General features: G+C 43.6%; 2 protein-coding genes across 4 annotated transcripts in view; one reads left to right on the forward strand and one right to left on the reverse strand.

Moving 5' to 3' along the window:
* Positions 1-1,532: 1,532 nt before the first annotated feature.
* LOC110525402 (major facilitator superfamily domain-containing protein 3) lies at positions 1,533-33,336 on the reverse strand. Of its 2 annotated transcripts, XM_036979543.1 has the most exons (6): positions 33,288-33,336; positions 31,010-31,775; positions 21,139-21,286; positions 11,376-11,476; positions 7,734-7,843; positions 1,533-3,286 (listed from the first exon to the last, which is right to left on the reverse strand). In XM_036979543.1, the coding sequence occupies exons 2-6, from the start codon at positions 31,698-31,700 to the stop codon at positions 3,095-3,097; spliced, it is 1,242 nt and encodes a 413-aa protein (XP_036835438.1). In that variant the 5' UTR covers positions 31,701-31,775; positions 33,288-33,336; the 3' UTR covers positions 1,533-3,094. The 2 variants fall into 2 exon arrangements, with proteins under 2 accessions (XP_036835438.1, XP_036835439.1); XM_036979544.1 differs by lacking the exon at positions 33,288-33,336 and having other exon boundaries at positions 31,010-33,281.
* Positions 33,337-67,107: 33,771 nt separating this feature from the next.
* Positions 67,108-72,089, forward strand: part of LOC110525403 (annexin A1) — an 8,893-nt gene continuing 3,911 nt past the window's right edge. The window contains exons 1-9 of one of the 2 annotated variants that reach the window (XM_021605474.2): positions 67,108-67,221; positions 68,003-68,062; positions 68,962-69,052; positions 69,370-69,464; positions 69,654-69,767; positions 70,913-71,003; positions 71,093-71,172; positions 71,266-71,322; positions 71,455-71,548. In XM_021605474.2, the coding sequence (XP_021461149.2) occupies positions 68,015-68,062; positions 68,962-69,052; positions 69,370-69,464; positions 69,654-69,767; positions 70,913-71,003; positions 71,093-71,172; positions 71,266-71,322; positions 71,455-71,548 (670 nt within the window). In that variant the 5' untranslated portion in view covers positions 67,108-67,221; positions 68,003-68,014. Of the gene's footprint in view, positions 67,292-68,002; positions 68,063-68,961; positions 69,053-69,369; positions 69,465-69,653; positions 69,768-70,912; positions 71,004-71,092; positions 71,173-71,265; positions 71,323-71,454; positions 71,549-72,089 lie in introns of both variants that reach the window. The other variant, XM_021605472.2, reaches the window with a different exon arrangement.

Genomic DNA, 72,089 nt, shown 5'->3' on the forward strand with positions numbered 1-72,089 from the left:
TTATGTCATCTTAGGTCAATGGCGTATGTAAAACCAAACGCCTAGTTATCTTAACTGTCTATGGTGATGTGTTTGGTAATGGGAGTTAGTTTGTATAGTGAAGTACTACTGTATAACGTGATAGAAGCTGGTCTGTAGGGAAAAGTCCAATAGAGAGGTTCCTATAGAGTCCTTTCTGATGGGTGGAGATGTGACAGGCTGCCAGCTCATATGGTGTTGTGCTTGAGTCACTTCACAGTGGGTCGTGGGCCCCTCTCGCCCCCATCCCTGGCCTCAACCCTATTCTCTCACAGCCTCGTTTGAGCCATTAGGGCCATAGCAGAAGACGCCCCATGTTTCAAACCACCCCTCTCTGCACCCCACCTCCCCATCCCTTCATTCCTCTGCCCTCTACTACAACTCCATCCCATAACCCCCTCTGTGTCTCATAGACAACCTGTCGTGACACGTTGGCTGAGGGCCGCATCACAGTGTTCAGGGTGTTGTGAAAAGCCCTCTCTAACGATGCCATGATTACATGTCTGTCCATCAGCCAGTGCTGTAGCAAATCCACAACTCTGAGAAGACAAGGGGCCAGGGACTTGAAGGGGTTTAACTGCCTTTGTATGATTGATTGAACTGAAGTGATTCATCAGGATACTCTGTCTCACATTCAAGGGAGTCGAATGAATATGTATCTTCGTGTCATTTATCTTTGTTGTATGTATCATTTTCCATAACCAAATACTAAATGATCTGGGAAGTGTGTTACGCTATGCCCTTTTAACTGGCAAGGGGGAAAACATTGGGCTGGTTGGGGTTATCTGGATTTTCTGCCAGGTTACCTATTGTACAGATGAAGACTAGTGTTTTCCCTAATCTGGTACATAACACCTGTAGCAAATACACGGACTACAACTGACTTGAAACAGACAAATTAGGCAATGTAATACTCAACAGTGCTGTACTGCAGAAAAACTGAACATTGCACATGTAGCGACATCATCGCTCGATGTTTCGTTAGAATTTAAATGGGTCTATTGATTAAATGGTCATTCATGTAGTCATTGTTCCAAACACCTGTGTTTTGAATCCCCGACAGAGAACCAAACCTGATCAATGTGTGTTGAAAATGCCAATACCACCTGTGATTTCTGAGAAATATCAATGCTGTAGCTAGAATGTGGTGGGTGTATTGCATGGAGCAAGGGGAGAGGTATAGGAGAGAGATGGAGTCTTTCACACACACACGCACACGCACACGCACACACACACACACACACAAAGAGCTATGGTTATCAGGAGGATCCTGATATATGATAGACGTGTGTGAGGAAGACATAATTGTGTCCCAAGATTTGGCATGGTGTAATGTCCCCAACAATGGCAAGCCTAAATCTTATTCAGTCAGCTGGATTTAATTTGTATGATATATTAACTTTATGCTTCTATCTTTCAAATGTACAGGTGCTTACTATGATTCTTTTTTAGACTGATGCCAAAGTGACAGTATTAAAAACAGGTACGTTCAGGTAGAGGATTATTACAGGATATGACATTTGGGTAGCAGCTTTATTTTATGACAATCTCTCAGCATGTGTCAGAGGCAGGGGTGTGCTTTGCAACAGGTGCTTTACATTAGCGTGGACTTGGCTGTATTGGTCAAAGTGACCTTGCTGATCATGACAGTTCATAACATGGCTGCTCTGGTTCTATCTGAAACTGCCTAGGCCTAGTGTCACTATGCCACCTCTGAACTGTCATCCCTTTGACTTGTCCCCTGTGATTGTCATCCCTGTGACTATCTGTTGTATTGTAATTCAGCCATCACAATGTGTGATACGGTAAACAAAAGCCAGATGGTATTCAACACATTACTTAACAACTCAAACAAACAATATCATCAGGTAGTAAATCAACCAGCATCTATGTAAAATTACATATAAATATTGTTTTTTCATATTTTTTTTTGCCAATCTTGTAAAACTAACCCCCATACAAAATGTAAGGCTACAGTGCTGTTCTCTGTAATACTTTATTTGGATAGTCCATCTGTAGAGATAGACCATTGAGTAACATTTCAACTAACTATCTACTAACCCTAGCTGTAACCCTAAACTTAATAATAACCCTAAGCTTAGAACGTACCCTAACCTTAACCCTAAACCTAACAATAACCATAGCAAGCAGTTGCTTATCAACAGATAGTTTGTTGATAGTATGACCATCTGTAGAGCATCTACAGATGGAAAATCCAAACTATATAAATAAAATCTGACCTGGTTCTCTAATTGCGCTAACAACTAACCTAGGCTAGCAGAGTAATGGTTCAAAATTCTAATCAAAATTGCACACTAGCTAGCAAATGTTGTATTCTACTGCTCACTAGACTCTTCTGCGTATCTTACAGTGTTGATAAGAGGTAGTAGGGATTCATTCATAAACGTCACCACAGAACAAGTTCAAAAAGGAAACTGATATGACATATATAACCTTCATCGCAGGCTAATCAATGACTAAGTATAACTGCTGGACTACATTTTACTGCAGCCTTGGCAAATATGAAAATGGCTCAGATAGTACTGTATGTCCTCCAACAAACCCTCAACAGTTTTCCCATTTATTGTCCTCCCTATCCCTTATGCTACTGATCCAATCCCCCAACTCAATATAGCTACTAATCAGTGTCCTGGAAAAATCTTGTATAAAAAAGTTTACTTTTGAGGAATCTGAAACAATGTTGTTGTTGCCATATATTAATGGGAATTCACATGGCTTTTTGAATTACTTATAATAGTACTAGATTCATTAATCTTTCACAGAACATGGAGTGGAATGTTCTGTGAAACTTTCAATTTATGTTTAAAAAAATTGAGATACAGAGTTTTTCTAGGACGCCGACGTACGACAGAATTTGCTTCGCACTCATGCAACACACTACTTCCTCCTCCTCCTCAATCTCAGTGATCACCATCCCTAGTCCTGGAAACCTATAGGGTGTGGAGGTTTTTGTTCCAACCCTACAATCACACAGCTTGTTCAACGAGTCAACTGATTATCGACCCTTTGAGTAGCTTGATCTGATGTGTTAGTAAGGGCTAGAACAAAAAGCTGATCACTTGGGCTGTTCCCTGAGGGCCCCTGTGTCTGTGGCCTTCCAGATGTGGAGGGCTGTTCCGGCAGAGAGGACCAGGAAAAAGAGGAAGGCAGTGGGGAAACCCACCCAGTCCACCAGGCCCCCTGCCAGGGCACCGAACATCAGCTTCCCCAGTACCTCCAGAGTGGACAGGAAACTGTAGTGGGTGGCCTGTAGAGAGAAGAGGAGAGGGTTAGGTAGGGACGAGCTCAGAGAGAGAAAAACTAGAGGCCACACCACACCGACACAGATTACCTAACATCCCAGACTCCAACTCTCAGGCCCACAGAAACACAACAAGGCAACATAGCCAACGCATCTCCATGGGTCTCCACCCTCCACTGACACCTAAATGTTCACACAATGGCAACCCTGTTCCATACACTCAGGTGTATGACATAAAGACTCTACAAATGAAACAATGTAAACTGCTAACCTCTTAACTGAATGGATTTATTTCAGCAGAAACCACTAAGACATCCGCTATGGCATGCATAGTTATCAGTACAGTTCTGGCTATCCCTAAATCCACATGATCAAAGTGAGATGGATCTTAATAAGGGGAGGAGTGATCATGGTGAGCAGATGACTTAGATCATTAGAACTTTGGGGCTGTGAAAAGGCGACAAGGTCTTCCTTAGTTGTGCCTTTGACGCCATGTAACATAGCTCCTGTGTGGCTAATTGTAATTTAGCCAGTTACCTGACTCTGACAAATGTCACCGGCGACAACATAGGTGAGCTGCAAAGGAGACATTTCCCAGGCATCTTTGCTGGGTCTCCGTTTTGAGCACATTTCTGGGTTCAGCTGTCTGAGCCCCTCTAGATCACATTTCTGGGTTCAGCTGGTTACACACAGTCTGAGTGCCTGTAGATCCCCCTCTAGATCACATTTCTGGGTTCAGCTGGTTACACACAGTCTGAGTGCCTGTAGATCCCCCTCTAGATCACATTTCTGGGTTCAGCTGTCTGAGCCCCTCTAGATCACATTTCTGGGTTCAGCTGTCTGAGCCCCTCTAGATCCCCCTCTAGATCACATTTCTGGGTTCAGCTGTCTGAGCCCCTCTAGATCACATTTCTGGGTTCAGCTGGTTACACACAGTCTGAGTGCCTGTAGATCCCCCTCTAGATCACATTTCTGGGTTCAGCTGGTTACACACAGTCTGAGTGCCTGTAGATCCCCCTCTAGATCACATTTCTGGGTTCAGCTGTCTGAGCCCCTCTAGATCCCCCTCTAGATCACATTTCTGGGTTCAGCTGTCTGAGCCCCTCTAGATCCCCCTCTAGATCACATTTCTGGGTTCAGCTGTCTGAGCCCCTCTAGATCCCCCTCTAGATCACATTTCTGGGTTCAGCTGGTTACACACAGTCTGAGTGCCTGTAGATCCCCCTCTAGATCTCATTTCTGGGTTCACCTGGTTACACACAGTCTGAGTGCCTGTAGATCCCCCTCTAGATCTCAGTTCTGGGTTCAGCTGGTTACACACAGTCTGAGTGCCTGTAGATCCCCCTCTAGATCTCAGTTCTGGGTTCAGCTGGTTACACACAGTCTGAGTGCCTGTAGATCCCCCTCTAGATCACATTTCTGGGTTCAGCTGGTTACACACAGTCTGAGTGCCTGTAGATCCCCCTCTAGATCTCATTTCTGGGTTCAGCTGGTTACACACAGTCTGAGCCCCTCTAGATCCCCCTCTAGATCTCATTTCTGGGTTCAGCTGGTTACACACAGTCTGAGCCCCTCTAGATCCCCCTCTAGATCTCATTTCTGGGTTCAGCTGGTCACACACAGTCTGAGCCCCTCTAGATCCCCCTCTAGATATCATTTCTGGGTTCAGCTGGTCACACACAGTCTGAGCCCTTCTAGATCTGAGTTAAGTCAAGACCTTTTATTCGGGCTAACTTGTAAAAAGGATTCAGTTTGTCTCTCCTGGGTCATCGACAAGCATTCACGGTATCAGCTTTCTGTCACTGGATATGACCTTAAAAAGGTGTAATATGTGTCACTGTCATGAGAACATTTCAAATTAACCCCAGAGGTTATTAGCTTTGTTTCATTAGGTTTTTCTTCCTTAATTGCCCAGATACAGCCCTGTATCCTCCTTGGCGTAGTTTTCCTAGTCAACGACTCTTTGTTAGAACTGTGGTAACTCGTCCCCTTCAGAATTGATTGAGTGACGATTGAGAGGCTGCGAACAGAACACCTCCAGGCAGCGATGGCCCAGTTTAAACAGGACAAAATAAGTTACATCAAAGAAGAGGGGTAGAGAGAGGGAAATATAGATATGTAAAAGGGGAGAGAGAGTTAGCTAGGAGAAGAAAATGGCCTTGTTAGTCCCAGCTCAGGGGTGGGTGTTGTTGCTGTGAGGAGGGCTACCTGTCCTGGCTGTTGACATCGTAGGATATAATCTAACTCCAGGAGTTTCCGTTTTGCTCGCTAACATAACAGACCATTTCAGAGGCCACCGGGTTTCAGAGAATTCTGTCTTCTTATATAAAAATCATCTCCTCCAAGTGGAGGCAAAAGGATGAGAGCCTCACACGTAAATGTGTGCATAGCCTCAAAGATTGGGCCACAGGCAAAAATGTTAACAACTGAGCAAATGCATCCCCATGACAAATAACACTTGATTTCTGACACATCTCAACGTAATTTTATCTTTATTTAACGAGGCACGTCAGTTAAGAACAAAATCTTATTTTCACTGACGGCCTAGGAACAGTTGGTTAACTGCCTTGTTCAGGGGCAGAACGACAGATTTTTACCTTGTCGGCTCTGGGATTTGGTCTTGCAACTTTTCGTTTACTAGTGCAACACACTAACCACTAGGCTACCTGCCGCCCCAATGTACTGATGATGTTAGACATTTGTACTTATCTCAGTCACATTCACCAAAATCAAGGGGTATACAGTTGAAGTCGGAAGAAAACATACACCTTAGCCAAATACATTTAAACTCTGTTTTTCACAATTCCTGACATTTAATCCTAGTAAAAAGTCCCTATCTTATGTCAGTTAGGATCACCAATTTATTTTAAGAATGTGAAATGTCAGAATAATAGTAGAGAGAATGATTTATTTCAGCTTTTATTTATTTCATCACATTCCCAGTGGGTCAGAAGTTTACATTCACTCAATTTGTATTTGGTAGCATTGCTTTTAAATTATTTAATTTGGGTCAAACGTTTCAGGTAGCCTTCCACAAGCTTCCCACAATAAGTTGGGTGAATTTTGTTCCATTCCTCCTGAGCTGGTGAAACTGAGTCAGGTTTGTAGGCCTCCTTGCTCTCACAGGCTTTTTCAGTTCTGTCCACACATTTTCTATAGGATTGAGGTCAGGGCTTTGTGATGGCCACTCCAATACCTTGACTTTGTTGTCCTTAAGCCATTTTGCCACAACTTTGTAAGTATGCTTGGGGTCATTGTCCATTTGGAAGACCCATTTGCGACCATGCTTTAACTTCCTGACTGATGTCTTGAGATGTTGCTTCAATATATCCACATAATTTTCCTACCTCATGATGCCATCTATTTTGTGAAGTGGACCAGTCCCTCCTGCAGCAAAGCACCCCCACAACAAGATACTGCCACCCCGTTGCTTCACGGTTGGGATGGTGTTCTTCGGCTTGCAAGCCTCCCCCTTTTTCCTCCAAAGATAACGATGGTCATTATGGCCAAACAGTTAAATTTTTGTTTCATCAGACCAGAGGACATTTCTCCAGAAAGTATGATCTTTGACCTCATGTGCAGTTGCAAACCTTAGTCTGGCTTTTTTATGGCAGTTTTGGAGCAGTGGCTTCTTCCTTGCTGAGCGGCCTCTCAGGTTATGTCGATATAGGACTCATTTTACTGTGGATATAGATACTTTTGTACCTGTTTCCTCCAGCATCTTCACAAGGTCCTTTGATGTTGTTCTGGGATTGATTTGAACTTTTCGCACCAAAGTACGTTCATCTCTAGGAGACAGATGACAGGTATGACGGCTGCGTGGTCCCATGGTGTTTATACCTGCGTACTATTTTTTGTACAGATCAATGTGGTAACTTCAGGCGCTTGGACCAGACTTGTGGAGGTCTCCAATTTTTTTTCTGGGGTCTTGGCTGATTTCTTTTGATTTTCCCATGATGTCAAGCAAAAAGGCACTAAGTTTGAAGATAGGCCTTGAAATACATCCACAGGTACACCTCCAATTATGTCAATTCACCTATCAGAAGCTTCTAAAGCCATAACATCATGTTCTGGAATTTTCCAAGCTGTTTAAAGGCACAGTCAACTTAGTGTATGTAAACTTGTGACCCACTGGAATTGTGATACAGTGAATTATAAGTGAAATAATCTGTCTGTAAACAATTGTTGGAAAAATGACTTGTGTCAAGCACAAAGTAGATGTCCTAACCGACTTGCCAAAGCTATAGTTTGTTAACAAGAAATTTGTGGAGTGGTAAAAAAAATAGTTTTAATAATTCCAACCTAAGTGTATGTAAACTTCCGACTTATTATTTAATATCACTGAAAAAAATGCAGATGTCTGTCTTTAATACGTGTTTCTCACATAAAGGACCTGACTTTGCCATAGGAAACAATGTTCTAGGTTGACAGGTGTGTAGAGGGTGACTCTTACCTGTACACTCTCCTCCGCTCTCTGTGTGCAGTGCATCATGGTTGTGAAAGTGAGCGTTGTGATGAGGCCTCCCAGGAAGTGCTGAATGCTCAAACTCAACACGGCCATACCTGAGGGGCAAACACAGTAACAGCCTTGACACTGTCTCAACACAATATTGAAAAACATTATGGGTGCTTACATTTGTCCAATTTCACACGTGTGAATTGGGAATGTGATTTTTGCACATCCCACTCTCCCTGAGACCCTTGGAGAGTGGGGTCAAGGCCATTATCAACAGCGACCCTGGAACAATTAGGGGTTAAGTGCCTTGCTCAAGGGCGCATTGACAGATATTTCACCTTGTCGACTCAGGTATTTGAACTAGTGACATTGCTGCGTTCCTGTCTTAAAGTGGTGTTATCTAAATGTGCCTCTTTCTTTTCACTCAGAGTCCCTACTGGATGGTGTGAGAAGGAGAGCTCAGTGGCACAGCGTATATCAGTGGAGCCTGATCTGTCGCTGAACCGAGACAACAAAGGTGGAAGTGAGGGGGGTGCTGTCTCCTCGCGTTCCCCCAAACAAGTTGTTCCCTCTCTGAAGACAGCAGAACACAGGCGACACAGAGTGTCTCACAGCTCCCACTGACGCTGAATTATTCACCGGAGATGTCGAGTTTTAAGACTTCTCCATTTCACAGGATTCAGAGAGCGAGACACTAACTCAGCTTATCAGAGTGAGAAAATGGAGCACTCATGTAATATTGAGAATTTTACAGCAAAACATTTTTTAATCTTTGACATCATTGTTCCTGCTCTAAAGAGGGAGGCCTCCACTTCCAGAGGTTCCCAGAGTGAACAGCTCAACATAGGTTCAAACAGGTCACTGAGAAAGCTTCTGTTCTGCTTTCAGCTTTCCTTCAATTTAGTCATGAGATTAAAATGGGATGTTTGTGAGAGATGCTCAAAGCGCTGTAAACGGACCTCTTCACGCACCTCTTCTTCCACCACATACAGTGCCTTCAGAAAGTATTCACACCCCTTGACCTTTTCCACATTTTGTTGTGTTACAGCCCAAGTTTAAAATTGCTTAAATTGAGATGTTGTGTCACACACAATACTCAATAATGTCAAAGTGGAATTATGTTTTTTGAAATGTTTACAAATGAATAAAAAATGAAAAGCTGAAATGTCTTGAGTCAATACATGTTCAACCCCTTTGTTATGGAAAGCCTAAATACGTTCAGGAGTAAAAATGTGCTTAACAAGTCACAATAAGTTGCATGGACTCCCTCTGTATGCAATAATAGTGCTTAACATCGTTTTTTTTATGACTACTTCATCTCTGTGCCCCACACATACAATTATCTGTAGTCCCTCAGTCGAGCAGTGAATTTCAAACACATAGACCAGGGAGGTTTTCCAATTCCTCACAAAGAAGGGCAGCTATTAGTAGATACAAAGCAGATATTTGATATTGCTTTGAGCATGGTGAAGTTATTAATTACACTTTGGATGGTGTATCAATACACCCAGTCACTACAAAGATACAGGCGTCCTTCTAAACTCAGTTGCTGGAGAGGAAGGAAACTGCTCAGGGATTTCACCATGTGGCCAATGGTGACTTTAAAACAGTTACATAGTTTAATGGCTGTGATAGGAGAAAACTGAGGATGGATCAACAACATTGTAGTTACTCCACAATACTAACCTAAATGACAGAAGGAATACAAATATTTCAAAACAATGCATCCTGTTTGCAATAAGGTACATTTGCAATTTGTTTTTGTCAAAGTAATGAACTTTAAGTCCTGAATACAAAGCACTATGTTTGGAACAAATCCAACACAACACATCACTGAGTATCACTCTTCATATTTTCAAACATGGTGGTGGCTGCATCATGTTATGGGTATGATTGTCATCGGCAAGGAATAGAGTTTTTTTAGGATAAAAATAAACGTAATAGAGCTAAGCACAGCCAAAATGTGACTAAATGTTTTTTGTATAGGCCTAAATGTGGATGGGTTACACGTGACTAAATGTTTTTTGTATAGGCCTAAATGTGGATAGGTTACACGTGACAAAATGTTTTTTGTATAGGCCTAAATGTGGATGGGTTACACGTGACTAAATGTTTTTTGTATAGGCCTAAATGTGGATGGGTTACACATGACGAAATGTTTTTTGTATAGGCCTAAATGTGGATAGGTTACACGTGACAAAATGTTTTTTTGTATAGGCCTAAATGTGGATGGGTTACATGTGACTAAATGTTTTTTGTATAGGCCTGAATGTGGATGGGTTACACGTGACTAAATGTTTTTTGTATAGGCCTAAATGTGGATGGGTTACACGTGACTAAATGTTTTTTGTATAGGCCTAAATGTGGATGGGTAACACGTGACTAAATATTTTTTGTATAGGCCTGAATGTGGATGGGTTACACGTGACTAAATGTTATATGTATAGGCCTGAATGTGGATGGGTAACATAAGACATAAGTGTTATTTGTTTCGCTATGGGGTCAGGAAGTTAGAGTGTGGCCGTTGTAGATGCATACGATGGGTATCCAGTAAAGTCCATCATGTGTAGCAAAGCGGATGGATCTGCGAGCCCAGTGGGTTTGTTCATAATAGTCTTGACTACCTGTGTGAGTCAGTGAGGTCACATGGAGGTGCCTGCCTTCATTCATCAGAGTCACACATTCACCTGCCTCCTGCTCCCACTTTGCGCAAGGTGAAAGAAAGATATCGAGCTACGGGTAGACAAACAGATGTGGCTTGTGGGGGACTAGAGACATGTACAGGTCTAGATCAGTGGAAAAGGACAGGCTGGTTAGAGTCAATGATGTATGTCCATGGTTAGTGATCAGATGACATTATCCCATATACAATAACCGCAAAAAGCTTGTATCATGGTCATAAGAAACCCAGATAAGATGCCTGGGATATGCTGATGGGATACTGTGGTATGTAAACATCTTATGCCATTTACTGTTGTAACTCCAACACAGTGGAAAGATTGCATTTGGACATTCTGCACCGGACCAATCAGTTTGACCGGTTTTAAGGAAAGGAAAAGCTGAGAAAATGACTAAACAAGTTTCTGATAAGACTTCAGTTCGTCTGCATATTTTATGTGGTTGAAATACTGTCCGCTTGCATAACAGTGTCAAAGACAAAACATTACACACATTCACATTTTCTCAAATGATGCTGAAAGAAAGAAATCAGACTTTTCCACTCCTCTTCCAGACACAAAATTAACATTTGTTGTCTAATTTTACTGCAAGAAATGCATAATTCTGCAGAGTTAATATTTTATTACTCTACATGTGAGAGGTTACAGGCCTACAGTCAGTGTCCAGATTTCAGTTACTATTCCATTTCACCCATATGAATTTAAAATGAGGAATATGAGGAATTCAGTTTATTCATGGAAACCGGGATATTCGTGAGCGGGATATCAAAGGTGCATGTAAACAGCTTATCCTGAACAAGACCTTAAGCGGGATATGAGCTACTATCCGGAATACTATCCGGAATACTATCCGGAATACTATCCGGAATACTATCCGGAATACTATCCGGAATACGCATGTAAACGGGGTCAATGCTGCCTCGTCAAGTTGTGGTCAGAGTGCAGTCTGGTCTTCTCTCACCTTTCATGAGCGGGGAAGGTTCCAGCACGGTCAGGAGGGAGCTCTGGAACACCATACTGACAGTCCGCATCACAAACACACGCCTCATCAGAGAGCCAATACTGTGGAGACACACAAGACAGACAACCAGTCACAAATGCCATTTGACACACACACAGGCAAAGAATACTGTGTAGTATGTGTATGCTAACAAAAACAACACCAAATTTCCTTCTACAGTAGCACACACACCCACACTCCAGGGTTTCCATTAGGAAAATGTGCCACCGGACATTTGACTGGCAGCATTTTCATTTACTGGACATTTGAGAATTTTTCTCCCCAATTTCGTGGTATTTTTACAGTCTTGTCCCATCACTGCCACTCCCGAACTGACTAGCGAGAGGCGAAGGTCGAGAGCCGTGCATCCTCCGAAACACAACCCAGCCAAGCCACAATGCTTCTTGACACAATGCCCGCTTAACCCGGAAGCCAACCGGAACAATGTGTTGGATTAAACACTGTACACCTGGTGACCATGTCAGCGTGCATTGCGCCCGGCAGGTGAACCGTTTACAAATGAATGGTAAATAATGTAATCATTGCGTGCTAGGAATATGGGACTACTTTAATACACATGAATTTGTCCCAATACTTGTTGTCCCCTAAAATGAAGGGACTATGTACAAAAAGTGCTGTAATTTCTAAACGGTTCAAGGTAGCAGGTAGCACTGAAGCCTACCTGCCATTATAGGCACTTAGAATGGCGAATGGGAAGTGTACTTCCAATACCAGTTGAGAAATAAAAATAGTAGTTATTTTTTATCATGCTATCAAAATTGTTTTTAACACAAGATTTCAGTTAGAATTGTTGCGCAATGATTGGGCTTATAAAAGCACATTTCCCTCCAGCAGCACCAGGAGCGGCGCCGACAGAGATGACCGCCTCGCTTCGCGTTCCTAGGAAACTATGTAGTTTTTTGTTTTTTTTACGTGTTATTTCTTACATTAGTACCCCAGGTCATCTTAGGTTTCATTACATACAGTCGAGAAGAACTACTGAACATAAGAGCAGCGTCAATTCACCATCAGTACGACCAAGAATATGACTTTCGCGAAGCGGATCCTGTGTTCTGCCTTTCACCCAGGACAACGGAATGGATCCCAGCTTGCGACCCAAAACAAAGACGTCGTAAAAGAGGGAAACGAAGCGGTCTTCTGGTCAGACTCCGGAGACGGGCACATCGCACACCACTCCCTAGCATTCTTCTCGCCAATGTCCAGTCGCTTGACAACAAGGTTGATGAAATCCGAGCAAGGGTAGCATTCCAGAGGGACATCAGAGACTGTAACGTTCTTTGCTTCACGGAAACATGGCTCACTGGAGAGACGCTATCGGAGTCGGTGCAGCCAACTGGTTTCTCCACGCATCGCGCAGACAGAAACAAACATCTTTCTGGTAAGAAGAGGGGCGGGGGCGTATGCTTCATGGTTAACGTGACGTGGTGTGATCATAACAACATACAGGTACTCAAGTCCTTCTGTTCAGCTGATTTAGAATTCCACAAAATCAAATGTCGACCGCATTATCTACCAAGGGAATTCTCTTCGATTATAATCACAGCCGTATATATTCCCCCCCAAGCAGACACATTGATGGCTCTGAACAAACTTTATTTGACTCTTTGCAAACTGGAATCCATTTATCCGGAGGCTGCATTCATTGTAGCTGGGGATTTTAACAAGGCTAATCTGAAAACAAGACTCCCTAAATTTTATCAGCATATCGATTGCGCAACCAGGGCTGGAAAAACATTGGATCACTGCTATTCTAACTTCCGCGACGCATATAAGGCCCTGCCCCGCCCTCCTTTCGGAAAAGCTGACCACGACTCCATTTTGTTGATCCCTGCCTACAGACAGAAACTAAAACAAGAAGCTCCCGCACTGAGGTCTGTTCAACGCTGGTCCGACCAATCTGATTCCACACTCCAAGACTGCTTCCATCACGTGGACTGGGATATGTTTCGTATTGCGTCAGACAACAACATTGACGAATACGCTGATTCGGTGAGCGAGTTCATTAGAACGTGCGTTGAATATGTCGTTCCCATAGCAACGCTTAAAACATTCCCAAACCAGAAACTGTGGATTGATGGCAGCATTCGCGTGAAACTGAAAGCCCGAACCACTGCTTTTAATCAGGGCAAGGTGACCGGAAACATGACCGAATACAAACAGTGTAACTATTCCCTCCGGAAGGCAATCAAACAAGCTAAGCGTCAGTATAGAGACAAAGTAGAATCTCAATTCAACGGCTCAGACACAAGAGGTATGTGGCAGGGTCTACAGTCTATCACGGATTACAAAAAGAAAACCAGCCCAGTCACGGACCAGGATGTCTTGCTCCCAGGCAAACAAAATAACTTTTTTGCCCGCTTTGAGGACAATACAGTGCCACTGACACGGCCTGCAACTAAAACATGCGGACTCTCCTTCACTGCAGCCGATGTGAGGAAAACATATAAACGTGTCAACCCTCGCAAGGCTGCAGGCCCAGACGGCATCCCCAGCCGCGCCCTCAGAGCATGCGCAGACCAGCTGGCTGGTGTGTTTACGGACATATTCAATCAATCCCTATCCCAGTCTGTTGTTCCCACATGGTTCAAGAGGGCCACCATTGTTCCTGTTCCCAAGAAATCTAAGGTAAATGAGCTAAACGACTACCGCCCCGTAGCACTCACTTCCGTCATCATGAAGTGCTTTGAGAGACTAGTCAAGGACCATATCACCTCCACCCTACCTGACACCCTAGACCCACTCCAATTTGCTTACCGCCCAAATAGGTCCACAGACGATGCAATCTCAACCACACTGCACACTGCCCTAACCCATCTGGACAAGAGGAATGCCTATGTGAGAATGCTGTTCATCGACTACAGCTCGGCATTTAACACCATAGTGCCCTCCAAGTTCGTCATCAAGCTTGAGACCCTGGGTCTCGACCCCGCCCTGTGCAACTGTGTACTGGACTTCCTGACGGGCCGCCCCCAGGTGCTGAGGGTAGGCAACAACATTTCCACCCCGCTGATCCTCAACACTGGGGCCCCACAAGGGTGCGTTCTGAGCCCTCTCCTGTACTCCCTGTTCACCCACGACTGCGTGGCCACGCACGCCTCCAAATCAATCATCAAGTTTGCGGACGACACAACAGTGGTAGGCTTGATTACCAACAACGACGAGACGGCCTACAGGGAGGAGGTGAGGGCCCTCGGAGTGTGGTGTCAGGAAAATAACCTCACACTCAACGTCAACAAAACTAAGGAGATGATTGTGGACTTCAGGAAACAGCAGAGGGAGCATCCTCCTATCCACATGGAACAGTAGTGGAGAGGCTCTCCAGAGGGTAGTGAGGTATGCACAGCGCATCACCGGGGGCAAACTACGTGCCCTCCAGGACACCTACACCACCCGATGTCACAGGAAGGCCATAAAGATCATCAAGGACAACAACCACCCGAGCCACTGCCTGTTCACCCCGCTATCATCCAGAAGGCGAGGTCAGTACAGGTGCATCAAAGCTGGGACCGAGAGACTGAAAAACAGCTTCTATCTCAAGGCCATCAGACTGTTAAACAGCCACCACTAACATTGAGTGGCTGCTGCCAACACACTGACTCAACTCCAGCCACTTTAATAATGGGAATTGATGGGAAATTATGTAAAATATATCACTAGCCACTTTAAACAATGCTACCTAATATAATGTTTACATACCCTACATTATTCATCTCATATGTATATGTATATACTGTACTCTATATCATCTACTGCATCCTTATGTAATACATGTATCACTAGCCACTTTAACTATGCCACTTTGTTTACATACTCATCTCATATGTATATACTGCACTCAATACCATCTACTGTATCTTGCCTATGCCGCTCTGTACCATCACTCATTCATATATCTTTATGTACATATTCTTTATCCCTTTACACTTGTGTCTATAAGGTAGTAGTTTTGGAATTGTTAGCTAGATTACTTGTTGGTTATTACTGCATTGCCGGAACTAGAAGCACAAGCATTTCGCTACACTCGCATTAACATCTTCTAACCATGTGTATGTGACAAATAACATTTGATTTGATTTGATTTGAGGAGCCGTAGCAGCAGGTCTCATGCTGTCAAAGATGTTCGGCTTAAACTAGGCTCTGTACGCTAGGCTCTGTACGCTAGGCTCTGTACGCTAGGCTCTGTACGCTAGGCTCTGTACGCTAAGCTCTGTACGCTAGGCTCTGTACGCTAGACTCTGTATGCTGTGCATGTGTGATAAATAAGAATCATAACGACTAACAAAAATATACACATGCCAATTTACTTCCACAAAATTAGGGAAATTAACCCATAGACCAATAAGCATGACTGGTCAAATGTATTTACATCAACTGGCATTTCCATCAATGGAAATTGATGGATTATGCTAAAAGGCATAATCTTGCTATGGGATTTTTTCCCCTCTCCCAGACAATTGGCCGGTACAAATTTTATTTATCAGCTTAAAAAATATTTATTGGCCATAAGCCGGCTATTACCGGCTAACGGAAACCGCGACACGCACACCCACCCACGACATGTCCCCCAGACGCTAATTGATTCCTTGTTAGTCTAAGAACTGTGTCTCCCGATAGGAATGGCTCATGGGGTAATCAATAACCCAAGGAGCTCCCCACTTCTCACCCCCTTAGAGCATTGTGTTGTGTGTTGTGTGTTGTGTGTGTGTGTGTCTCCCAGGGATTACCACTGTGCCTATCAGTCCCCAAAGGATCCTGTCTATCAGACGAACCAGACACGTGTCACTGTCTGGTATCTGACATCTATACCATCTGACAAGGACATTACCACATGGACATTACCATTACCACTATACTTATATCTGATACCAAATAGTATCTGTCCATTCTGTCAGTCTTTACGTCTACAGGCTCTACAACACCTCTCTCATTTCTCCTTCTTTACCCTTTCCACCGGAAAACCAATCTGCTATCATACACATGCTAAAGACATTGTTTCCCTCATTTTTTATTCTCTCCTTCTCAATGACACTCTTTCAAATCTGGCTCTCTGAGGAGTTGCAGTAGTGATGGGGTGAGAGGAGAACCTGCCTCGCTACTGACACCTCACACGGGCTGGTCTGCGATACCATATAGGCTCTCTGGGATCTGTGTGAGGCGGTCAGTCTCTGACCACTCAGACGTTTCTGATGGGCCCCAGGAGAAATGTTCAAATTTGATTTGAGAGCATTGAGATGGCTTGGTGGATTGGCTTTGTGTAGTGTGCGTATGTGTGCTTGCGTGTTGGGAGGTGGGGGAGAGTGGTGGTGAGTCATTCTGTGGGAATCTGGACTGGGTGTACAGTGTCAGGTGAACGCAACTCTGTGTGTGAAAATGTGACAATTCTGCCCGAGTCCTAATGAAGATCAAAACTATGAAATAACACATATGGAATCATGTAGTAACCAAAAAAAGTGTTAAACAAATCTAAATATGTTTTATATTTTAGATTCTTCAAATAGCCACCCCTTGCCTTGATGACAGCTTTGCACACTCTTGGCATTCTCACAACCAGCTTCATGAGGTAGTCACCTGGAATGCATTTCAATTAACAGGTGTGCCTTCTCAAAAAGTTAGACAGGAAGAAAGAGTAGAAGTACCCCAAAAATTTGACAGCGCTTTTGTGAAAGAGATTCCAAACAACATTGTTTTTGGTCATATTTCTTTATGGCTAGTGTGACAAATACCTGGGAGCCAGCATCAGAGACCATATGGAGATGTAATTAAAACAGGACAGACCACAGACTTCTGCAGACGTTTTATAGAAAGACAAGACATTGGTATTCTCTTCATATTCTATTTCATCTCGATGCTAATGCTTATCATTAACCAATTTAGCTTTGTGAGCGCTAGCAATGAATAAGGTGATGTACACTACATGACCAAAAGTATGTGAACACCTGCACTTCGAACATCTCATTCCTAAATCATGACCATTAATATGTAGTTGGTCCCCCTTTGCTGCTAAAACAGCCTCTACTCTTCTGGGAAGGCTTTCCACTAGATGTTAGAACATTGCTGTGGGAACTTGTTTCTATTCAGCTACAAGATAATTAGTGAGGTTGGGCACTGATGTTGGGCGATTAGGCCTGGCTCGCAGTCGGCATTCCAATTCATCCCAAAGGTGTTTGATGGGGTTGAGATCAGCGCTCTGTGCAGGCCAGTCAAATTATTCAACACCGATCTTGACAAACCATTTTGCTTTGTGCACGAGGGCATTGTCATGCTGAAACAAGAAAGGGTCTTCCCCAAACTGTTGCCACAAAATTGGAAGGACAGAATCGTCTAGAATGTCATTGTATGCTGTAGCGTTAAGATTTGCCTTCACTGGAACTAAGGGGCCTAGCACGTACCATGAAAAACGGCCCCAGACCATTATGCCTCCTCCACCAATCTTTACAGCTGGCATTATGCATTGGTGCAGGTAGCGCTCTCCTGGCATCCGGCAAACCCAGACTTGTCCTTCGGACTGCCAGATGGTGAAGAGTGATTCATCACTCCAGAGAACGCTTTTCAATTGCTCCAGAGTCCAATGACTGCAAGCTTTACACCACTACAGCCGACGCTTGGCATTGTGTGTGGTGATCTTCGGCTCGTGTGTGGCTGATAGGCCATGGAAACCCATTTCCTGAAGCTCCCACCAAACAGTTCTTGTGCTGACGTTGCTTCCAGAGTCATTTTGAAACTCGGTAGTGAGCGTTGCAACTGGGGACAGATGATTTGTATGCGCCACACGCTTCAGAACTCGGCGGTCCCATTCTATGAGCTTGTGTGGCCTACCACTTCGCGGCTGAGCCGTTGTTGCTCCTAGATGTTTCCACTTCACAATAACAGCACTTATAGTTGACCTGGCAGCTCTAGCAGGGCAGAAATTTGATGAACTGACTTGTTGGAAAGGAAGCATCCTATGAAGGTGCAACGTTGAAAGTCTTCAGTAAGGCCAATCTACTGTCAATGATTGTCTATGGAGATTGAATGGCTGTGTGCTCAATTTTATACACCTGTCAGCAACAGGTGTGGCTGAAATAGCCAAATCCAATCATTTGAAGTGGTGTCCACATACTTTTGTATATATAATGTATGTCTCATGTATGGGAAAATACTTACTTACGTATTGTTGTTATTTATAGATTGCATTACATCACATGTATTGTTTTATGCATTGGAGGTTGAGTTAGGGTAGTGTATGTGCTGTAATGGCAGTTGGCGAAAATGTAAGGTTAACTAGCAATTGAAAGGAGAACTTTAATCTCTAGAGCTGAGGCATCCCTGCTTTGTTGTGCAGCTGCTGCCTTTCCAAACGTATGTTCTACTACCGTTTGCTAGGAACTTCAATATTATTCTTAGAAAATAAGATGACGTCAAGGAGAGTCTATAGGAGTGACATTTTTCACGAGCAAATGGCGCTGCTGCAGATTCTAATGACTTTTAGGCTAAAGTCTGATCTGTGATCTCTCTCAAAAATAACACATTTAGTTCACTTCATGTTAGGTCAATAGAAATAGTTGATTATTGGTGAATGCTTTGAATTATCAGCTGTAGGACACAGAATACCTAGTGTTGCTGCTGGGGCCTGTCTCCTTGCCTCAATTTACAAAGCATCTCCCCGTGCTGTTCTCCTACCACACACACACACACACACACACACACACACACAGACACAGACAGACAGACAGACAGACAGACAGACAGACAGACAGACAGACAGACAGACAGACAGACAGACAGACAGACAGACAGACAGACAGACAGACAGACAGACAGACAGACAGACAGACAGACAGACAGACAGACAGACAGACAGACAGACAGACAGACAGACAGACAGACAGACAGACAGACAGACAGACAGACAGACAGACAGACAGACAGACAGACAGACAGACAGACAGACAGACAGACAGACAGACAGACAGACAGACAGACAGACAGACAGACAGACAGACAGACAGACAGACAGACAGACAGACAGACAGACAGACAGACAGACAGACAGACAGACAGACAGACAGACAGACAGACAGACAGACAGACAGACAGACAGACAGACAGACAGACAGACAGACAGACAGACAGACAGACAGACAGACAGACAGACAGACAGACAGACAGACAGACAGACAGACAGACAGACAGACAGACAGACAGACAGACAGACAGACAGACAGACAGACAGACAGACAGACAGACAGACAGACAGACAGACAGACAGACAGACAGACAGACAGACAGACAGACAGACAGACAGACAGACAGACAGACAGACAGACAGACAGACAGACAGACAGACAGACAGACAGACAGACAGACAGACAGACAGACAGACAGACAGACAGACAGACAGACAGACAGACAGACAGACAGACAGACAGACAGACAGACAGACAGACAGACAGACAGACAGACAGACAGACAGACAGACAGACAGACAGACAGACAGACAGACAGACAGACAGACAGACAGACAGACAGACAGACAGACAGACAGACACACACACACACACACACACACACACACACACACACACACACACACACACACACACACACACACACACACACACACACACACACACACACACACATCCCCCCAATATGGGGAGGGGAGGTGATGGGGTGGGGTGACGCTAAAATGGGCACTATAGACAGTGTTGCTTCTAAACACAAACAGGAGAGTGCTGCCTCTGAACGCTAACATGAGAGTGCTGCCTCTGAACGCTAACAGGAGAGTGCTGCCTCTGAACGCTAACAGGAGAGTGCTGCCTCTGAACGCTAACAGGAGAGTGCTGCCTCTGAACGCTAACAGGAGAGTGCTGCCTCTGAACGCTAACAGGAGAGTGCTGCCTCTGAACGCTAACAGGAGAGTGCTGCCTCTGAACGCTAACAGGAGAGTGCTGCCTCTGAACGCTAACAGGAGAGTGCTGCCTCTGAACGCTAACAGGAGAGTGCTGCCTCTGAACGCTAACAGGAGAGTGCTGCCTCTGAACGCTAACAGGAGAGTGCTGCCTCTGAACGCTAACAGGAGAGTGCTGCCTCTGAACGCTAACAGGAGAGTGCTGCCTCTGAACGCTAACAGGAGAGTGCTGCCTCTGAACGCTAACAGGAGAGTGCTGCCTCTGAACGCTAACAGGAGAGTGCTGCCTCTGAACGCTAACAGGAGAGTGCTGCCTCTGAACGCTAACAGGAGAGTGCTGCCTCTGAACGCTAACAGGAGAGTGCTGCCTCTGAACGCTAACAGGAGAGTGCTGCCTCTGAACGCTAACAGGAGAGTGCTGCCTCTGAACGCTAACAGGAGAGTGCTGCCTCTGAACGCTAACATGAGAGTGCTGCCTCTGAACGCTAACAGGAGAGTGCTGCCTCTGAACGCTAACAGGAGAGTGCTGCCTCTGAACGCTAACAGGAGAGTGCTGCCTCTGAACGCTAACAGGAGAGTGCTGCCTCTGAACGCTAACAGGAGAGTGCTGCCTCTGAACGCTAACAGGAGAGTGCTGCCTCTGAACGCTAACAGGAGAGTGCTGCCTCTGAACGCTAACAGGAGAGTGCTGCCTCTGAACGCTAACAGGAGAGTGCTGCCTCTGAACGCTAACATGAGAGTGCTGCCTCTGAACGCTAACAGGAGAGTGCTGCCTCTGAACGCTAACAGGAGAGTGCTGCCTCTGAACGCTACCTGAACTGGGAGAGCAGCAGGCCACCGAGGGAGGAGCCACAGATTGAGAAGCACATGGCGATCATGCCGTTCCAGAACCCCAGCTCCCGGGCTGTCATGTGATGGTCCAAAAGGAAGAGAGGGAACATGGTCACCGCACCCTGCTCACCTGTGGATAGAGACAGAGAGAGAGGACAAACCAGTTGGAGTTCAGGTTAGACAAGAGAGAGTTAGACTCTAAACACAAATCTCTTCATCTGTAGTTTTAGTCATTTTATCTACAACATAGCCAAGAGTCAACTACGATGGATTAGCCATTGTTGGAAATAAACATACTCAAAAACACCCACAATCCACCTTCCTGTGACAGAGCTATTTAAAGGAAAACAGGAAGAAAACAATAGTGGATGTCTTCACTGTGTATGACAACTCTTAAACACAACTCTTAAACACTGTGACAGTGCACAAAGCAGTTACCTTTAATAGACTGGACAATGTTGTATTGGTGCTTTCTTAATCTAACAACATACACTATTCCTAGATCGTATCAATAATAGATGTAAAAAAAAAAAAATGTGAATATCCTGCGTAATTTTTCAAAAGGGCCTAATGTAAAACTTCCTCAGATAACACAAGCCTCAGTCACAGAGCTTTCTGGTGAAATAAAAGTTTATCAGTGAGACAATAGTGCCTCTGTCGCTGTGTGGTTTCGAAGGCGGGACAATTTTCTGCCCGAACGACGCTGTAAAATATTCAGCGCTGCCGCCATTATTAATGGAGAGTGACTTCACAAAGACAGGGAGACGGAGTGCTGAGTGACAGCTCAGAGACTGCTGTCAAAGAGACGACACACTCACACACCACACACTTGGCCAGAAGAAAAACAACAATAGAGAGAGAATCTTTCACATGAAATGGAGAAGGATATCAAAAGGAGTTCTTAGAGAAGACGCTGAAAACCTCCTGGCACACGGGAACGCTAGGACAACGCACACGTTGTGACAGCGCTATGTGACAGCCAAGCTAAATGTATGGAAGGAGAATGAGAGGGATAAACAGAGGCTGCTGTGATGACATATTCATTCAGCGTCTATATTCTATATTCCAAGGCAGCACTAACATAAACAGCTATCAGCTACTGTATTACTCACTATTTCCCACCATCACCGGTTGAAACCTGGGGAACTTTTTATCATCCAACAGGGTAGATAGTTTGAGGCAAGACATTACTTAAATGGACAATCTGCCATTGCTACACCAATTTTTTTGACGTTGAAATGATTGATACACACCCATTGATTCTTGAAGAATATATACTGAGTGTACAAAACATTAGGAACACATACCTAATATTGAGTTGCACCCCATTTTGCCCTCAGAACAGCCTCAATTAATCAGGGCATGGACTCTACAAGGTATCGAAAGCGTTTCACAGGGATGCTGGCCCATGTTGACTACAATGCTTCCCACAATTGTGTCAAGTTGGCTGAATGTCCTTTGGGTGGTTGACCATTCTTGATACACATGGGAAACTGTTGAGCGTGAAAAACCCTCAAACCGGGGCGCCTGGCACCTATTTCCATTCCCTGTTCAAAGGCACTTAAATCTTTGGTTTTGCCCATTCAACCTCTGAATGGCACATATACACAATCCATGTCTTAATTGTCTCAAGGCTTAAAAAGCATTTTTTTAACCTGTCTCCTCCTCTCCATATACACTGATTTGAAGTGGATTTAACAAGTGATATCAATAAGGGATCATAGCTTTCACGTGGATTCACCTGGTCAGTCTGTCATGGAAAGAGCAGGTGTTCCTAATGTTTGTACACTCAGTGTAGTTCAAATGCCTCATGAGCTTAGTTAAATTATTTTACTCCATCAAAACCCCAAATATACATTTGTTTTACTAATTTGTATGTAAACAGTGTAGGTCTTATTGTAAACAAACACTGCATCAAAATAGCCTAAAAATATGGTTATAACTATCATTTTGATGTCATATTTAATTTTTACATTTTGGTTATTTAGCAGATGCTCTTATCCAGAGTGACTTACAGTTAGTGCATTCATCTTAAGATAGCTGGGTGGGACAACCACAACCACATATCACAGTTATAGTAAGTACATTTAAGTACATTTTTCCTCAATAAAGTAGTTATCAGCAAAGTCAGAGTTTGTAAGGAAAGAAAAGTGTTAGTTCACTAAATGCATTTTTATGCAGGGGGGGGGGGGGGGGGGTGCTCTGCTGTTCTAGCTTTAGGGGGAAGCCAGTTCCACAATCGGGTTGTGCAAGGGAAGAGAAGAGTTTGGACTGGGCTGAGCAGGAGCTGGAGACCAGAGGTGCTCGGGTTGGGGTGTAGGGTTTGAGCATAGCCTGAAGGTAAGGTCAGTCCTAGCTCTGTCTATGAATTTGAGAGGGGTTACATTCCTCCAACCCCATCCCTGAGATATTTACCAAAACACTGGATGGGGTAACACCTTTGTTGTTGTATGAACAACAGATTGTTCTTTTAAAGCCTTTATGAAGTCTAATAAACCACAGGCTGCTGTTGCACATGGAAACCATGTGTTTGATATATTTGATACCAATCCACTCATTCCACTCCAGCCATTACCACGAGCCCTGTCCTCTCCAATTAAGGTGCCACCAACCTCCTATGCTTGATTCTTTACCAGTGGTTCTGTGTCTCTACAGCATTCAGTGCTCCCACTGCTTCAAACTCATTATTTCTTTAAAAGGGGAGTGCAGACAAACACAACAAGGCTGATTATTCAATTCTATAAATATTCGCAAAGCAACAATTGTCCATTTCAGTGGGGATTTCATTAGGCATCCACAAAGAAGAAACTAGTAGAGAGGGGAGTATGGGAGAAAGATAGAGAGACAGAGTGGGAGAGAGACAGAGACAGAGAGGGTGAGAAAGACAGAGAGAGAGAGAGAGAATGACAGAGAGACAGATAGAGGAGAATGACAGAGAGACAGATAGAGAGGGAGAATGACAGAGAGACAGAGGGGGATAATGACAGAGAGACAGAGAGAGAGGGAGAATGACAGAGAGACAGAGAGAGGGAGAATGACAGAGACAGAAAATGAGACACGGTGGAGAGAAAAATAATGGATAAGAGAGAAAGACAGAGAGAGAAGGGTAAGGGAGAAACATGAACAGACAGATAGAGAGAGAGAGGGGTAGTTGAGAAACATGAACAGAGAGTGAGAGAGAGGTAAGGGAGAAACATGAACAGACATAGAGAGAGAGGGGTAAGGGAGAAACATGAACAGACAGATACAGAGAGAGGGGTAAGGGAGAAACATGAACAGACAGAGAGAGAGTGGTAAGGGAGAAACATGAACAGAGAGAGAGAGAGAGGGGGGTAAGGGAGAAACATGAACAGACAGAGAGAGAGAGAGAGAGGGGTAAGGGAGAAACATGAACAGACAGAGAGAGAGGGGTAAAAGAGAAACATGAACAGACAGAGAGAGAGGGGTAAGGGAGAAACATGAACAGACAGAGAGAAGGAGGGGTAAGGGAGAAACATGAACAGAGAGAGAGAGAGGGGTAAGGGAGAAACATGAACAGACAGAGAGAGAGGGGTAAGGGAGAAACATGAATAGACAGAGAGAGAGAGGGGTAAGGGAGAAACATGAACAGAGAGAGAGAGAGAGAGAGAGAGGGGTAAGGGAGAAACATGAACAGACAGAGAGAGAGGGGTAAAGGAGAAACATGAACAGACAGAGAGAGAGAGGGGTAAGGGAGAAACATGAACAGACAGAGAGAGAGAGGGGTAAGGGAGAAACATGAACAGACAGATAGAGAGAGGGGTAAGGAAGAAACATGAACAGACAGAGAGAGAGAGGGGTAAGGGAGAAACATGAACAGACAGAGAGAGAGGGGGGTAAGGGAGAAACATGAACAGATAGAGAGAGAGGGGTAAGGGAGAAACATGAACAGACAGAGAGAGGGGTAAGGGAGAAACATGAACAGACAGAGAGAGAGGGGTAAGCGAGAAACATGAACAGACGGAGAGAGAGAGGGGTAAGGGAGAAACATGAACAGACAGAGAGAGAGAGGGGTAAGGGAGAACATGAACACAGAGAGAGAGAGAGAGAGAGAGAGAGAGAGAGAGAGAGAGAGGGGTAAGGGAGAAACATGAACAGACAGAGAGAGAGAGGGGTAAGGGAGAAACATGAACAGACAGAGAGAGAGGGGTAAAGGAGAAACATGAACAGACGAAGAGAGATAGGGGTAAGGGAGAAACATGAACAGACAGAGAGAGAGAGGGGTAAGGGAGAAACATGAACAGACAGAGAGAGGGGTAAGGGAGAGAGATAGTGAGAATGATTTATGGAGAGAGACTGGGTTTATAGAGGAGGAGGGATGCAGAAAAAGGGGCAAAATGTGGAAGAATGAGACTGAGGAGAATGAGGAATTTGGTACAGGAGGGGTGATGGGGAGAGTAGGGCTGACAGGTTGCTGATGGGAAACAAGAGGTGTTTGTGCACGAGTAAGAAAGAAAGAAAGAAAGAAATAAATTAAAAATAGTGAGAGAGAGAGAACAGGATGAGGGATCAGAGTGAGAGTCAATTAGGAAACAGAATGGTCGGGTAACAGAGTGATCACATGAAGCTCAGACACTAGAGGACAGGATCAGATGGGATCACGAGGACACTTAGGAGAAAACAAGACACAAAACACACCCTGGGAACAAGTAAATCAGTAAGCTACAGTTCTACGTACACCTTCCATTGACACACACACACACTAACAGCAATCCCTACAGGTGTGCACATTGCAGGGTGTCACAGAGTTTGTTGAACCCCTAAGGAACTAGGCTGAAGCATGGGAAAAAAAACTTGAACCCCACCCACCCTACCCAGATGGGTCACTTTGCTAAAATGCTCTTATGTTACCAACTATGTTTTACTCCCATAACCACATGAACTATAACTGTCCTCGCTAACCTTTCTACAGAAAGCTGTTGCACTACAGAGCTCCATAGCACCAGGAGATCTACACCATTCCACCAATCAGGGGTCCTAACATTCCATGTAGGACTGGGCGATATGGCCAAAATAACATATCACAATATATTTCTCATTCTTTTGACTGCATGGCAGTGTTTGACGGTATTCTATGTTTCTGAATAATACAAGCTATAAATATGTTTTATGAGTAGTGCATAACCCTAGGATGGCAACAGATTCATTCTAATTGGTTTAATGTTCTTTCTCCTTCCTGATTGTTTTATACTCAACCAAACTAGGACAAATCTGACTTTTCATTTATTTAGCACTGTATCAACATATCGTTACAGACGATTTTATAAAAATCCATACCGGTATACCTTGAAATATGATATATCACCCAGCCCTAACTACACGTTACCAGTGTATTGACCAATGATTGTTTACTTTGTCAACAGCATAGATATCAAACACTGACTATGCAATCTAGGGGAGCAGTGTTATGGACAACCAAACAGGGTCACTGGTTGGTTTGGCTCCAGTATTGAAAAAGTCCTGTTATATCGTCCCAATACTGTCCTCTCTCTTTGGGCCTCTTTGCCTTTATCCATCGCTCTCTGTCTCCCTCTGGGCACCATGTGGTGGTTCTTCATTAATTCATCCCCCCTTCAGCCTCCCTGCCGTCCTCCTTTCTCCCTCTGGAAAATTAACCCACATCCCCCGCACACCGCTCTCTCCCCCCACTTCCCAGGCCCCCCTCTCTCTCACCCATGCTCTGCCATCCTCTCTCCCATGTCTCACAGTCTATCCAGTATGGCTGTGCATGGCAGAGGTTGGCGGTTTCCCATAGCAGGAAAATAATCCTGCAACAACAGGACATTTAAATTATTGCATGGATTATAATTAATGGACATTTTTGTAGGGGTTGATAATTTTTTTTGTTAGTGCAAATCAAGTCTGACATTTTAAAGTGGAAATTACCTGCAACAACAGGGTGATCAAATTAAGATCTTACATCTGTAGATGTTGGCCCCAAGTTAACCACTGACTGATACAGGGTCAGTTTTTCTCTGTTTGATTAGTGGTTAAGGTTATTATTGTAGGGTAGGTTAATCTGATCCTAGATCAGTGGGTACTAAACCCAATAAGAGCAGCGCTATCACTTTCCCATCTACCAATACTAGCCCATCCCTCCATCAGTGTTCCCCGGACTACAATACACAGGTTCATTCTCCTTCTATCCCTTTTGCCCCCAACTCTCTCTCTGGGATTCTGCCCAGACAGCAAGTCCCATGTCCGCGACCTCAAATGACACAGGGGTCATCCAAACGGTTCCTTCTCATTGGTTGTGCGGTTCTACACAGAGCAAACTCGCTGTGTTCATTAAGAGTGAGTGGGAGAGGGGTCTGAGATGAGTGTGTTTGTGTGTTGGGGGAGGGGGGGTTTAAGGCAGACCTTTCACTCTAAAATCTCACACACAAACAGTCTCACATTCACATGGATTGTTGAGTTTCACCTGACAGTTGCACACAAACAGTCTGACCTTTTTATTCTGAAATAAAGAGCGGACAACTAAGCCGGTTATTTGTAAATGCTGATTATATTCGATATGATTATTATGTTAATATTGATAACATCATGAGGATGAGGATGTTAACGATAATGGCGATGATGAAAATGATTGCTATGGAGATGGTGAAAGTGGAACCCCTCAAACGAACTGTCTTACTCTCCTGTCTAGTGTCTGCCTGGGATCATCCAATTACTGTGCCACCCCTAACACACTCTCTCTCAAACACACACAAATACATACAGGAAAAACAATGGCACACACATTCACAAAGAAGCACAAGTATGCAAATGTATATAGAACATGTTTTCCCAACACCCAAACAAACACACACACCAGTGTGACGCTGCGTCTTCCATTTCAATTTCCTTGAAAAAAACACCAGACATACAGACACACTAATCCTTACATAATCCCCTCCTGCTGACAGACACCAAACTGTGTTCCTACCAACTCTCGCTCACACACACATACATACACACGCTGATTAACACCAAACTGTGTTCCTACCAACTCTCGCTCACACACACATACATACACACGCTGATTAACACCAAACTGTGTTCCTACCAACTCTCGCTCACACACACATACATACACACGCTGATTAACACCAAACTGTGTTCCTACCAACTCTCGCTCACACACACATACATACACACGCTGCTTAACACCAAACTGTGTTCATATCAATTCTCGCTCACACACACACACACGCTGCTTAACACGAAACTGTGTTCATATTAATTCTCGCTCACACATACACACGCTGATTAACACCAAACTGTGTTCATATCAACTCTCGCTCACACACACATACATACACACGATGCTTAAAACCAAACTGTGTTCATATCAACTCTCGCTCACACACACATACATACACACGCTGATTAACACCAAACTGTGTTCATATCAACTCTCGCTCACACACACATACATACACACGCTGATTAACACCAAACTGTGTTCATATCAACTCTCGCTCACACACACATACATACACACGCTGATTAACACCAAACTGTGTTCATATCAACTCTCGCTCACACACACATACATACACACGCTGATTAACACCAAACTGTGTTCATATCAATTCTCGCTCACACACACACACACACACACACACACGCTGCTTAACACGAAACTGTGTTCATATTAATTCTCGCTCACACACACACACACACACACGCTGCTTAACACCAAACTGTGTTCATATCAACTCTCGCTCACACACACATACATACACACACTCTGCTTAACACCAAACTGTGTTCATATCAACTCTCGCTCACACACACACACACACACACACACACACACGCTGCTTAACACCAAACTGTGTTCATATCAACTCTCGCTCACACACACATACATACACACGATGCTTAACACCAAACTGTGTTCATATCAACTCTCGCTCACACACACATACATACACACGGTGCTTAACACCAAACTGTGTTCATATCAACTCTCGCTCACACACACATACATACACACACACACACACACACACACACGCTGCTTAACACCAAACTGTGTTCATATCAACTCTCGCTCACACACACATACATACACACGATGCTTAACACCAAACTGTGTTCATATCAACTCTCGCTCACACACACATACATACACACGATGCTTAACACCAAACTGTGTTCATATCAACTCTCGCTCACACACACATACATACACACGATGCTTAACACCAAACTGTGTTCATATCAACTCTCGCTCACACACACACACATACACACGATGCTTAACACCAAACTGTGTTCATATCAACTCTCGCTCACACACACATACATACACACGATGCTTAAAACCAAACTGTGTTCATCATAGAACGTTTTCTCTTGCAAATATAAACTTGGAGACAAATACATTTTTTAAAGGACAACATTCCTAACATCTCACTAGCCCTAATATATACCTGTTACTTTGTACATAAATGCTATTCACAGAGTTCAAAATGTCATATTTTCTAAAAAATGGAACGTTAAGTAGGTTCTGGACTCATTACCAAGTCCCTGGGAATAACTCACTCATTCCCTTTATTCATCAACAGACTAGATGATCAGTCTAGATCAGGGTCATCGTTAGTTACCCCAGACACAAATGTTATTTTAAACCTAACCTTAACCATACTGCTAACTTTATGCCTAACCTTAACCATACTGCTAACTTTATGCCTAACCTTAACCATACTGCTAACTTTATGCCTAACCTTAACCATACTGCTAACTTTATGCCTAACCTTAACCATACTGCTAACTTTATGCCTAACCTTAACCATACTGCTAACTTTATGCCTAACCTTAACCATGCTGCTAACTTTATGCCTAACCTTAACCATACCTCTAACTTTATGCCTAACCTTAAATTAAGACCAAAAAGTACATTTTTACAATATAGCCCTTTTTTAAAACTTTGTGGCTGTAGTAAATAGTTCAGGGCAACAGTGGTAAGAAATGAGACCACAGCTGAAAGGAGAAAATATGATTCTGTCTTGCTTACTTCATTTATACATTTTAGTCATTTCGCACAAGGTATTATCCAGAGCGACTTACAGGGGCAATTAGGGTTAAGTACCTTGCTCAAGAGCACAAACAGATTTTATTTTTCACCTTGCCAGTTCAGATATTTGAACAAGCGACCGTTCGGTTACTGGCCCAACGCTCTTAACTGCTAGGCTACCTGCCACCCACTTCACAAATGAGGCTACAGGTCATCAGGCTTGCATTCAATAGGCACCAAATGGAATAAAACAGACTGAAACAGGCAGGGACTATGAGAACTTGTCCAATAAGAAACCTTTCGTTTTTGTACTCCGTTGCAAAATGTTTTGCTATGTTTTGCATTAAATAATGTAGGACTACTATTGGAAGAAAACATGCTTTGGCTAAGTCATTTATGGAATAGTGGGTTTCTTATGTAGTAGCCTTGTAGTGGATCAGCTTCAGTGTACAGTAGATGAGAGTGGAGGTTGGTGTTAAGACTTTTAGCTACTTCTCTAGTTGGTACAGTAGATGAGAGTGGAGGTTAGTGTTAAGACTTTTAGCTACTTCTCTAGTTGGTACAGTAGATGAGTGTGGAGGTTAGTGTTAAGACTTTTAGCTACTTCTCTAGTTGGTACAGTAGATGAGTGTGGAGGTTAGTGTTAAGACGTTTAGCTACTTCTCTAGTTGGTACAGTAGGTGAGTGTGGAGGTTGGTGTTAAGACTTTTAGCTACTTCTCCAGTTGGTACAGTAGATGAGAGTGGAGGTTAGTGTTAAGACGTTTAGGTACTTCTCTAGTTGGTACAGTAGGTGAGTGTACATGGTTGTCAGACTGACTAGCAGATTTACCCAGTTTGTATGTGAGAACGTAGATCATGGTCCAGGGCGTCCCAGGTACTGACAGCAGCTTCCGCCACACCCTCCAGGGATGCACAGCGTCCGACTGGACCCCCTTCCTCCCCTCTGCCTGGCCCCTCAACAGCTCATTGTCCAGCACGGGGGCCCCCAACACAAACAGTGCCACCCCGAAGTACACAAAGGCCAACAGCATAAACATAGGGCCCCACCCGGCCACGTCAATCACAGCCAGGAGCCCGCCCCCGGCGAACACCGAGCCGGCCTTGTAGCCCACCACCTGAGCCATGTTGCCCAGGCCCAGCTCGCTACGGCCCTTCAGCAGTCCCACAGCAGCCCCATCCACTGTGATGTCCTGAATCGATGCCAGGGCGTTCATGGCCAGCAGAGTCCCCACCACTCCCCAGATGTGGGCCTCCGGGGCCAGAGCGGCACTGGAGAGACAAGTAAGCGCCAGGCCAGAGACCGTGGCCACCAGCCAGCGCCGCTTGGTGCCCACACGGTCCACCAGAGGTGCCCAGAGGACCTTGAGCACCCAGGGGAAGTAGAGGATTTTGGTCAAGCCGATGTGGGTGAGGGAGTGGCCCGCCCCACGGAGGTAGACAGGGAGCAACAAGGACTGGAGACCATAGGGGATCCCCTGCACAAAGTACAGGAGACCCAGAAAAACCAGCTTGTCATTCATGATTAAATAGGAAAGGGACAATTCGTCAGGTCATGACGATGTTCCACCAGGAGCTGATCAAATGGGTCGATCAGCCTAGGAGAGATGGGGAAGAGAAAGAGGGGATCATTTCACTGACGGAAAACATGAGCAAATGGGTGCCGGAGTCTGGTCTAGTTAGTCCGGCAGACTCCAGACCACACATGCAAGCTAGTGACGGGGTTCCAAATTCCACCTTGCTCCCTATACTCTTTCTCCCTCTGTATCTGTCACCTTGTCTACCTTCCGACTGCCAAGGTACATGAAAAAATTATATATAAAAATAAAATCATGAGCAAATGGAATTCCCCTCATGATAAATAGTTTTGGGTTTTAGTATATGTATTAAATGAAGGAAACTCAGGTTTCATTATACACTGAACAAAAATATAAACGCAACATGTAAAGTCCTGGTCCCATGTTTCATGAGCTGAAATAAAAGATCCCAGAAATGTTTTAAATGCACCAAAAAAATGTTTATCTCAAATTTTGTTTACTTCCCTGTTAGTGAGCATTTCTCCTTTGTCAATATAATCCATCCACCTGACAGGTGTGGCATATCAAGAAGCTGATTATGCAGCATGATAATTACACAGGTGCACCTTGTACTGGGGACAATAAAAGGTCACTCTAAAATGTGCATTTTTGTCACCCAATACAGTGCCACAGATATTGCAAGTTTTGAGGGAGCGTGAAATTGGCATTTGGACTGCAGGAATGTCCAATAGAGCTCTTGCCAGGGAATTGTATGTTAATTTCTCTACCATAAGCCGCTTCCAATGTAATTTTAGAGAACTTGGCAGTATGTCCAACCGGCCTCACAACCACAGACCACGTGTAACCATGCCAGCCCAGGACCTCCACATCCGGCTTCTTCACCTGTGGGATTGTCTGATACCAGCCACCCCGACAGCTGATGAAACTGAGAAGTATTTTTGTCTGTAATAAAGCCCTTTTGTGGGGAAAAACACATTTTGATTGGCTGGTCCTGGATCTCAAGTGGGTAGCCTATGCCCTCCCAGGCCCACACATGGCTGCACCCCTGCCTCGTCATGTAAAATCCATAGATAGGGCCAAATGTATTTATTTAAATTGACTGATTTCCTTATATGAACTGTAACTAAGAGAAATCGTTAATAGTTACGTTTATATTTTTGTTCAGTATAGATTCTGGCAAACTGATGCATCAGACAGCTGTCAAGCTTTATTCACAAGCAATAATTAACTTTCATAACTAGTTCATCTTCCTTTTAATTAAACGTATAACACATGGGACCGTGTAGATATCCGTTTACGCCCCAAACTTGACCTTTCGATAGTAGCAAGCTAAACTGATGTCTCGGTAACTTGGCTAGTTATACTACAAGCAAAAACCAATAAACATGCATGGCCAAATAGCTAGTATTCAAGCTAACGCTGTCATACTACCAATTCAGAGTAAGTTAAGTATCAGCGCGTGCCAATAGCTAGCAAATTCCGTGGTGAAGTTGTATAAATATTATATTATAAAACGTTAATCTGAGTGCAATCTGTTATGATAATTGTGTCGTTAGCTAGCTGGCTACATACTGGAAAGGGAGAACCTGCTTTCAGCGTCTCGTCAGCAACACTAACAGAGTACATCCGGGTCACGGAATTTCAGAACTTTTCCAAATAAAAGCCCCCCAAGTAATAGTAGAAACGTTTCAATAACCTGTATTTACTCATGATATATGAACAATTATAGTCTTAACATTAACAATGATTCCTATTTGTTCATATTTAAGTTACATTTGCATTAAATGTGGGTTTTAAAACTTGTTCCAAGGTCAAATAAATGGCCACAATACGAATCACCATATGGAATACATATTGGTTTAAAAAAGCCAAAACTATTCTGGGTGTCGCAGTAAAAGTATTGTAGGAAATACTCAGTAGGGTCAGTAGAATGTATATACTGTATGTATGGTGTCATTTCATAGGGCTCTGAATAATACAGAGTGTTGCTGGCCTTTTACTCAACCCATTCCATTGGCCACAATGGGAATAACTGTATATGGAATACATATTGTCTTATAGAGAAAAAAAACTATTCTGTTTTCCGCAGTAAAAGTATTGAAAGGAATTATCAGTGCGGTCTGTATAATACATATATGGTGTTATGTCACGGTGGACACTTTTATTTGCCCAGCAACACTTTTTACACCACCCTTGGTTCCAATGCAATACACTACAGGCCAATAGATGACATATTTTCTTATAGAGAGAAATATAGTTTAGGTGTCGAAGTAAAATGTACAGTACCAGTCAAAAGTTTGTATACACTTACTCATTCAAGGGTTTTCTTTATTTTTTTCAAAACTATTTTCTATGTTGTAGAATAATAGTGAAGACATCAAAACTATGAAATAACACATATGGAATCATGTAGTCACCAAAAAAGTGGTAAACAAATCAAAATATATTTTATATTTGAGATTCTTCAAAGTAGCCACCCTTTGCCATGATTACAGCATTGCACACTCTTGGCATTCTCTCAACCAGCTTCATGAGGTAGTCACCTGGAAATGCATTTCAATTAACAGGTGTGCCTTGTTCAATGTTAATTTGTGGATTTTCTTTCCTTCTTAATGCATTTGAGCCTATCAGTTGTGTTGTGACAAGGTATGGGTTGTATACAGAAGATGGCCCTATTTGGTAAAAGAGAAACGACAGTCCACCATTACTTTAAGACATGAAGGTTAGTCAATCCGGAAAATGTCAAGAACTTTGAAAGTGCAGTCGCAAAAACCATCAAGCACTATGATGAAACTGGCTCTCATGAAACTGGCTCTCCACAGGAAAGGAAGGCCCAGAGTTACCACTGCTGCAGAGGATAAGTTCATTAGAGTTACCAGCCTCAGAAATTGTAGCCCAAATAAATGCTTCACGGAGTTCAAGTAACAGACACATCTCAACATCAACTGTTTAGAGGAGACTGTGTGAATCAGACCTTCATGGTTGAATTACTGCAAAGAAACCAACCAAAGGACACCAATAATAAGAAGAAGACTTGCTTGGGCCAAGAAACACAAACAATGGACATCAGTAGTGGAAATGACCAGTGGAAATTTGAGATTTTTGCTTCCAACCGCCGTGTCTTTGTGAGATGCAGAGAAGGTGAACTGATGATCTCTGCGTGTGTGGTTACCACCATGAAGCATGGAGGAGGAGGTGTGATGGTGTGGGGGTGCTTTGCTGGTGACACTGTCTGTGATTTATATTGAATTCACTATTCACAATATAGTGGCAATATCCAGGAAATCCAAAGTTCCAAAAGCTGGGCCGAGAATTTGCTTCGACTTATGTGGATGATGTTAAAAATATTTGTTGGTCTGATGTGATTAATAAGGTGCATCCAGATGCTGCACCTGTTAAGAGACTCACTGTTAGAACTGTTTAAGCCGCATGGACTGAGGAGGACTTGAAAAACTGTATGGTTGAAAGAGAGGGGGCAAAAGGAGTGGCTAATAAGTCTGGCTGCAAATCTGACTAGCTGACTTACTGCAATTTGAGAAATGATGTGACTAAACTCAACAAAAAGAAACAGAAACTGTATTATGAAGCCAAGCTCAATGATATATGAATGATGATGGAATGATGGAAAAAAAATTATGGACAGAAGGACAAATTCAACTCCATCTTTCATCGAATCAGATGGCTTATTCATCACAAAACCATTTGTTGTTGCCAATTATTACAATGATTACTTTATTGGCAAAGTGGGCAAACTTAGGCAGGAAATGCCAACAACAAACAGTAAGCTATCATATTCATGCATAATGATAATAATAATGAAAGAAAAAGCATTGCTTCCCACAGTTGTGTCAAGTTTGGCTGGATGCCCTTTGGGTGGTGGACCATTCTTGATACACACGGCAAACTGTTGAGCATTAAAAGCCCAGCAGCGTTGCAGTTCTTGACTCAAACCGGTGTGATTGGCACCTACTATCATACCCTGTTCAAAGGCACTTAAAATAGCTAAAAGTCTTAACACTAACCTCCACACTCACCTACTGTACCAACTAGAGAAGTAGCTAAAAGTCTTAACACTAACCTCCACACTCATCTACTGTACCAACTAGAGAAGTAGCTAAAAGTCTTAACACTAACCTCCACACTCACCTACTGTACCAACTAGAGAAGTAGCTAAACGTCTTAACACTAACCTCCACTCTCATCTACTGTACCAACTAGAGAAGTAGCTAAAAGTCTTAACACTAACCTCCACACTCATCTACTGTACCAACTAGAGAAGTAGCTAAACGTCTTAACACTAACCTTCACACTCATCTACTGTACACTAATGCTGATCCACTACAAGGCTACTACATAAGAAACCCACTATTCCATAAATGACTTAGCCAAAACATGTTTTCTTCTAATAGTAGTCCTACAGGTCTAGGCGATTACTCCATCAATGTTCTGTGCAGTGGCGGTTCTGGGAGGTTGGGTGGCAGGGGGGGCCAGTGCCACCGTGACAACAATTTTGGACACCCTTGTGGCCCCCCTAAATGTGGTGTATGAAAAAAAAATTACATAACAATTTTTTGCAATCGTTCTTTTTTTACATCCGTTATAAGACATTGGCAACGATGATGATTATGAACATGGTCTTTTGCCTGCTAATGTCTGCAATGCAGTGAAGAAAACGATGACAACAATAACGTCTAATGTAACTGGCCTCTCTAACAGTACAACTGGCCCCAGCTTGGCCCCTCCAGTTGAAATGGTCTGGAACCTCCACTGATTCTGTGCCTGTGTTGAAAAGCACAGCGATTAATCCATATATTATACAGTGCCTTGCGAAAGTATTCGGCCCCCTTGAACTTTGCGACCTTTTGCCACATTTCAGGCTTCAAACATAAAGATATAAAACTGTATTTTTTTGTGAAGAATCAACAACAAGTGGGACACAATCATGAAGTGGAACGACATTTATTGGATATTTCAAACTTTTTTAACAAATCAAAAACTGAAAAATTGGGCGTGCAAAATTATTCAGCCCCTTTACTTTCAGTGCAGCAAACTCTCTCCAGAAGTTCAGTGAGGATCTCTGAATGATCCAATGTTGACCTAAATGACTAATGATGATAAATACAATCCACCTGTGTGTAATCAAGTCTCCTTATAAATGCACCTGCACTGTGATAGTCTCAGAGGTCCGTTAAAAGCGCAGAGAGCATCATGAAGAACAAGGAACACACCAGGCAGGTTCGAGATACTGTTGTGAAGAAGTTTAAAGCCGGATTTGGATACAACAAGATTTCCCAAGCTTTAAACATCCCAAGGAGCACTGTGCAAGCGATAATATTGAAATGGAAGGAGTATCAGACCACTGCAAATCTACAAAGACCTGGCCGTCCCTCTAAACTTTCAGCTCATACAAGGAGAAGACTGATCAGAGATGCAGCCAAGAGGCCCATGATCACTCTGGATGAACTGCAGAGATCTACAGCTGAGGTGGGAGACTCTGTCCATAGGACAACAATCAGTCGTATATTGCACAAATCTGGCCTTTATGGAAGAGTGGCAAGAAGAAAGACATTTCTTAAAGATATCCATAAAATGTGTCGTTTTAAGTTTGCCACAAGCCACCTGGGAGACACACCAAACATGTGGAAGAAGGTGCTCGGGTCAGATGAAACCAAAATTGAACTTTTTGGTAACAATGCAAAACATTATGTTTGGCGTAAAAGCAACACAGCTGAACACACCATCCCCACTGTCAAACATGGTGGTGGAAGCATCATGGTTTGGGCCTGCTTTTCTTCAGCAGGGACAGGGAAGATGGTTAAAATTGATGGGAAGATGGATGGAGCCAAATACAGGACCATTCTGGAAGAAAACCTGATGGAGTCTGCAAAAGACCTGAGACTGGGACGGAGATTTGTCTTCCAACAAGACAATGATCCAAAACATAAAGCAAAATCTACAATGGAATGGTTCAAAAATAAACATATCCAGGTGTTAGAATGGCCAAGTCAAAGTCCAGACCTGAATCCAATCGAGAATCTGTGGAAAGAACTGAAAACTGCTGTTCACAAATGCTCTCCATCCAACCTCACTGAGCTCGAGCTGTTTTGCAAGGAGGAATGGGAAAACATTTCAGTCTCTCGATGTGCAAAACTGATAGAGACATACCCCAAGCGACTTACAGCTGTAATCGCAGCAAAAGGTGGCGCTACAAAGTATTAACTTAAGGGGGCTGAATAATTTTGCACGCCCAATTTTTCAGTTTTTTATTTGTTAAAAAAGTTTGAAATATCCAATAAATGTTGTTCCACTTCATGATTGTGTCCCACTTGTTGTTGATTCTTCACAAAAAAATACAGTTTTATATCTTTATGTTTGAAGCCTGAAATGTGGCAAAAGGTCGCAAAGTTCAAGGGGGCCGAATACTTTCGCAAGGCACTGTATCTATGTTGAAAACCCCTCATCACTTCATAATTTATCTCCACGTTGAAAATATTTACTGTAGAGACTGGTTGAAGTTGTCTTGTGTTGCATCAGTACTTTCCCAGCATTTGAACACCACCCTTTTCATTAAAATAGCCTTAACGAGTTCTCTACTCATTCTCTATGTAAGTGGGGTTTAGGTCATCGAGTTCAAGTGACAGAGGAGCTTTCAATACAAGTAGTGTCTGTTTGACTCCTATGAGAAAGCACACAAAACATTGTTGGGTTATATTCATTAGTGCACAATGTAGCAAAACATTTTGCAATGGAAAATGAAAACAAGCGTTTCTTATTGGACAAGCTCACATAGTCCCTCCCTGTTTCAGTCTGTTTTCTCCGGTTTGGTAATAATGAATACAACCTTGATGAAGCCATTCTAAACATCTCTTTCTCTGGGTTGTGTTCACTAGGGCATGCAAAAGAACACATATTAAAACAGTTTGCAATGGTGAACAAAATTAAGTGTTTCATATTGGTCCGATCCAAGTAATCCCCTTGCTGTTTCTGTCAGTTTTCTTCCGTTTAGTGCCTAAATGAACACAACTCAGATGACCTGTAACCTCATTTGTGAGGTAAGCAAGACTGAGTCTTTTCTCCATTCAGCTGTGGACTCATTTCTTACCACGTGATGTCACTGTTTTCATGTCTAAGAGGGCACAGATCTAGGTTTTCCACTCGTTACGACAACCACAGTAAAAAATGGCTATATCATAAACATGTATGAAAACGTAACTTGGATTTTTGGTCTTAATTTAAGGTTAGGCATAATGTTAGCAGTGTGGTAAAGGTTAGTGATAAAATCACATTTTAAGAAGAGAAATTGTTGAAGTTAAGCAGGGTTTATGGCTTTGTGGCTGTGGTAGTGACGACCCTGATCTATACTGGTCAACTAATCTGTTGATGAATAAAGGGAATGTGTGGGTTATTACCGGGGACTTGATAGTGAGTCCAGAATCTAGCCTACTTAAAATCCGTTTTTTGGAAAAATGAAATTTTGAGCTGTGTGAATAGCATTTATGTACAAAGAAACAGGTACATACATTTATACACTGCTCAAAAAAATAAAGGGAACACTTAAACAACACAATGTAACTCCAAGTCAATCACACTTCTGTGAAATCAAACTGTCCACTTAGGAAGCAACACTGATTGACAATAAATGTCACATGCTGTTGTGCAAATGGAATAGACAACAGGTGGAAATTATAGGCAATTAGCAAGACACCCCCAATAAAGGAGTGGTTCTGCAAGTGATAACCACAGACCACTTCTCAGTTCCTATGCTTCCTGGCTGATGTTTTGGTCACTTTTGAATGCTGGCGGTGCTTTCACTCTAGTGGTAGCATGATGGCACATCAATGCGAGCTGTGGCAAGAAGGTTTGCTGTGTCTGTCAACGTAGTGTCCAGAGCATGGAGGCGCTACCAGGAGACAGGCCAGTACATCAGGAGACGTGGAGGAGGCCGTAGGAGGGCAACAACCCAGCAGCAGGACCGCTACCTCCGCCTTTGTGCAAGGAGGAGCAGAAGGAGCACTGCCAGAGCCCTGCAAAATGACCTCCAGCAGGCCACAAATGTGCATGTGTCTGTTCAAACGGTCAGAAACAGACTCCATGAGGGTGGTATGAGGACCCGATGTCCACAGGTGGGGGTTGTGCTTACAGCCCAACACCGTGCAGGACGTTTGGCATTTGCCAGAGAACACCAAGATTGGCAAATTTGTCACTGTGCTCTTCACAGATGAAAGCAGGTTCACACTGAGCACATGTGACAGACGTGACAGTCTGGAGACGCCGTGGAGAACGTTCTGCTGCCTGCAACATCCTCCAGCATGACCGGTTTGGCGGTGGGTCAGTCATGGTGTGGGGTGGCATTTCTTTGGGGGGCCGCACAGCCCTCCATGTGCTCGCCAGAGGTAGCCTGACTGCCATTAGGTACCGAGATGAGATCCTCAGACCCCTTGTGAGACCATATGCTGGTGCGGTTGGCCCTGGGTTCCTCCTAATGCAAGACAATGCTAGACCTCATGTGGCTGGAGTGTGTCAGCAGTTCCTGCAAGAGGAAGGCATTGATGCTATGGACTGGCCCACCCGTTCCCCAGACCTGAATCCAATTGAGCACATCTAGGACATCATGTCTCGCTCCATCCACCAACGCCACGCTGCACCACAGACTGCCCAGGAGTTGGCAGATGCTTTAGTCCAGGTCTGGGAGGAGATCCCTCAGGAGACCATCCGCCACCTCATCAGGAGCATGCCCAGGCGTTGTAGGGAGGTCATACAGGCACGTGGAGGCCACACACACTACTGAGCCTCATTTCGACTTGTTTTAAGGACATTACATCAAAGTTGGATCAGCCTGTAGTGTGGTTTTCCACTTTAATTTTGAGTGTGACTCCAAATCCAGACCCCCATGGGTTGATAAATTTGATTTCCATTGATAATTTTTATGTGATTTTGTTGTCAGCACATTCAACTATGTAAAGAAAAAAGTATTTAATAAGAATATTTCATTCATTCAGATCTAGGATGTGTTATTTTAGTGTTCCCTTTATTTTTTTGAGCAATGTATTGTGTGTGTGTGTGTGTGTGTGTGTGTGTGTGTGTGTGTGTGTGTGTGTGTGTGTGTGTGTGTGTGTGTGTGTGTGTGTGTGTGTGTGTGTGTGTGTGTGTGTGTGTGTGTGTGTGTGAGAGCAAGAGTTGATATGAACAGAGTTTGGTGTCTGTCAGCAGGAGGGGATTATGTAAGGATTAGTGTGTCTGTATGTCTGGTGTTTTTTTCATGGAAATTGAAATGGAAGGTGCAGCATCACACTGGTGTGTGTGTTTGGGTGTTGGGAAAACATGTTCTATATACATGTTCTATGTACATGTACATACATGTGTTTGTTTTTGAATGTTGTGTTATTTATTATAATCCACACAATAATTACAATTTCCTGTTGCTGCAGGATTATTTTCCTGTTGTGGGAAACTGGTCCCCTCCCTTCCATGCACAGCCATACTTGGAGGATAGACTATGACACACGGGAGAGATGATGGCAGAGCCTGGGTGAGGGGAAGAGGGGGAGGGATGTGGGGTAATTTTTAAGAGGGAAAAAGGAGGACGGCTGGGAGGCTGAAGGGGCGATGAATTAATGAAGAACCACCACATGGTGCCCAGAGGGAGACAGAGAGCGATGGATAAAGGCAAAGAGGCCCAAAGAGAGAGGACAGTAAGTTTGGTTGAGTATAAAACAATCCGAAAGGAGGAAGACCATTAAACCAATTAGAATGAATCTGTTGCCATCCTAGGGTTATGCACTACTCATAAAACGTATTTATAGCTTGTATAATTCAGAAACATAGAATACCGTCAAACACTGCCATGCAGTCAAAACATTTGAAAAATATTGTGATATGTTGATAGGTAGGTTGATACATTGCTATGTTTTCATTTATAAAGTCCCACTCTACCTAACTTATTTCCAACCTTTAGACATACGAGATACCACACCCAGTTTCCTGGGATGGCTAACTTTGGAAATTCCTTTGTTTTCTACCCCTCTCTCTCTGTCTGTTCATGTTTCTCCCTTACCCATCTCTCTCTCCCTGTCTGTTCATGTTTCTCCCTTACCCCTCGCTCTCTCTCTGTCTGTTCATGTTTCTCCCTTACCCCTCTCTCTCTCTGTCTGTTCATGTTTCTCCCTTACCCCTCTCTCTCTCTCTGTCTGTTCATGTTTCTCCCTTACCCCTCTCTCTCTCTCTCTCTGTTCATGTTTCTCCCTTACCCCTCTCTCCCTCTCTGTCTGTTCATGTTTCTCCCTTACCTCTCTCTCTCTCTCTCTCTCTCTCTGTTCATGTTTCTCCCTTACCCCTCTCTCTCTGTCTGTTCATGTTTCTCCCTTACCGCTCTCTCTCTCTCTCTCTCTCTCTCTCTCTCTGTCTGTTCATGTTTCTCCCTTACCCCTCTCTCTCTCTCTGTTCATGTTTCTCCCTTACCCCCTCTCTCTCTCTCTCTCTCTCTCTCTCTCTCTCTCTCTGTCTGTTCATGTTTCTCCCTTACCCCTCTCTCTCTCTCTCTCTCTCTCTCTGTTCATGTTTATCCCTTACCCCTCTCTCTCTCTCTCTGTCTGTTTATGTTTCTCCCTTACCCCTCTCTGTCTCTCTCTCTGTTCATGTTTCTCTGTTACCCCTCTCTCTCTGTCTGATCATGTTTCTCCCTTACCCCTCTCTCTCTCCCTGTCTGTTCATGTTTCTCCCTTACCCCTCTCTCTCTCCCTGTCTGTTCATGTTTCTCCCTTACCCCTCTCTCTCTGTCTGTTCATGTTTCTCCCTTACCCCTCCCTCTCTCTCTCTCTCTGTTCATGTTTCTCCCTTACCCCTCTCTCTCTCTGTCTGTTCATGTTTCTCCCTTACCCCTCTCTCTCTCTCTCTCTGTCTGTTCATGTTTCTCCCTTACCCCTCTCTCCCCTCGTTTTGGTCTTTGGCATAGTTTCTTTCCGATGTTTGTGCACAAGCTGAAGTCGGTAGCTGAGGTCGGCCCCTTCGTTGGTTATAGGTCAACAGTAGGGATTCTTCAATTAAGTGTTTGATGTTTCATTTTCATGCACATTTTTTCACTTGAGAAACACTGCACCAAACATCTTAGTTAGATGTAAAATTGCCGACTAAGATCTCCTTGGCAAAAATGTCAAAATTAATGACAGATTTCTGGAGTTATCTTAGATTAATTCTGACTATTTTGAGGCAATGGTGTCTCAAGATGAACAAACAGTTCTATTGCAGCTTTTTTCTAGTTTTTCAAGCGAATGTATTTTAAGGGAGTATGCGAGCACACTCGTTCAGTTCACCTAGTCGAGTTCGGCTAGTCGCTAGCCAGCATGCTGATGCCTTTATTACTCATCTCCACCTTTCTCCCTTACCCCTCTCTGTGTCTTTCTCCCTTACCACTCTCTGTGTCCTTCTCCTTTACCCCTCTCTGTGTCTTTCTCCCTTACCCCTCTTTTTCTCTCTCTGTCTTTCTCCCCCTCTCTGTCTATGTCTATGTCTCTCTCCCACTCTGTCTCTCTATCTTTCTCCCATACTCCCCTCTCTACTAGTTTCTTCTTTGTGGATGCCTAATGAAATCCCCACTGAAATGGACAATTGTTGCTTTGCGAATATTTATAGAATTGAATAATCAGCCTTGTTGTGTTTGTCTGCACTCCCCTTTTAAAGAAATAATGAGTTTGAAGCAGTGGGAGCACTGAATGCTGTAGAGACACAGAACCACTGGTAAAGAATCAAGAGTTGATTATTTCAGTGTAGGAAATATGATGAACTGCAACAGTAACCTGCAGATTATTGGACATTATAAAAGCTTATAGTGCTTATAACATGTTATAACACATTATACCTGCAGGCTTTAAAAGGGCAATCCTCTGTTCAAGCAACCACAAAGGTTTTACCCCATCCAGTGTTTTGGTAAATAGCTCAGGGATGGGGTTGGAGGAATGTAACCAAATTCATAGACAGAGCTAGGAATGACCATCCCATGAGATCAAAATAGAGTAGAGTTTTAACCATACTTTGAGGCTATACAGTGTTTGTTTACAATAAGGCCTACACTGTTTACAAACAAAGGAGTAAAACAAGCTTATATTTTGGGTTTTGATGGGGTACGACAGTTTAAACTGGTGCTGGTGGGGAATAGTGATTAGTAGAGTAGCTGATAGCTGTTGATGTTAGCGCTGCTGTGGAATATAGAATATAGATGTGATGAATATCACTGTTTATCCCTCTCCTTCTCCTGCCATAAGTTTAGCTGTCACATAGTAATGTCAGAACGTTTACAGGTGCGTTGTCTTAGCGTTCCCTCGCTCCTGGAGGTTTTCATCTTCTCTGAGAACTATTTTTAATTTCCTTCTCTGTTTCATGTGAAAGGTTCTCTCTCTCTCTCTCTTTCTCTCTTCCTCTCTTTTTCTTTTTCACACAGTGTGTGTGTGTCGTCTCTTTGACAGCCGTCTCTGAGCTAGAGGTCTTCACGGATATACCCTAACCTGATTACCTGAGATTTGGGGGTCGGATCACGCTCGGTGGCCACGGACCTCGAATCTGTCTGAAAATATGTGAAATACCTGAAAATCCAAAATTATACTTGAAGAAGAAAATATCCTGATGAAAATAAATACCCTTATGAAAATAATCACATTTGCTACACATGGCAGTTGGTTCAGTCAAAAACATGAATCTCTCCTCCACCTGTCTGCCTCTCTCTCTGTCTGGCTTGAGCTGACGCTATAGTGAACTTGTAACATTGTTTCAACTGGACCCTCAATGTTTCCCATGCTCATGAGCTCAGAACAGACATAGCTGTATTTGAGTAAGACAGACGTGTTCAGGTAGCCTATTTTATGACGTCTCCACTGGAGATATATAGTGACAGCTCAAGCCAGACAGCGAGGCAGACAGGCCGAGTGGCACAGCAGTCGAAGGCACTGCATCTCAGTGCTAGAGGAATCACTACAAACCCTGGTTCAATTCCAGGCTGTATCACAACTGGCCGTGATTGGGAGTCCCATAGGGTGGCACACAATTGGCCCAGTGTCATCCGGGTTAGGGTTTGGCCGTGGTAGGCCGTCATTGTAAATAATAGTTTGTTCTTAACTGACTTGCCTAGTAAAATAAAGGTTCAACAAAATAAAGATATGGGATAAGCAACAGTGCTGGACTTGGACTGAAATACAGTACCAGCCAAAAGTTTGGACACAGTTACTCATTCCAGGGTTTTAGTGAAGACATCAAAACTGTAAAATAATACATATGGAATCATGTAGTAACCAAACAAATAGTTAAACAAATCACAATATATTTTAGATTTTAGATTCTTCAAAGAAGCCACCCTTCGCCTTGATGACAGCTTTGCACACTCTTGACATTTTCACAACCAGTTTCACCTGGAAATCTTTTCCAACAGTCTTGAAGGAGTTCACACATATGCTGAGCAATTGTTGAATTCGAAATACATTATAGACAGTGTCACCAGCAAATCACCCCAACACCATCACACCTCCTCTTCCATGTTTCACGGTGGGAACCACACACGCAGAGATCATCTGTTCACCTACTCTGTGTCTCAGAAAGACACAGCGGTTGGAACCAAAAATCTAAAATTTGGACTCATCAGATCAAAGGACATATTTCAGCCCGTCTAGTGTCCATTGCTCGTGTTTATGGACTCAAGCAAGTCTCTTCTTCTTTTTGGTGTCCTTTAGTAGTTGTTTCTTTGCAGCAATTTTACCATGATTCACGCAGTCTCCTCTGAACAATTAATGTTGAGATGGTTCTGTTTAATTTAAAAAATATATTTTTAACCTTTATTTAACTAGGAAACTTGAACTCTGTGAAGCATTTATTTGGGCTGCAATTTCTAAGGCTGGTAACTCCAATGAACTTATCCAGAGGTGACTCTGGGTCTCCCGTTCCTGTGGCGGTCCTCATGAGAGCCAGTTTCATCATAGCGCTTGATTGTTTTTGCGACTGCTCTTAAAAGAAACTTTCAAAGTTCTTGAAATGTTCCGGATTGACTGACCTTAATTTCTTAAAGTAATGATGGACTGTCATTTCTCTTTGCTTATTTGAGCAGTTCTTGCCATAATATGGACTTTGTAATTTACCAAAAAGGGCTATCTTCTGTATAACCCCCCTACCTTGTTTCAACACAACTGATTGGCTCAAACACATTAAGAAGGAAAGGAATTCCACAAATGAAGGCACACCTGTTAGTTGAAATGCATCTGAAATCCAGGTGACTACCTCATGAAGCTGGTGAAGAGAATGCCAAGAGTGTGCAAAGCTGTCATCAAAGCAATTTATTTTATGTTTAACTAGGCAAGTCAGTTAAGAACAAATTCTTATTCACAATGACAGTTTACCCCAGCAACACTGGGCCAATTGTGCACCGCTGTAACGATCATCGTTCCATGAAGGATCGGACCAAAGAGCAGCGTGGTAAGTGTTCATGATTTTATTGGATCAACAAACACTCGACCAAAATAAACCAAGAGGGAAAACCAAAACAGTCCTGTCAGGTGCAGAACACTAAACAGAAAACAACTACCCACAAAACACAGGTGGGAAAAGGCTGCCTAAGTATGGTTCCCAATCAGAGACACCGGTAGACAGCTGTCCCTGATTGAGAACCATACCCGGCCAAAACAAAGAAATACAAAACATAGAAAAATGAACATAGAATGCCCACCCACATCACACCCTGACCAAACCAAAATAGAGACATAAAAAGCTCTCTAAGGTCAGGGTGTCATGTTTTTGACTGAACCAACTGCCTTGTGTAGCAAATGTGATTATTTTCATAAGGGTATTTATTTTCATCAGGATATTTTCTTCTTCCAATATAATTTTGGATTTCCAGGTATTTCACGTGACAACCACCCTATGGGACACCCAATCACGGCCAGATGTGGTGCAACCTGGATTCGAACCAGGGACTGTAGTGACACCTCTTGCACTGAGATGTGGTGCCTTAAACCGCTACTTTGAATCTCAAATCTAAAATACAATTTGATTTGTTTAACACTTTTTTGGTTACTAAATAATTCCATATGTATTATTTCATAGTTTTCATGTCTTCACTATTATCTTCACTATTATTCAAAAATGAAGAAAAACCGTTGAATTAGTCAGTGTGTCCAAATTTTTCACTGGTACTGTAGGTTCCGGTACTCATTTTGGGTGCCAGTACTGTTTATATTTAGGTGCAGAAGCTCCACAATAATTTTGAGCAAATGTTCTATAAGAGGAACAGGAGTTCAATCGGTAGTAGATTTTAGGTGCCGGTACTCAGCTCCAGTGTGCTTCTGCCCAAGTCAAGCACTGTTCAGCAATATGTTTCTATTTCACACCATGGCGCGGTGCTTAGCCTACTTAAGCCTATGGAAAGGAGAGTGTTGATGATACGATTGTTCAAATACAGTAACTATTGTCATGTCATCAGACTTGTCTATACATAACTATTAACAGACTTGTCTATAAAATAACTATTAACAGTGTAAAGAAAAATGGTCCTGTGTGGCTCAGTTGGTAGAGCATGGCGCAGGGTTGTGGGTTTGATTCCCACGGGTGTCACGTCCTGGCCATAGAGAGGCTTTTATTCTCTATTTTGGTTAGGCCAGGGTGTGACTAGGGTGGGCATTCTAGTTTCTTTATTTCTATGTTTTCTGTTTCTATGTTTTGGCCGGGTATGGTTCTCAATCAGGTACAGCTGTCTATCGTTGTCTCTGATTGGGAATCATACTTAGGTAGCCTGTTTTTCCACCTTAGTTGTGGGTAGTTGTCTTTGTTAGTAGCCTGTATAGCCCTAGTAAGCGCCACGGTCATTTATGTTGTTTCTTGTTTTGTTGGAGACATTTATAATAAAGAGAAAATGCACGCTCACCACGCTGCACCTTGGTCCGGTCATTTCCACGATGACGACGGTCGTGACAGAACTACCCACCACCAAAGGACCAAACAGTGTGGCCAAGAGGAGCAGGGATCCTGGGCCCGGGAGTGGATGACCTCATGGACATGGGAGGAGGTTATGGCAGGGGACAAGACCCTACCATGGAAACAGGTGGAAACAGCAAGGGGGGAACAGCGGCGATACCAGGAGTCACGGCAACCAGGCAAGACCGGGAGGCCACTCCAAAAATGTTGGGGGGGGACACATGGGGAGTGTGGCAGTCAGGATTTAGACCTGAGCCAACTCCTCGTGCTTACCGTAGGGAGCGTGGTACTGGTCAGGCACCGTGTTATGCGGTGGAGCACATGGTGTCTCCAGTGCGCGTTCACAGCCCGTTGCGCTACATTCCAGCTCCCCGCATTTGCCGGGCTAGAGTGGGCATCCAGCCAGGACAGATGGTGCCGGCTCAGCGCATCTGGCCTCTGGTGCGTCTCTTCGGCCCAGGATATCCTGCGCCGGCTCTGCGCACTGTGTCTCCGGCGCGTCTCCACAGCCCAGTGCGTCCTGTGCCAGTGCCCCGCATTTGCCGGGCAAAGGTAACCATGCAGCCAGGACAAGTTGTGCAGGCTCTACGCTCGAGAACTCCACTGCGCCTCCACGGCCCAGTGTATCTGGTGCCTACTCCAAGATCAAAGCCTCCAGTATGTCTCCCCAGCCTGGTGAGTCCTGTGCCTGCTCCCAGAACCAGGCCTCCTGTATGTCTCCTCACTCCAGTGATGATCCATGGCACAAAGCCTCCAGTGATGATCCATGGCACGACGCCTCCAATGATGATCCATTGCCCGACGCCTCCAGTGATGATCCATGGCCCGAAGCCTCCAGTGATGGCCCGTGGCACGAAGCCTCCAGCGAAGGCCTCCAGCCCGGGGCCCCCGGCGACGGCCCCCAGTCCAGGGCCTGCGGCGAGGGCCCCCAGTCCGGGGCCTGCGGCGATGGTCTCCAGTCCAGAGGCACCACCAAAGTGGGGGGAGCCAGAGGTGGAGCGGGGTCTGCATCCCGCACCAGAGCCGCCACCGAAGTAGATGCCCACCCGGACCCTCCCCTATAGAGTCAGGTTTTGCGCCCGGAGTCCGCACCTTTGGGGGGGGGGACTGTCACGCCCTGGCCATAGAGAGGCTTTTATTGTCTATTTTGGTTAGGCCAGGGTGTGACTAGGGTGGGCATTCTAGTTTCTTTCTTTCTATGTTTTCTATTTTTCTGTTTTGGCCGGATATGGTTCTTAGTCAGGGACAGCTGTCTATTGTTGTCTCTGATTGGGAATCATACTTAGGCAGCCTGTTTTTCCACCTTAGTTGTGGGTAGTTGTCTTTGTTAGTGGCCTGTGTAGCCCTAGTAAGCTTCACGTTCGTTTATGTTTCTTGTTTTGTTGTCGACATTTATAATAAACAGAAAATGTACGCTCACCACGATCAAATCAAATCAAATGTATTTATATAGCCCTTCGTACATCAGCTGATATCTCAAAGTGCTGTACAGAAACCCATCCTAAAACCGCAAACAGCAAGCAATGCAGGTGTAAAAGCACAGTGGCTAGGAAAAACTCCCTAGAAAGGCCAAAACCTAGGAAGAAACCTAGAGAGGAACCAGGCTATGTGGGGTGGCCAGTACTCTTCTGGCTGTGCCGGGTGGAGATTATAACAGAACATGGCCAAGATGTTCAAATGTTCATAAATTACCAGCATGGTCAAATAATAATAATCACAGGCAGAACAGTTGAAACTGGAGCAGCAGCACGGCCAGGTGGACTGGGGACAGCAAGGAGTCATCATGTCAGGTAGTCCTGAGGCAAGGTCCTAGGGCTCAGGTCCTCCGAGAGAGAGAAAGAAAGAAAGTGAGAAAGAGAGAATTAGAGAGAGCATACTTAAATTCACACAGGACACCGGATAGGACAGGAGAAGTACTCCAGATATAACAAACTGACCCTAGCCCCCCGACACAAACTACTGCAGCATAAATACTGGAGGCCGAGACAGGAGGGGTCAGGAGACACTGTGGCCCCATCCGATGACACCCCCGGACAGGGCCAAACAGGAAGGATATAACCCCGCCCACTTTGCCAAAGCACAGCCCCCACACCACTAGAGGGATATCTTCAACCACCAACTTACCATCCTGACACAAGGCCGAGTATAGCCCACAAAGATCTCCACCACGGCACAACCCAAGGGGTGGCGCCAACCCAGACAGGAAGATCACATCAGTGACTCAACCCACTCAAGTGACGCACCCCTCCTAGGGACGGTATGAAAGAGCCCTAGTAAGCCAGTGACTCAGCCCCTGTAATAGGGTTAGAGGCAGAGAATCCCAGTGGAAAGAGGGGAACCGGCCAGGCAGAGACAGCAAGGGCGATGCACCTTGGTCCGGTCATTTCCACGATGACGACGGTCGTGACAATGGGACTAGCACAGAGAAAGTGTAAAAAATGTATTTCTTAAATAAAAATGAATCTTTATGTTGGTAAATGTATTGCTAGCTTGACGTTTCTTAACATTACAGGATGCAATATGCAAAAAACACCAGATCTCTCATTTTCAGAGAACAAAGGATTATTCTGCCATTATGTCAGAAGGTCTGTTGCTGACTAGTTCTTCTGGAACATTTCAACAAAGTCATGAACATAAAATATTTCCAGTAAACTTTAAACCAAAATGCATCTCATTTATTTTAATACAAATCTACCCCACCTGTAAGCTCGAACTGTAACAACTTGTCAACTGTTTTCTTTTTCTTTGTTTACATAGAGCTCAGTCTTTTGTTGCTGTTTGTTTGACTTAGTATTGGCACTGTGGTACGAAGCAGTTGTCCCATCAGCAGTTGTGCCGGGCTGAAGGTATTCTGAAGTGGAGTTGACCAATAGGCCATCAAAGCAAGGTAAGGGTCTGCTGTTTTCTTGAGATTCTTCACTGTCTGAATGATGTGTTCCTCCTATCCTTTGCTTTGAGGGAACTATGGACTGCTGGTGACATGACAAAATCCATACTCTGCAGCGAAGTCCGAAATAGGTCTTCCAGAGAACTGAGGACCATTGTCTGTAAACCAGGACCTTAGGTACCCCAATGTGAGTGACACACTAATTCATTAGCTGCACACTGTTCTCTTGGATGTGCACAGCTTTTGCCACAGTTTAGACACTTTCACTACTTTTTGTCATTAGCTTTAGAATTTCCATGGCTAGCTTTCTCAAGCTGAAATTTCTGTTTCGAATGATACAGCCTGCCTTTCTGCATAACTCTATCCACCGAGCATGCCTCTTTTTGTTATTACTGTGTCACCTCGCAGGCAACTTTGCAACTTTAGTTTCCCACGCCATCTCAATGGCTCTTTCTAGCACAAGATATTTATCTATCCATTCTAACAGATGCATGTCTGCTAACCCAACGACTAGCCTGTCTATAATTAGCTCACCATGCAAAGTCCATTGTTGCATAGCTCTGCTAGGGCATAAAAGGCCGTGACAAAATAATCCACTGTTTCCCCGTCTCCACAAGTTAAAGCAGGGTCTCTCATAGATCATGCTCTTTGATTCTCCCTCATCCTGGACATATTTTGGGTCGGATCTGGTCCACCTCGAATCCGAATCGAATCTGGTATTATCTTTCCAAAAATAACCGGGTCTTGTCGGTGTCGGATGGGAATTTCACGTATCCAATCATTTCGGGATCTGAGAAGACCTCTTCTCTGAGCTGTCATTCAATGCTCCATCTCCCTGTCATTGTGAAGTCACTATCACTCTCCATTAATAATGGCGGCAGCGCTGAATATTTTACAGCGTTGTTCAGGCAGAAAATTGTCCCTTCAAACCCACACAGCGACACTTGTCTGACAAACTTTTATTTCAATCAAACTCTGACTGAGTCTTGTGTTATCTGAGGAAGTTTTACATTTTACTGTCTAAACGACTAAAACTTCAGATCAACTGGTTTGTGTGTGGAGGGGGGGGTAAATGTGGGTGTTGTGGTGGTGTTTGCTACTGTAGAGGGAAATAAGTGTTATTGTTAGCAAAAACATACCCCACCGCATTCTTCGCCTGTGTGTGTCAAATGGCGTTTGTGACTGGTTGTCTGTCTTGTGTGTCTCCACAGTATTGGCTCTCTGAGGCGGGTGTTTGTGATGCGGACTGTCAGTATGGTGTTCCAGAGCTCCCTCCTGAACGTGCTGGAACCTTCTCCACTCATGAAAGGTGAGAGAAGACCAGACTGCTCTCTGACCACAACTTGACGAGGCAGCATTGTCATCAGTTCACACACACTCTAACCATGGACATACATCATTGACTCTAACCAGCCTGTCCTTTTCCACTGATCTAGACCTGTACGCGTCTCTAGTCCCCCACAAGCCACATCTGTTTGTCTACCCGTAGCTCGATATCTTTCTTTCACCTTGCGCAAAGTGGGAGCAGGATACAGGTGAATGTGTGACTCTGATGAATGAAGGCAGGCACCTCCATGTGACCTGACTGACTCACACAGGTAGTCAAGACTATTATGAACAAACCCACTGGGCTCGCAGATCCATCCGCTTTGCTACACATGATGGACTTTACTGGATACCCATCGTATGCATCTACAACGGCCACACTCTAACTTCCTGACCCCATAGCGAAACAAATAACACGTTGTGTCTTATGTTACCCATCCCGCCTATACATATAACATTTAGTCACGTGTAACCTATCCACATTTAGGCCTATACATATAACATTTAGTCACGTGTAACCTATCCACATTTAGGCCTATACATATAACATTTAGTCACGTGTAACCTATCCACATTTAGGCCTATACAAAAAATATTTAGTCACGTGTAACCCATCCACATTTAGGCCTATACAAAAAACATTTAGTCACGTGTTACCCATCCACATTTAGGCCTATACAAAAAACATTTAGTCACGTGTAACCTATCCACATTTAGGCCTATACATATAACATTTAGTCACGTGTAACCTATCCACATTTAGGCCTATACATATAACATTTAGTCACGTGTAACCTATCCACATTTAGGCCTATACAAAAAATATTTAGTCACGTGTTACCCATCCACATTTAGGCCTATACAAAAAACATTTAGTCACGTGTAACCTATCCACATTTAGGCCTATACAAAAAATATTTAGTCACGTGTAACCCATCCACATTTAGGCCTATACAAAAAACATTTAGTCACGTGTAACCCATCCACATTTAGGCCTATACAAAAAATATTTAGTCACGTGTAACCCATCCACATTTAGGCCTATACAAAAAACATTTAGTCACGTGTAACCCATCCACATTTAGGCCTATACAAAAAACATTTAGTCACGTGTAACCCATCCACATTCAGGCCTATACAAAAAACATTTAGTCACGTGTTACCCATCCACATTCAGGCCTATACAAAAAACATTTAGTCACGTGTAACCTATCCACATTTAGGCCTATACAAAAAATATTTAGTCACGTGTAACCCATCCACATTTAGGCCTATACAAAAAACATTTAGTCACGTGTAACCCATCCACATTTAGGCCTATACAAAAAACATTTAGTCACGTGTAACCCATCCACATTCAGGCCTATACAAAAAACATTTAGTCACGTGTTACCCATCCACATTCAGGCCTATACAAAAAACATTTAGTCACGTGTAACCCATCCACATTCAGGCCTATACAAAAAACATTTAGTCACGTGTAACTGTCACGCCCTGACCATAGTTTACTTTGTATTTTCTATGTTTTGATTGGTCAGGGTGTGATCTGAGTGGGTATTCTATGTTTCATGTCTTGTTTGTCTATTTCTATGTTCAGCCTGATATGGTTCTCAGTCAGAGGCAGGTGTTCGTCATTGTCTCTGATTGGGAACCATATTTAGGTAGCCTGGGTTTCACTGTGTGTTTGTGGGTGATTGTTCCTGTCCTTAGTGTTAGTTTGCACCAGTTTAGGCTGTTTCGGTTTTCATTACGTTTATTATTTTGCACTGTTTGTATTTAGATTCGTGTTGCTATAGTCAATAAACATGGATCGTAATCTACACGCCGCATTTTGGTCCGACTCTCCTTCACATACAGAAAACCGTGACAGTAACCTATCCACATTTATGCCTATACAAAAAACATTTAGTCACGTGTAACTCATCCACATTTATTTCTTTTTTATTTATTGAACCTTTATTTAACCAGGTCAGTCTCATTGAGATATAAATCTATTTTTCAATAGAGACCTGGTACATAAGGTCTACACGTACAATACACACATTGGTGGTGGAAGAGGTGAGTTTACAGCGCTTTGAGCATTTAGAAAGGCGCTATATAAATGCAATCAATGATTTATTCTTTATTTTATGATACACCCAATCCATTCGGTGTGCTGAATTAGCCCACAAGCCATGCATGCACCTAAGCAGTGGTGGAAAAAGTACTAAATTGTCATACTCGTGTAAAAGTAAAGATACCTTCATAGAAAATTACTCAAGTAGAGGTGAAAGTGACCCAGTAAAATAATATTTGAGTCTAAAAGTATTTGGTTTTAAATATACTTAAATATCAAAAGTAAATGGAATTGCTAAAATGTTCTTAAGTATCAAAAGTATAAGTAAAATTATGAATAATTTCAAATTCTAATATTAAGCAAACCAGATGGCACAATGTTCTTGTTTTTTTTTAAATTGATGGATAGCCAGGGGCACAATCCAACACTCAGACATAATTTACAAACAAAGTATTTGTTTAGTGAGTCTGCCAGATCAGAGGCAGTAGGGATGACCAGGGATGTTCTCTTGTGTGAATTTGACCATTTTCCTGTCAGAATGTAAAGAGTACTTTTGGGTGTCAGTGAAAATGTATGGCATAAAAAGTACATTATATTTATTTAGGAATAAAGTAAAAGTTGCCAAAAAAATAAATAGTAAAGTACAGATACCCCCCAAAAACGACTTAATTAAGTAGTACTTACAAATATTTTTTACTTAAGTACTTTACACCACTGCACCTCAGCCAGGCAGACGTGGATTTAAATACTTATTGTTGTCAAAAAAAGGATGGAAAGTGCTGCTAGGATAGACTAGGAGATCTACAAATCTCAGATCCCCCCCCACCCCCCCACCCCCCACCTCTCTCTCTGCTCTCTCTCACAAACATCCACGTTTAATCTATTCCAAATCATCTTGGCTTCTGGACCGATTTCAAGGCTGTGTTGAAACAATGACTGGTAAATGTTCCAAGACCAGCTCAGTTAATCCCTACCATTGTGACAATGAGTCGTCATAATGCTGCATCAAATGTACATGATCTTAGGGGCATTGGAAAACACAATGTAAGTAATTTAATTTATGTTCCCCTAATTGCACCGAATACATCTGTTTATCCTACAGCTACTGTAAGCAGTAATCATGAGCCTATAAACCAGAGTTACACTGTTAGCACTGAGGCGGTGTGCCATAGTAGGAAGACCACTTAGTGCAGGGTGATATGCATAATCAGCTCCAATGTAGATAACATGAGTAAGTCTACCTCTGACATAATGTCTCGCAACATTGGGCTGTTGTGTTGATACAGCATCAAGGCTCTTTTTCCGCCCCTCAGGTATGTCCGTGTTGAGTTTGAGCACTTCCTGGGCGGCCTCATCACCACACCCACAGCTGCGATGCACTCTACACAGAGAGCAGAGTCACCCTCTACATTCATTTAATTTAGCAATTACAGTTAAGAGCTTTGCTCAAGGGCACATCAATAGATTTTCACCTTGTTAACTCAGGGATTCAAACCAGCAACCTTTCAGTGACTGGCCCAATGCGCTTAACCACTAAGCTACCTGCTGTCCTCTACACACCTGTCAACATAGAACATAATTTCCCATGGCCAAGTCAAGTCCTTTGTCTGAGAAACACACATCTGCATTAAAGACATCTTCATTTTTTCCCAGTAATTTTAAATAATCATATATTTGACCCACCGCCTCAATTTGGTCTTTTGTAGCAACATTTTTATAAAAGTAGAGACTCAGAGCTACAAAATGATATATTGTGCAGTTGAGGAAGAATTGGAAAGTAATTCTGCTTTGAAAGTTGATAAACTTGTAACCCAACTTTTGAGAAAATGGCCCTTGAATATTTTGGTACACCTACAGGACAGCTCTTTGTCTACACCTATTCATCATTGTTCACACCCTCTTAAGCCCCACCCATCTCTTTAAGGATTCACATGAGGCAATGTGGTAAACAGAGTGAGTAAGGTAGTTAACATCCAAAGATTTCAAGACTAAAAGTGGTGGAAGTAGTAGCCTACAATAAGGAAAAACTCCAGATAAAAATACACTTTATCTAGTCCTTGGCATATATCTTAATCTGACTTTGAAAGTGTCCAGATAAAAATATTGTATAAATATTAGATGATGCTTACTCAGACACTTGTCTAAATGAACGGGTCATGTGAAATAAATGCTATAACCACCCCCCCAGCCACATCTAGCTAAATTGATGGGTCACTATAGACATGAACACATGTTCATGAAATACAATAGATGGCCATAATCACCCCAGACACACCTGGCTAACTTGATGGGTCATGTAATCATTATCTTTTTTATCTAGCTAGCTAAACAATGAACCATAATCTCAACCCATTATCTACAGGACAAATGGATTGTTATCGCCAGACACTATGCATTATGCTGGAGTATAAATCTGCAAATAGCTAAAGCTAAGCAACTAGGTTCAATGTTACCAGAGCGGTATCAACAGGTATCACAGGTAGCCTTCCTCACAGCAACACCCACTGGTCTGCTTGGATCTCTCTCTCAATCTCTTTCCATTTCTCTCTCTCCTTTTACATATCTATATTTCCCTCCCCTTCTCTTTTTGACATAAATTATTTTGTCCTGTTTAAACTGGGCCATCGCTGCCTGGAGGTATTCTGTTCGCAGCCTCTCAAACGTCACTCAATCAATTCTGAAGGGGACGAGCTGTCGCATTTCTACCAAGGAGTCGTTGACTAGGAAAACAACGCCAAGGAGGACACAAGGCTGTATCTGGGCAATTAAGGAAGTAAAACGTAATGAAGCTAATAACCTTTGGGGTTAATTTGAAATGTTCTCATGACAGTGACACATAGTTTTAAGGTCATATCCAGTGACAGAAAGCTGATACCGTGAATGCTTGTCGATGACCCAGGAGAGACAAACTGAATCCTTTTTACAAGTTAGCCCGAATAAAAGGTCTTGACTTAACTCAGATCTAGAGGGGCTCAGACTGTGTGTGACCAGCTGAACCCAGAAATGAGATCTAGAGGGGGATCTAGAGGGGCTCAGACTGTGTGTGACCAGCTGAACCCAGAAATGAGATCTAGAGGGGGATCTAGAGGGGCTCAGACTGTGTGTAACCAGCTGAACCCAGAAATGAGATCTAGAGGGGGATCTACAGGCACTCAGACTGTGTGTGACCAGCTGAACCCAGAAATGTGATCTAGAGGGGGATCTAGAGGGGCTCAGACTGTGTTAACCAGCTGAACCCAGAAATGAGATCTAGAGGGGGATCTACAGGCACTCAGACTGTGTGTAACCAGCTGAACCCAGAAATGTGATCTAGAGGGGGATCTACAGGCACTCAGACTGTGTGTAACCAGCTGAACCCAGAAATGTGATCTAGAGGGGGATCTACAGGCACTCAGACTGTGTGTAACCAGCTGAACCCAGAAATGTGATCTAGAGGGGGATCTAGAGGGGCTCAGACTGTGTGTAACCAGCTGAACCCAGAAATGAGATCTAGAGGGGGATCTACAGGCACTCAGACTGTGTGTAACCAGCTGAACCCAGAAATGTGATCTAGAGGGGGATCTAGAGGGGCTCAGACTGTGTGTAACCAGCTGAACCCAGAAATGTGATCTAGAGGGGGATCTACAGGCACTCAGACTGTGTTAACCAGCTGAACCCAGAAATGTGCTCAAAACGGAGACCCAGCAAAGACGCCTGGGAAATGTCTCCTTTGCAGCTCACCTATGTTGTCGCCGGTGACATTTGTCAGAGTCAGGTAACTGGCTAAATTACAATTAGCCACACAGGAGCTATGTTACATGGCGTCAAAGGCACAACTAAGGAAGACCTTGTCGCCTTTTCACAGCCCCAAAGTTCTAATGATCTAAGTCATCTGCTCACCATGATCACTCCTCCCCTTATTAAGATCCATCTCACTTTGATCATGTGGATTTAGGGATAGCCAGAACTGTACTGATAACTATGCATGCCATAGCGGATGCCTTAGTGGTTTCTGCTGAAATAAATCCATTCAGTTAAGAGGTTAGCAGTTTACATTGTTTCATTTGTAGAGTCTTTATGTCATACACCTGAGTGTATGGAACAGGGTTGCCATTGTGTGAACATTTAGGTGTCAGTGGAGGGTGGAGACCCATGGAGATGCGTTGGCTATGTTGCCTTGTTGTGTTTCTGTGGGCCTGAGAGTTGGAGTCTGGGATGTTAGGTAATCTGTGTCGGTGTGGTGTGGCCTCTAGTTTTTCTCTCTCTGAGCTCGTCCCTACCTAACCCTCTCCTCTTCTCTCTACAGGCCACCCACTACAGTTTCCTGTCCACTCTGGAGGTACTGGGGAAGCTGATGTTCGGTGCCCTGGCAGGGGGCCTGGTGGACTGGGTGGGTTTCCCCACTGCCTTCCTCCTTTTCCTGGTCCTCTCTGCCGGAACAGCCCTCCACATCTGGAAGGCCACAGACACAGGGGCCCTCAGGGAACAGCCCAAGTGATCAGCTTTTTGTTCTAGCCCTTACTAACACATCAGATCAAGCTACTCAAAGGGTCGATAATCAGTTGACTCGTTGAACAAGCTGTGTGAGTGTAGGGTTGGAACAAAAACCTCCACACCCTATAGGTGTCCAGGACTAGGGATGGTGATCACTGAGATTGAGGAGGAGTAGGAAGTAGTGTGTTGCATGAGTGCGAAGCAAATTCTGTCGTACGTCGGCGTCCTAGAAAAACTCTGTATCTCAATTTTTTTAAACATAAATTGAAAGTTTCACAGAACATTCCACTCCATGTTCTGTGAAAGATGAATGAATCTAGTACTATTATAAGTAATTCAAAAAGCCATGTGAATTCCCATTAATATATGGCAACAACAACATTGTTTCAGATTCCTGAAAAGTAAACTTTTTTATACAAGATTTTTCCAGGACACTGATTAGTAGCTATATTGTTGGGGGATTGGATCAGTAGCATAAGGGATAGGGAGGACAATAAATGGGAAAACTGTTGAGCAGTTGAGCAGTAAAGTACATTTGCTAGCTAGCGTATAATTTTGATTTGAGGTAGCTAGTTTTAACGATTACTCAGCTGGCCTGGGTTAGTTATTAGTGCAATTAAATTAAAACCGGAACAAACTGTCTGTTAATAAACAACATATTGCTAACGCTACGGTTAGGGTTAGCTTTAGAATAAGGGTTAGAGTAAGGGTTAGGGTTGGAGCTAGAGTTAGGGTTAGTAGATAGTTTAAATGTTACTGATAGTCCATCTGTTGATCATCTACAGATGGACTATCTAATAAAGTGTTAGCGAGAACCGTATTGTAGCCTTACATTCTGTATGGTGGAAAGTTATTTAAGATTGGCTAAAGAAAATACAAAAATATGCAGTTATTGTACATTTTCATGTAATTTGTTATGAATTCTGGGGAAAAAATGAATGGTATGTAATTTTACATAGATGCTGATTGTTTTACTACCTGCTGATATTACTTATTTGAGTTGTTAAATAATGTGTAAAGTTATTAAGAATAACACCGTATCTAAACACTTTTTAGTGGGCTTGAAACACAGCAGTTGAAGAAACTTAGATTGTGGTGAAACATACAGCAGCTGAAGCAACTTAGATTGTGGTGAAACATACAGCAGCTGAAGCAACTTAGATTGTGGTGAAACATACAGCAGCTGAAGCAACTTAGATTGTGGTGAAACATACAGCAGCTGAAGCAACTTAGATTGTGGTGAAACATACAGCAGCTGAAGCAACTTAGATTGTGGTGAAACATACAGCAGCTGAAGCAACTTAGATTGTGGTGAAACATACAGCAGCTGAAGCAACTTAGATTGTGGTGAAACATACAGCAGCTGAAGCAACTTAGATTGTGGTGAAACATACAGCAGCTGAAGCAACTTAGATTGTGGTGAAACATACAGCAGCTGAAGCAACTTAGATTGTGGTGCAGTAATTTGAATGTTTTTTTTTATGTATTTTTTTTTACAGTTCATTTGACTGGTGAGAGGCGTCTACTGGCAAAAGGACTGAAATATTCAACCAATGCCTCACACTGATTGAATACCATCTGTCTTTTGTTTACCGTATCACACATTGTGATGGCTGAATTACAATACAGGGTTGTTTTCTCTATAGTTTATGCACCTTACAGAACTGTTTCTGTTTTTTCACATTGTTATTTTGTTCAAGTGTTTTGGATAATAAAGAATCATGAACACTTAGCACGCTACACCTTGGTCTGGTCATTTCCACGACGACGGCGATCGTGACAAGAAGCTCTTATCCAGAGCAAAGAGAACAGTCTATGACTAGGGTGGCTGGGGTCTTTGACAATTTTTATGGCCTTCCTCTGACACAACCTGGTATAGAGGTTCTGGATGGAAGGAAGCTTGGTCCTGGTGATGTACTGGGCCGTACGCCCTACCCTCTGTAGTGCCTTGCGGTCGGAGGCCGAGCATACCAGGCAGTGATGCAACCCATCAGGATGCTTTCGATGGTGCAGCTGTAGAACCTTTTGAGGATCTGAGGACCCATGCCAAATCTTTTCAGTCTCCTGAGGGGGAATAGGTTTTGTCGTGCCTTCTTCACGACTGTCTTGGTGTGCTTGGACCATGTTAGTTTTTGGTCATGTGGACAACATGGAAGTTGAAACTCTCAACCTGCTCCACTACAGCCTTGTCGATGAGAAAAGGGGAGTGCTCGGTCCTCCTTTTCCTGTAGTCCACAAGACACCCAAACTGCTTGTTACATTTTGAATGCTTAGCACGACAGGAAAATGGTCCAATTCACACACTTATCAAGAAAACGTCCCTGGTCATCTCTACTGCCTCTGATCTGGCGGACTCACTAAACACAAATGCTTAGTTTGTAAATGATGTGTCACACACTGATCTGTTTCACCTGTCTTGTGATTGTCTCCACCACCTGTCCAGGTGTCGCCCATCTTTCTCATTATCCCCTGTGTATTTATACCTGTGTTCTCTGTTTGTCTGTTGCCAGTTCATTTTGTTTCGTCCAGCGTTTTCCCCTCTGCTCCTGTCTCTCGATTGTTCCTGTTTCCTAGATTTCCCGGTATTGACTATTCTGCCGGCCCTGAGCCTGCCTGCCTGCCGTCCTGTACCTTTGCCCCACCTTTCTTGATTACTGACCTTTGCTTGCCCTGACCCTGAGCCTGCCTGCCATCCAGTACCTTTTCCCCACCTATCTGGATTACTGACCTCTGCCTGCCCTTGAACTGCCTTTTGCCTGCCCCCGTTTGATTAATAAACGGTTGTTACTTCGACGTTGTCTGCATCTGGGTCTTACCTGAAACGTGATAATACGAACTGGCCATGACTGACCTAGCAGACTCGGACCAGCTGAGCAACGCCATCTCCTCCCAAGGAGCCACCATTGGTTGGCACAAATTTCTTCGTGACCTTATGGAAGGGGTCCACACCTTGGCCCGAATGCCATGACCGGGCGTTGGACCTCTTTCTGGAGCAATTCCGTGGGTTGGCTGGGAGGCAGCCTGCTACGACGGTAACCTCACAGCCCCACAGTAACTCGGCTGTTAGCAGCACCACCTCACCGGTCACTCTGCCTTTGAGCTTCAGCCCTCTTCCTTCCCCTTGGCCTGCTCTAAGATAGCGTGCCTTATCACGCTGATGTCCGGGAGGGTGCTCGCCTGGGCTACAGCTGTATGGGAGCAACAGCCGGCCATATATGTCAGTCTGGAGTAGTTTGTGGGAGAGGTCAAGAAGATGTTTGATTCCCCATTCTCCAGGAGAGTGGCTGCCCGGAAGCTAGGTTTCCCGCAGTGTGGCGGACTATGCATTGGATTTCTGCACATTGGCAGCTGAGAGTGCCTGGCACCAGGAAGCGCTGTTCGACATGTTCCTACACTGAGTCTCGGAGGAGGTCAAGGACGAGCTTGCCACCCGGGAATTACCGATGAATCTCGATTCCCTCATCGCCTTGACCATCAGGATCGATGGGCGACTACGGGAATGACGCTCGCCCGTCCAAGGATTCTCCTCGCCTCCTCGCCATCTCGGAAGTCCCCGACGGCTCTGTTGCCGAGAGAACCCGAGGCTACCCGAGGTTCCCAGAGAGTCGCCGAAGACAGCCGAGTCTCCGCTTCTCGAGCTTATGCAACTAGGCAGAGCAGGGTTGTCTCCAGCGGAATGACTATACAGGCTCAACACTAAGAGTTGACTGTATTGCAGGACTCGTGGTCATTTTGTGTCCTCTTGTCCATTAAAAGACCAGGCTCACCGGTAGAAGCGAGTACTCTGTTGGGCCATATGAAGAACTTTTCTGATTCCCTTACTTTCACTCTGTTTCATGCCATTCTGCTGTAGAAATCTCTTCGGGTCCTCATCAACTCTAGGGCCGATGAGAGCTTTTTGGACTCTACCCTGGCTTCCGAGCTGGTCATCCCCACTCAGCCCCTCTCCATTCCCATGGACGCTAGAGCCCTGGACGGGCACTCTATAAGCCGGGTCACCCACAATACTACTCCCATCAACCTAAATGTGTCAGGGAACCAAAGCAAGGCTATCCAGTTCTTGCTCATTAAGTCACCTCAGATTCCTGTGGTATTGGGATTCTCATGGCGCCAGTGACACAATCACCTCATTAACTGGTCTACTGGTGCCATCATGAGCTGGAGCCCGTTCTGCCACGCCCATTGCTTAAAGTCAGCACAACCTGCCCCACAAAGTCTTCCTGGGGGCTCGGAAGTTGCCCCGGACCTCTCCGCCATTTTCCGCCCGGATGACTGCGGGATTTACCTTCTCCCTATCACTATTTCGACCCGGGGATGACTGTACACTCTGTTGGGACCAGAGACCAAAACAATGGAGACCTACATTGGGGATTCCTTAGCTGCAGGATTCATTTGTCCTTCTTCCTCTCCCGCCGGGGCAGGGTTCTTCTTTGTGGAGAAGAAGGACAAGACCCTACGCCCGTGCATTGACTACCGGGGTCTCAATGACATAACGGTGAAGAACAGCTACCCGCTACCCCTCATCTCCTCGGGCTTCGAGTCGCTTCTGGGGGCCACCGTGTTTTCCAAGCTGTATCTACGGAACACCTACCACTGCACCAGGGACAAGTGGAAGACTGCCTTCAACACGGCCAGCGGTCACTACGAGTATCTGATCAAGCCATTTGGCCTTACTAACACCCCTACTGTGTTCCAGGCTCTGGTTAATGATGTTCTCCGTGACCGGTTTGTCTTTGTCTACCTCGATGACATCCTCGTCTTCTCCCGCTCCACCCACAAACATGTGCTCCACGTCCGACAGGTTCTCCAATGCTTCCTGGAGAACCAGCTGTTTGTAAAAGCAGAGAAGTGTGAGTTCCATTGCTCCACCATCCATTTTCTGGGTTACGTCATCGCTGCAGGGAGTGTACAAATGGATCCTGGGAAGGTGAAAGCGGTGGTGGATTGGCCCCAGCCTACTTCTAGGGTGCAGCTGCAATTTGTCCTGGGGTTTGCCAACTTCTATCGCCGCTTTATCCGAGGTTACAGCACCGTGACTTCCCCCTGTCAGCACTCAACTCCCCCAAGTTCAGTTCACGTGGTCTCCAGATGCTGACTGGGCATTCTGGGACCTCAAACAACGCTTCACCACAGCTCCCATCTTGGTTCATCCTAACCCATCCCCTCAGTTCATGGTGAAGGCCGTTGCTTCGGATGTCGGAATGGGGGCTGTCCTGTTCCAGCGTTCTTCCCTGGACCTCAAGCTACAGCCCTGTGCCTTCTTCTCCCAATGCCTTAACGCCACAGAGAAGAACTATGATGTGGGAAATCGTAAGCTTCTCATGGGGGAAGATGGCGTTAGAGGAATGGAGGCACTGGCTGGAGGGGGCGGAGCATCCGTTCATCGTGTGGACCGACCACAAGAACCTGGAGTATCTCCGCACCGCCAAGCGCCTCAATTCCAGGCAAGCTAGATGGGCACTGCTGTTCATACGGTTCAACTTCTCCATCTCATACCGGCTGGGATCCAAGAATGTGAAGCTGGATGCGCAGTCACGCTGCTAAAGCCCCACCACTACTACCCTGGAACCCGAGACCATCCTTTCCACTTCATGCCTGGCGACGGACGGCACTCAGCTGGGGAATAGGGAAGCAGGTCCATGAGGCGCAGCGTTCCCAGCCAAACACTGGGGGGGCATTGACAACCAGATGTTTGTTTCTGAAGCTGTCTGCACCTCAGTCCTGGAGTGGGCCCACTTCTCCAGACTTATCTGAACGAAGCCGAAGAACACCATCCCAACCGTGAAGCACGGGGGTGGCAGCATCATGTTGTGGGGATGCTTTGCTGCAGGAGGGACTGGTGCACTTCACAAAATAGATGGCATCATGAGGCAGGAAAATTTTATGGATATATTGAAGCAACATCTCAAGACATCAGTTAGGAAGTTAAAGCTTGGTCGCAAATGGGTCTTCCAAATGGACAATGACCCCAAGCATACTTCCAAAGTTGCTGTAAAATGGCTTCAGGACTACAAAGTCAAGGTATTGGAGCAGCCATCACAAAGCCCTGACCTCAATCCTATAGAAAATGTGTGGGCAGGTCTGAAAAAATGCGTGCGAGCAAGGAGGCCTACAAACCTGACTCAGCTCTGTTACATCAGTTACATACTGTCAGGAGGAATGGGCCAAATTCACCCAACTTATTGTGGGAAGCTTGTGGAAGGCTACCCGATACATTAAACAATTTAAAGGCAATGCTACTAAATACTAATCGAGTGTATGTACATTTCTGACCCACTGGGAACATGATGAAAGAATAAAAGCTGAAATAAATCATTCTCTCTACTACTGTTCTGACATTTCACATTCTTAAAATAAAGTGGTGATCCTAACTGACCTAAAACAGGGATTTTTACTAGGATTAAATGTAAGCAATTGTTAAAACTGAGTTTAAATGTATTTGGCTAAGGTGTATGTAAACTTCTGACTTCAACTGTAAGTATATTTACTTTTAGACTTTTACTTAATTAGTATTTTACTGGGCGACTTTCACTTTTACTTGAGTCATTTTCTATTAAGGTATCTGTACTTTTATTGAAGTATGACAATGGCATACTTTTTCCATCACTGATCATGCGCAAGAATGTGAGGTGTTTTCAATTATGGACAGCAGTGTCAGCAAAGAGCAGTGAAAAGGGGAAAACGGTTTCCTCTCACTAATGTCTACAGATTTATCAAAACAAACAAATATGTAGGTAACTCTTAAAAAGACATTGACACAGGCGATCCTCATTACCTGGATACCTACCTTTCCAAAAATGAATTGTGTTATTTGGACGCTATAATTGCAGTATGTACTTCACTGTAAAATAACTACATTTGAACTGCAAAACTATAAACTATAACATGACGGCACTACTGTAGGTTCAAAATGAGGATGCAGTAATTATAAAATGTTAATTGATCTTTTGCTTCTGGACATGGGGAGGTATGCCCCTTATTTTGCCCAATAAGGAATTTTCTGAAAATATATCTGTCCATTAAAGGGGCAATCTGGGATTTAAGTAACAACAAAACGGACACCACACCACTTTTTGGTAAACAGTTGAGGGGGTGGAGAAATGTGTCCATTCTGAAATTCATAGACACAGCAATGGATTAAAGGACTGACCATCCACAGCTGTGGGATGTTGTGTTTAGCAGGCCATCATCGGCCTGACTGCCTCTGCAATCTCACTCTTATCCTCTTTGATTGTAACTGCCAGTGAAAGTTATTTTGCTATATCTCTGATAGTCTTGTTACTCAGAGAGACAGAGCTTCTCACAACAACCCTGCTGAGATAACTGATCACTGATCATTTTTTCTTCAGTAATGATTCTCATAACACTCAAACGGCATATTCTGAATCTGTTTGATAGGTTATTAATAGATTTTTTTTCATGGAGTCCATTAAGCCATGACACAAGTAACCAAGTTATTTTGATGATGAAATAGGTAGACCAGGGATGGGCAAGTACAATTTTCCCCCAACCCTAGCAAACACAGCTGATTAAATGTATTGCTTTCTAAACGGAAGATCATGATTAGTTGATTATCGGAGGTGTGTAGGCTTGAGCTGGGTTAAAAGTGAGACACCAATCAGACCCCCAAGGACTGGAGTTGCCCATCCCTGAGGTAGAAAGGGTTGTGTAGGTTACTTTCTAAATATAGTCCGTTACAGTTACTAGCTACCTGTCCAAAAGTTAAATCAGTGACGTAACATTTTGATTACCCAAATGTAGTAGCGCAATTGGATAACTTTCAGTTAATTTTGGATTCGTTATCCCTTAAGAGAAGACAAAAAGGATCCATCAAATGCATTTGGTGGGTCATCTGACTTGTGATCAGACTCGTTCAGGTGGAACAAACTTAAACATGCACCTTTTTTCAAAGCTGAATTGAAAAAGGAACATTTTTCTGAATTTAAAAGTAACTCAAGTAATTCAGTAATCATTTAGTTTTTCAAAAGTATCTGTAAGAGTAGCTTTGGAGAGGTTGTAGTGTAATCTTTCTGAGTAACTTGTCCAAAGATCCCCATTGGAATGTTCAAACAAGTTGGACAGGTAGCTTACAGTTAGTGTCAGGTCGCAGACGGTCTTGTGGCCTTGACAACCGCAAGAGGTAGCTAGTAAACCACACCCTTTACCACCAGCTGCAAAGAAGGATTATATTATAAGTGATAGTTTTAACCTTGTTTTGAAGCTCTACAGTGTTTGTTTACAATTACATTGTTTACCACCAATGTAGTAAAACTAGTTTATATTTTGGGCTCTCATGGGTAACGCAGCTCATTTATAGGTTATATTTATAGGTTATATCCTTCAAGACTCAATGGCTAATTAACTTAAAAATCCAATAATGAATCTAGCTAATCCCATTTAAGGGAACCCCTTTTGGCCTACCGGTAATTGCGCCCCCCATATCGAGGCACAACTTCCATAGCCTAAGAACTCCCATTTTACTTCAATTTATAGTGTCTACATTAAATACATTAAATGTTAACATCATCTCAATAGGGAACCTTACTAAACATTCCACATCTGTTTTCATGTCACCAAATTGTGTTATATCTATCAGTTTTCTTCTACTGCTGGCTGCTATTCATTTACTGACAACTTTACTGGGTTGTATGGAAAGTTTTACACAGTCTCGCAACCAGCAATGCCTGTCCAATAATAGCGTCGAGTGTGGGCTGCACCACTCCTAGGTGGGGTTTTTCATGTATATAAATATATGAGTGCATCTTCCCAAGGCCCATGCAATCTGTCTGAGAAGTTTCACAGTCCCTACCTTTGTCTAGCTGGTAAGATATCCCTTTTTTTTATTCAATAGACCTTCTCCAGGAAATTGAGCATCTCGACTTCCAATTCTAGGTAACAATCATTTGTTCACTTCTCTCCTTTTTAGGGACTTTGAAACCATGTTTAGATGGGAAACTAACTTCACAGCTGTATGAATACATTCTAAATGCAGTGTAACGTTCCCCTAGGGAACTCACGTCGCTCATATCAGATAGCCAGTGTGGCTGAGGCGTAGTTGTGATATTTCAGAATTATTTTTGATTCATTATTTTCTATAACGGATCCATATGCCTCAGATCCTGTTATGTCTTGAAAAGCACTGTGAACTAACTGAGGAAAAGTGAGGAAAAGGTTCAAGTTTTGAGTGAGTTCTATCTACATGATTCCAGTTAGGCGTGGTCACCACCAGATTTTTTGCCAACATTGTGAAATCGATGGTGCAGTGACAAATAATGAATATGTGCACCATCATAAATAAACATTTCTATCCAGTTGTTGTAGGCATATAATTGTATTCTATGGAATGATGATTAGCCGATATAAGCGGCAGCCTATCATAGGCAGAGACATTGTTTACTTTTGTGTTGGGGATGAGTCCATGAAATACAGTTTGATGAAATATATGCATGGTCTGGTACTGGTACTGTAGCATATTCTGGCATCAAAGAATGAGCTTTTCAACTATAATTATTTTAGAAATTCAATAGACTTTGATGTCAATATAGAGGATATTATTAATACTGTACTGTGGTTATTACTGAATCCCCCTGTTTCTCTCTGCAGACGTTTGCCACCATGTCCTTCTTGCAGCAGACCATCTATCTGGGCATGGCAGATGAGTCGGTAGGGTTCTGTTCCACTTACTTGAGGGAAAACCTCAATTTTTTTTCTTTCTTGTGGAATGTGGAACAACTTACCAGGCTGTGTTTGTACACTTGTAGCCAGTGATGTAAAGTACTATTGTAAAAAAAACAAAAAAAAACGTTAAAGTACTCTTTCAGTATTTATGTAGGTTTTTTGGGTATCTTACTTTATAGATTTTTGGCAACTTTTACTTTTACTCCACTACATTCCTAAAGAAAATAATATATTTTTTACTCCATACATTTTCCCTAGCAACCAAAAATGCTCGTTACATTTTGAATGCTTAGCAGGACAGAAAAATTGTCAAATTTGTGTACTTATCAAGAGAACATCCCTGGTCATCGCTACTGCCTCTGATCTGGTCGACTTACTAAACATAAATGTAAAAAAAACAAGAAAGCCATGCAGTCTGGTTTTCTTAATATAAGGAATTTTAAATTATTTAAACTTTTTGTTTTACTTTTGATTCTTAATTATATTTTAGCAATTACATTTACTTGTGATAATTAAGTATATTTAAAAACCAAAAACGTTTAGACTTTTACTCAAGTAGTATTTTACTGGATGACCTTAACTTTTACTTGAGTCATTTTGACAATTGGGTACTTTTTGTAGCCGGATAAAGATTAGGGGGGGGGGGGGGGGGGGGCGGAGGACAGAGGAAGAGTGAGAGAAAAATAGACAGATGTTGAGGATAGCAACAGAGAGGGTCAAAGAGAGTCTGAGAAACAAACTGCAAAATTCCTTCTCTTTCCCACTCTATCCCTATTCCTTGTATGGAATGTTTCTCCCTTTGCTTCTGAATTATTCTCTACATTTTGTGAAGGTATCCATTGATTCACTGCATGGCAGCTAAGTGAAATTGTTCTCTGTCTCAGACCTTACTCAATCAGGGCACTGTGACTCCCTACCCACATTTCAGTGCCGATGGGGATGCAGGCATCTTGGATAAGGCCATCAAGGCCAAAGGTGAGGTTGTCACACACACACACACACACACACACAAATAATGTTTGAATGTGTTTCAGAGCAGAGAAGCTTAGGTGAATAGAACTCACTCCGTGTGTAAGCAGAGAAGGATATTCGGAGGGAATGTGACCGTGTGTACATTTCCGGGTAGTGTTTTCATTGTCTCTTGCTGGGGAGTAGTCAGAGCTGCCTAACCGTAAGCCCGGGGCCACACAGACACATAACGTTCATAAAGAAATTGATAAGGGCTCATGGATTAGAGTATGCAACAACGTTTCTTATTGAACAAGTCATTCCATCTTGTCTCTGTGACGTAGGTGTAGATGAGAACACCATCATTGATGTGCTGGTGAAGAGGAGCAACGCCCAGAGACAGCAGATCAAAGCTAGCTACCAAAAGGCTAGTGGCAAGGTAAGACGGGACACCCACTAGGTGCGTTTGGTTTAGCATGTGCGGGTGGCGGCACATGGGTGGAATTCGCACTTCAGGATCAATGGAATGATGCAAAACGTGTATAATCCAGAAACCTTGCGCACCTGGAAAGCTAAAACACACACTTGTGTATGACTGTGGAAGTGTGTATCAACCCTCTATCTGCAGCCTCTGGAGACTGCCCTGAAGTCGGCCCTAAATGGAGAGCTGGAGGATGTGGTTCTGGCACTGCTCAAAACGCCAGCCCAATATGACGCCCAACAGCTCAGACTGGCCATGAAGGTACACATTCCCTCAGTCACTCACTCAGTCACTCACTACTACTAAGAATATACAATACTACTTAGAATACAAACAAATGTGTATCTTTCCCTCCGTTCGGGTGGCCTAGAGACGGTAACAGATATAATACAAATAATTATAGAGTAATGATTACCTTCATCCTGTATTCTTGTTCTGCTGTTTAGTCAGACCCACCCACTTCCTAACACCCTACCCATAGTGACTCATTCTGCTTTATTATAGTGTTGTGTAATAACGGTGGGACTTTTAAAATGTGTGGGACTGTCTGTATTCTTTATACAATGGGTGGAGCTGTTTTAATATGTGAGGAGACAGTAAGAAAAGTGGTGATGAGTACCTACTATACTTTTGGTTTAACAATACACAAGTCTGTGCATGTGCAGTGTGTGTGAGCCCAGCTAGCACATTTGGTTCCTTGGAAGTTGTGGGAACATACGTTTTTGGTTTCCCATTGGTTCTGGGAACGAAGCCATAAGTTCCCTGACTGGTAAAATGGTTGCAGGGAGGTTCTGTGAATGTTGTTTTAAACGTTCTGAGAACGGAAGTGAAAATGTGTCTTGTTCTGGGTACGTATATTTTTAGGTTGCAGGGAAGTTCTGGGAATGTTTAGAACTCCAAGCACCGACGGGACACATGGAAATTCATTTGCCTAAGCATTAATAATGCAAACACATTAATTTTTTATTTTGGCACAGTCAGTGAGATTTGAACCTTTGACCTTTTGATCTCTATCAATGGAATTATAATTTTAGTGAAGTTTCTTAAAATGTGCTGAGAATGTTTCAATGCCAAACAACTATCTAGCACCATTCCCAGAAAGTCATGGGAAGGTTGTAAGCAGAATAACCATGGGACAACCACGGTCTCACCAATCTCTAAGAAACATAGTGTTCACAACGTTATGTGCTAGCTGGGAGGTGTCTGGCATAGTGGTAGACCTGTAGGTGCAGGTAGTGCCATGCTTCAGTCTGTTCTGTTCCATTTAGGGTTTAATGAACATGGCCCAGCTCTTTATGTGTTTCTGTCATCCAATCATCCAATCCAATCCTTTTGTCTCAGCTTTATGACTGATGTGACCCTTTTGTCCTTGTTGACCCTTTGACCCTCTCACCTATTTCTCTCAGGGATTGGGCACAGATGAGGATACTCTGATTGAGATTCTGGCCTCCAGGACCAATAAAGAGATCAAAGAGATAAAGAAAGCCTATCAGGAAGGTGTGTAATATGTGAATGTGTATATGTAGACATCCTGTACGTGATATGATAGTTACAACAAGACAATAATCATGGCTTTTTCTTGCTAGAATACAAAAACGAGCTGCAGAATGACATCAAGTCTGACACAGGCGGAGACTTCAGAAATGCTCTGCTCTCGCTCTGCAAGGTGTGTGTGTTTATTTATAGTTTCTTTAACCTCAGATGAAAAGTATGGCACAATCAACCTCACTGCCCCCACTCTCTCCCCCACATACTGTAGGCTACTAGGAATGAGGACATCATCGTGAACCAGGAACTTGCTGAAAGTGATGCCAAGGTATGGAGGAGAGTGTGTATTTGTGTGTGTCAGAATTTTTTAAGAAATCAACGTTTGACACTGGCACCGAGAGTCAATGTGTAATTTAATCCCTGTGTGTGTGATGCCTGTGCCTACTCTATTAATCCATAGGCCCTGTATGAGGCTGGAGAGAAGAAGAAGGGAACGGACTGCTCTGTCTTCATAGACATTCTGACCACCAGAAGTGCTCCTCAGCTCCGCCAAGGTGAATATGTGACAGCACAGCTCTATGTGAGCTAAATAAAAGTACAGACTCAGCTTCTGGTATATCATACACTGTAGTTTGACAAAACATGGAAAATTATGCTGCTAAACTTGTAAAACCACTTAGGAGACAAGTAGTAGAAATGCCCTTGCTAGAGTGCTCCTCTTTGTTTATGCCCATTCAGCATCGTTCACACCCTTTTAAGCCTTAGCCACACCTATTTAAGTATTCATATGTAAACACTGGTAAGTCAGCATTGGCATTGTCTTCCAGAAACTAGTCTCGCTACTCAAACTTTCCCCCACTGAACTTTGTCGATAAATAGCACCTGCTCAATTGAGGGCAGAAATGTTGTTGAGAGTTGTAGCAACACTTTTGCAGTTGTCCATAGCTTTCCAAAAATCTGCAGTAGCAAATATGATCTATATACTGACCAGTATATTAATGTGGATGCTACTGTGATTATAGATAATCATTAATTAATTGTGAACAATGATGAGTGAGAAAGTTAGAGGGATAAATATCATACCCCCAAAAAATG

The sequence above is a fragment of the Oncorhynchus mykiss genome, chromosome 6 (assembly GCF_013265735.2).
Source record: "Oncorhynchus mykiss isolate Arlee chromosome 6, USDA_OmykA_1.1, whole genome shotgun sequence".
Classification (NCBI taxonomy): domain Eukaryota; kingdom Metazoa; phylum Chordata; class Actinopteri; order Salmoniformes; family Salmonidae; genus Oncorhynchus; species Oncorhynchus mykiss.

What these genes read in the sequence shown, in the direction of transcription:
- LOC110525402 (XM_036979543.1), bottom strand. Translation starts at nt 31,700, where the DNA reads ATGAATGACAAGCTGGTTTTTCTGGGTCTCCTGTACTTTGTGCAGGGG. An exon ending in CGTTCTCACATACAAACTGG is followed by an intron (nt 21,287 to 31,009) that starts GTAAATCTGCTA and finishes CTCTATCCACAG; the next exon opens with GTGAGCAGGGTGCGGTGACC. An exon ending in ACCTTCCCCGCTCATGAAAG is followed by an intron (nt 7,844 to 11,375) that starts GTGAGAGAAGAC and finishes TTTGCCCCTCAG; the next exon opens with GTATGGCCGTGTTGAGTTTG.